The sequence below is a fragment of the Zingiber officinale genome, chromosome 4A (genome assembly GCF_018446385.1).
Source record: "Zingiber officinale cultivar Zhangliang chromosome 4A, Zo_v1.1, whole genome shotgun sequence".
NCBI classification, from domain to species: Eukaryota; Viridiplantae; Streptophyta; class Magnoliopsida; order Zingiberales; family Zingiberaceae; genus Zingiber; species Zingiber officinale.
The window spans coordinates 44296463-44368551 of NC_055992.1; the positions used below are offsets into that span (position 1 = coordinate 44296463).

The following is a 72089-nucleotide window of genomic DNA, read 5'->3' on the forward strand; positions in this document are numbered from 1 at the left end:
ATATCATATCTGATTTGTGTACCTAGACCCTTTTTCTTTGATCTGTGCATATTGTCGGTACATATGTTATGGAGGGGGATATGTTTAGGATCTAGGTTATTATACCATAGAGGACCAGTATACCCTAGATCCGTGAATTTGACTTACTGATATTGTGATACCCATATTATATATATATGGATTTTTCTATGATGATCAGGATATTGTCATGCATCATGATTGCATGCTGTGCGATAGTCGACTCCATTATTGTTGAGCACATCGCCAGTTACAAGGATCTGCACACACCACCACTCATGGGTTAGTGGTCGATTCAGGCAGAGTGTGTTGCAGCAGGGACTTTGTTTGGCTCCGTTGGTCCACTCATGGGTAGTGTGACGCAGCGTGATAGCCGACAGAGATTCCTCCCCGTCATCGTGTACCGGGAGATGAGAGCATTACGCTCCCTCATTTATGATTTGGGTAGGAGGATAGGTGTACTCCGACAGCATCCCGTCCACTCGGTCAGTCATCAGGAGCAGTGACGACAGAGTGCACGGTTGTCACAGCCCTACCCACTCGGTCTCACCATTTATATGTGAGATGACTGACTGGCGTCAGGGGTGACCAGGACGTATCATTGGCATCATACACATTGATGTATTTATTTCTTGTAATTGTGTTTGCTGCATTTTGGTTGGATGCATATGTTTGACATGCATACAGGATTTAGGACACTTTCGGTTTGACGACCCTTTTATTCTGGATAGGAGTTCCTGGTGAGTACAGCTTCCTCAGTTACCTTTCAGTTTTGCATCTTTCCTATATATATGATTAGGAAGCTGTATTCCATGTTTATTGCTATTAGATATATCTTACTAGGCATGTCTATTGGTATTCGCTGAGTTGTTGAACTCACCCCCGTGGACTCTATATTTTTTTCAGGTACCAGATTATTTATGGAGTCGCTTGGAGTTTCTTGCCTGCTGGTCCCCACGTCACATCAGAAGACATGTCTCCGCCTTCTTGTTTATTTTATCTTGGTATATGATATGTGTGTTTTTTTGGCTTGGTGTATTCCGGTTTTGTTTTACGGAGTATTGTGTCGTGTGGTGTAAGCCTAGCCGGCTAGCAGTGTGTTGTTTTGTTTTGTATGAGCTTGTTTCATGTATTTCTGCTGTGTTGGTTTTGGTTTCAGCCGAGTGGGCTGATACAAATTTATATAACTGCGTGGTTGATGTTATGTTTGTCCAGTCGTGTAGGCTGAGATTATTAACTGTGTGATTGTGTATATATTTCAGCCGCATATGGTTGATGTATATTGTGTCTGTAGAAATGCTTTTAATTGTCACCCGTATAGGGGAGGTGCTGTCGAAATTTCTTCGAATAGGGACACCCCCGGGACGTGACATTTAACCTCGTTGGATGTTTAATGGGACACAATTCAAAATACGCAAATCGATGGAGGACTCCGTACCACTTCATGCACAAGAGCAGATGGACTATTTTCACGTTTGACACGGCGAAAGATCGAGATCAGGTACTAGCAGATGGCCTGTACTTTGCATATGGGGCAACCCGCTCTACCTCAAACTCATGTCATGCACGTTGCTTTCTTTTTTTATGCAGATGAAAGATACGTTCCGGCTTTGATCCAAATCCATGGCCCCCCGGCGGACTCCTGGACACCAAGGGTATTAAGCCTTGTGGGTTCTGATTTCTGAAATTGGCGATCACTTTACACAGACAAACTAATACACACTCGGGAATGCCTTGCCTATCCCCGACTACTTGTAGAAGTGGACGCGGGAGGGATGTAACTCAATACAGTGCCTATTATGCTGCCAACAAGGGCTTAAATTAAATTAGAGATTCGGTTTGAAACAATGCCGGAGTATTATGAATTGGAAACGGTAAGGCGGGCAAGGCGGGGTCGAGGCCACCTCAACGACGTGCCCGCTCACAAAAGCGACAAAACCACCTCCAACCGGAAGTAACTAATCAAGAGCCCGACACTGCTAGCGGTCAACAAACAACATTGTTGACCATCCAGCAAGCGGACCTTGACGTTCTGAGGATTGACATTGCTAGAGGATCTCACCGACACCGGCAACCACGATGAGCTGCAATGACCAAACAGAGACTACTGCAAACCGAACTGTAGCAACAAATTCAAACGAACCAAACGTGCAGGAAACGGAAGGCAATGCTAGCCAAGAGGTGTCTACAGCAGGAGACGACAATGCTACCAATGCTGCAGAAGTTGTGCAACAAGGTGCACAGCAGGTGGCTGTGCATCGAACACTTCGACCATATCCACCTTAGGAACTAGATAGCAAGCAACAACGAGCATACCTCACCTGCTGCAGCATCTTCGTCAGCAGCGAGCATGAACTGATCGCATCTTTCATTGTTGTTGGACGGCAAGGACAGGCACACGGTGTAAGATAAAGAATAGGGAGAGAGGAAGGAATAAGATGAGAATAATAAAATTTATTGTTCATTGATATTTGTCCTAAGAACAATACAATATATAAGTATTTGATCAAATAACTAATTAATAAATAACAGAATTATTCTAAGAATAATTCTGAGAATAATTATAACAGAATTATTAGAATAATCCAAATACTAATATAATTTAATTTGGTAATTTGATCCGGTTAATTTGGATAATTCTGTTATATCTCTTTTACCCCCCGACAAACTCAGCGGGAGATCTCTGACGTTGAGTTTGCTTGCTAACTTATTGAAACGTTGTCTGAATAGTGGCTTAGTAAAGATGTCAGCGATTTGATCTTCAGCAGAAATATAAGAGACGGATAACTGCTGAGTTGCCACACGTTCACGAACAAAATAAAAATCAATTTCCATATGTTTTGTACGAGCATGAAAGATTGGATTTGCTGTAAGATATGTTGCTCCAATATTATCGCACCCAATTTTTGGTGCAATATTTGATGCAAGATGAAGTTCAGAGAGAAGTGATTGAAGCCAAATAATTTCTGACGTTGTATTTGCTATAGCTTTATATTCTGCCTCAGTGCTTAAACGAGATACCGTAGGTTGCTTTTTCGAATTCCATGAGATAAGATTTCGTCCAAGAAATATTGCATATCCACTAGTAGAGCGTCTATCTTCAGGAGAACTTGCTCAATCTGCATCACTATATGCATGTAAATCTCGAGATGATTGGCGATATAAAAGAAGACCATGTAGAATAGTGCCTTTGAGATAGCGAAGTATTCTTTTTACATTATCCCAATTTTGTTCGGTTGGAGCATGCATGAATTGGCAAGCACGATTTACCGCAAAAGTAATATCAGGACGTGTGATAGTGACATATTGTAAGGCCCCAACAATACTTCGATAAATTTGTGGATCAGATAGAGCAGGAGAGGATGAAGTTGGAGAGTTGTTTATAGCAATTGGCGTAGAGACCGGACGTGCTCCATCCATTTTGACTTTTTGAAGAAGTCCAGTAATGTATTTGCTCTGAGAGAGAAGATAGTCATCCTCATGTGGAATAAGCTCAATACCAAGAAAAAAACGAGCAATACCCAAATCTCTAGTAGGAAATTCTTGATTAAGAAGACTTAATAAAGTTGTGATACCTTTGTGATCATTGTCGGTTATCAGAATGTCATCCACATAAATAAGAAAAAATATCATATTTTCATCATTATATTTGTGAAATAGAGACGAGTCAGTCTTTGATCCAAAAAATCCTTGAGCTTGTAACCAATTAGATAGTCGATGAAACCATGCACGAGGAGCTTGTCGAAGACCATATAAGGATTTCTTGAGTTGGCAAACATGAGATGGAAATTGTGGATGAATGAAACCAGGTGGTTGCTCCATAAATATAGTTTCCTCAAGATGACCATGGAGAAATGCATTTGAAATATCCAATTGTCGTACAAGCCAATTAGAACTAACAACTATTGATAATAATAGTCTGACAGATGTAATTTTGATGACTGGGCTGAAAGTGTCATTAAAGTCAATACCTGGTTGTTGACTAAATCCTTTAGCTACAAGTCGAGCTTTGTATCTTTCAAGAGAACCATCAGCTCGATGCTTAAGACGGAATACCCATTTAGAGCCCACAACATTCATTAAGGGAGTGCGCGGAACTAGAGTCCATGTTCCATTGCGAAGAAGTGCATCAAATTCTGTAGCCATTGCACTACGCCAGTTTGGATCCTTGTTTGCTGGTGTAAAACAGGTTGGTTCAATAGATTTGGAAGAAACCACTATAATTCTGAGAATAATCCAAATACTAATATGATTTGATTTGGTAATTTGATCCGGTTAATTTGGATAATTCTGTTATATCTCTTTTACACGGTGCCCATGCTAGAAGATGAAGATCGCATCCTGAAACATAAGGGGTTCAGCACCTCCTTAAGCAACAGACATATCAATGTTCTTGGGCTATTGGAGACTAAATTATCAGAAGGGGACCTTAATACCCTTCGAAGAAGGTTTCTAGGTATGGAGATGTTTTATAATTTTGGTTTTTCTAATTAATACTACAAATAATGTGGGTCCTGAAATCATGTCAAAGTCAAGAAAGTTAGGTGGCGTGATAGTCAAAGTTAGAGAGGAATTGACACTCGGTGCTGGCTCGGTCATATATATCCCGACCGAGTGGTCTGGACGATCGAGCATTGAGTCCCTCAAAGTCGACGAAATCCTGAGCTGTATTAGTGCCATTCAGAGCTGAGTTAGGTAACTTTGTCAAGTGCTCTAGCCAATCAGGTCAGAGGTCTGATCGGACATGCTGGACACATGACCTGACCGGATCAAATTCTTTACGGAAGTATAAGGGTTGAACTTAGGCCGAGTCCTTAAGAGTGATATCCATCCTTTATCCGACCCGATCGCAACTGCAAACAAGAGCCGATCGGACTACAAAGAGGGCTCGGTCGGCCGACCAACCTATCCATTAAGCAAATAGGTGGCCCACATATTCAATGGCTTAATATTCCTTTTTATCATTTTGTGTTACAGTTGTTAGGCAATCAAGGGAATATTCCTTGTGTTGTCTATGTGAGGAAGTTTCTACACTTCAAAACACAGAAACGACGGATCCATTTTTGGAAAGTTGTCAGAGTGATAGAAGGGTTGATCCTTTTTTAGAAATACATCAAGATTCGGGCAGAATAAAAGTAAAACTATAAAAGAGGATCTCCATCTATAAGCACAGGTATGTTAAATGACACAAATGCAACCTAAGGCACTCAAATTTCACTGTTCATTTCCACTATTCATTGCATTTCCTCTTGGACACCTGTTTGACTTGAGCATCAGAGTGTCTCCGCTAGGATCCCTCTCTAGCCCGGTTATTGACGTTTTTTCGTCTACTTTTTGTTTTAGACACACAGGATCGCATGAGATTTTCAGTTCCCAATGCAGAGTCTTTTCACAGTCAACATCAGTCACGTACTTAGTGTTTCATCTACTCCTATTTCAAACAGGATCAAATTTGACATCGTCTATGGGAATCTTTGCCTAAATATGAAAGGTTACTTTGTCACAAGAAGATTTGAAGCTGTTAATAACCGCCCAAGCGCAGAGATTAGTACAACAGCAGCAACCCGGTGTCTTTTACCTAACGACCTAGCTATATCTATGATCAGTCGTCAGGCCGAGTGCAGAACCCGAGTAGAAGGGTTGATCATGTTCCAACCGATTCCTCCCCCTTTGGCCGAATTCGTGCAGGCGGCTGCGTAGCAGATTAGCTTACCACTCGTGCCACCCGTACCGCCCCTCCTCGATCACGAATCACAAGCCGCAGTGGGATGGGCTATACGAAGTGGTGCATAGACTCGCCTCAGGGTCCTACTACCTTCAAGACACTAAGGGAAGAAACTAGGAGCATCCATGGAGTGCCAACCACTTACAACCTTATCAGACTTAAGGGTATGCTTGTGGTGTATGTATCTTGTTGAATGTTTATGCTCAATAAAAGTGCAGGCAAATGCCATTCGAAAAGTTCGATTGTCCCAGACTCTCGCATCGTTCGGCCAAATTATAAGCAAGCTTGCTCTCGCGCCTATGTCCCAGACTTTGGAATCGTTCGACCGAGTTATAAGTGAGCATGATGTCACACCCAAGTCCCAAACTCTCGTGTCATTCAGCCGAGTTATAAGTGAGGATGCTCTCATACCTAAGTCTCAAACTTTCTTGTCGTTCGGCTAAGTTATAAGTGAGATTTCTCTCACAACCAAGTCTAAGACTCCCGTGTCGTTCGACTGAGTTATAAATGAGCTTTCTCTCACGACTAAGTCCCAAACTCTCATGTCGTTCGACCGAGTTATAAGTGAGTTTGCTTTCATGACGAAGTCCCATACTCTCGTATCGTTCGATCGAATTATAAGTAAGTATGCTCTCATGCCCAAATCTCAGACTCTCGTGTTGTTCGACTGAGTTATAAATGAATTTGCTTTCACGACTAAATCCTAGACTCTCGTGTCGTTCAACCGAGTTATAAATGAGCTTTCTCTCATGACCAAGTCCCAGACTCCTGTGTCATTTGATCAAGTTATAAGTGAGCACGCTCTCATGCCCAAGTCTCAGACTCTCGTGTCATTATGCCGAGTTATAAGTGAGCATGCTTTATGCCCAAGTACTAGACACTCGTGTCGATCGGCCAAGTTATAAGTGAGCTTGCTCTCATGACCAAGTCCCAGACTCTCGCGCTGATCAGTCAAGTTATAAATGAGCTTGCTCTCACGACCAAGTCCCAGACTCTCGTGCTAATCGGCCGAGTTATAAGTGAGTTTGCTCTCACGACCAAGTCCCAAACTCTTGCGTCAATCGACCGAGTTATAAGTGAATTTGATCTCACGACCAAATCCTAAACTCTTACACTAATCGGATGAGTTATAAGTGACCATGCTCTCACACCCAAGTCCCAAATTCTCATGTCGTTCGGTCGAGTTATAAGCAAGTTTGCTCTCGTGCCTATATCCCAGACTCTCACACCATTCAACCGAGTTATAAGCGAACTTGCTCTCGCACCTAAGTCCCAAACTCTTGTATCGTTCAACCGAGTTATAAGTAAACTTGCTCTCACGACTAAGTCCCAAACTCTCGTGCCAGTCAGCTGAGTTATAAGTGAGATTGCTCTCACAACTAAGTCCAAACTCTTGTACCATTCGACCGAGTTATAAGTAAGCTTGCTCTCATGATTAATTCCTAAACTCTCGGGCCGTTCAGCCGAGTTATAAGTGAGCATGTTCTCATGCCCAAGTCCCAAACTCTCACGTCCATCGGCCAAGTTATAAGCGAGCTTGCTCTCACGCCTAAGTCCCAGACTCTCATGTCGTTCGACTGAGTTATAAATGAATTTGCTCTCATGACTAAGTCCCAGACTCTTGTGTCACTTGGCCGAGTTATAAGTGAACTTGCTCTCACGGCTAAGTCTCGGACTCTCATGTCCTCCGACTGAGTTATAAGTGAGTTTATTCTCACAACTAAGTCTCAGACTCTCATATCGTTCGACCGAGTTATAAGTGAGCATGCTCTCACGCCCAAGTCCTAAACTCTTGTGTCGTTCGACTGAGTTATAAGTGAGTGCTCTCACGCCCAAATCAAAGATTCTCGTGCCGATCGACCGAGTTATAAGTGAACTTGCTCTCACGATCACGTCCTAAACTTTCACGTTGATCGATCGAGTTATAAGTGAGTCTGCTCTCTTGGCTAAGTGTCAGACTCTCATGTCGTTCGGCCGAGTTATAAGTGAGCATGCTCTCACGCCCAAATCCTAAACTCTCGTGTCGTTCGGCTGAGTTATAAGTGAGTATGCTCTCACGCCAAAATCCAAGATTCTCGCACCAATCGACCGAGTTATAACTGAGCTTGCTCTTACGATCACGTCCTAAACTTTCACGTTGATCGGCTGAGTTATAAGTGTGCTTGCTCACATGCCTAAGTCTCGAATGCTACTGCTTTAGCATCAAGTTGCAGACAATTTTTCTCATGTCCTCCAGCCTTTCTAACTGTGTTCAAAACTTTTGAGAGGGGTGGATTGATGTTCACGAGAGTGGACTATTGTTCCATCACCCCTCATGCGAATTCAAACAATAAGCGTGACACTATCCTAAGGAAAAAATGTGTGACATTATGCCAGGGAAAAACTTCAAAGGTAGTGGCAAAATATACGCAATAAAATATCATAAGTTCTGAGATTTTTTACAACGCCAAAATAAAAATTTCTTAAGAAGGTATAAATCAAAGTCGAGGAAATTGTCACCTGGAATGCTCTCCAAGATCTTGTGGCGACGTATGAAGTTCCTTAGGATGTCTGATATTAGATAGTCTCCTTTCCTTAGTTGCTTGATGACTCCTACTCTGTAGCCGGACATTTTGGAAGTCCGATCAGCAAGCATTCCATGGAAATCCTTTGAGCGCAGATATTCTACTTTGAAAGCTTCTAGTTGTTCGGGCTCCCTTGCCTTGTAATTTCTAACTCGGCTTTTAAGGCCTCCAGCTTGGCATCTTAGGAGTTGAGTATTTGTTGTTTCTCTTCGAGTTGAAGATCCTTGAGTGTAATTTCGATCGTCCGACTGGCTTGTTCGGATACAAGGGCAACCCTCTACTTCTTCAAGCTTCTTGGCGAGGGCTCAGGCTTCTTCGTTTTTCAGGTCTAGGTCTTCTATGGCTCTGATTTTCTGAGCATTCACCGATCGAAGGCAAGCATCGAAAGTGTGTAACTGTTTCTGGAGTCTTTCGATCTCGACGACCTAGTTCGTGCCTAGTTTTCAAGGTACCAGTGTGACATCATCTCAATACTGAGTGATGGAACCCAGACCGAACATCCAAGCGGCAAATAAAGATACAAGAAACATAAGTGTCTAGTCAGTCGGGCTTATAGTCTCCTTCGACTAGACTTGAAGGGTAGACTTGTGATATGATGAATAATGTGGGTCCCTGAAGTCGGGTCAAGGTCAAGAAAGTTGAGTGACGTGACAGTCAAAGTCAGAGATGAATTGACACTCGACACTGGCTCAGTCATATATATCCTTACTGAGTGGTCTAGTCAATTGGGCACTGAGTCCCTCGGAGTCGACAAAACCCTGAGTTGTATCAGTGACATTCAAAGTTGAGTCAAGTAACTCCGCCAAGTGCTCTAGCCGATCGGACCAGAGGTCGAATCAGACATGTTGGACACATGACCCGGCCGGATCAAACTCTTTACATAAGTATAAGGGTTGAGCGTAGGTCGAGTCCTTAAGAGTGGCATCCATCCTTTATCCGACCTGATCGTGCCTACAAGCAAAAGGTTGATCGGACTACAAAGAAGACTTGGTCAGCCAATCAGCCTATCCATTAACCAAATAGGTGGCTCACATACTCAACGACTTAATATTCCTTCTTGACATTTGGTACAACGACTGTCGAGGAATCAAGGGAATATTGCCTGTGCTATCCGTGTGAGGAAGCTTCTACACTGCAAAACACAGTAATGGTGGACCCATTTTTGGAAAGTTGTCAGAGTGACAGAAGGGTTGGTCCTTTTTAGGAAATACATCAAGATTTGTACAGAGAGTAAAAGTAACACTATAAAAGGAGGTCTTCATCTACGCATGTACGTTACATGACATGAACGCAACCTAAGGCACTTGAATTCCACTATTCATTACTTTTCCTCTTGGGCACCTGCTTGACTTGAGAGTCGAAGCGTCCGCGACAGGGACCTCTCCCTGACCCTCGGTTGCTGATATTTTTCCGCTACTTTTTGTTTTGGACACACAAGATTGCACGAGATTTCCAATTCCCAATGCGAAGTCTTTTCACAATCAACATCAAAGTCATGTGCCAGTGTTTCATCTCTCCCAATTTCAAACAGGATCACTATGGGCACATCTTCGTTCTCTCGGATTATTAGCTTGTGGAGATGGATGTCATCAAGATAGGAGAGCAGTTTATCTACTATTCAGTCCACTGCAAAGTTTCCAGGCAACACGTCCTTGTCACTTTCGTCTGTGGACTCCACAGCGTGGTATGACCCGACCACTATGGGCTTCTCTACTCGAACTAGGAGAATTGATAATTGGAAACTTCAACAACTTGCTATCAGCTAGCAACAAAGTTGGAGGCATATTGGTCGCCCATTATGAGTTGCAAAACTTAGAAAGAATGGCTCAACTGTCACTTGGTGGATCTACGGTCAGATAGATGTCGCTACACATAGACAAATGGTCAAGTGTCAAGCAAATTTGGATCGAGCCTTGGTTAATCATCAATGGTTGATGGAGATTTTCCATAGCTTTGCAGAGTTTCTCCCACAAAAGATGCCTATCGAATCATTCAAGTTGAATAGTGTCTTTGTTTCAAGGGGTCTATCTGGAGCGACGACCTTTCAAAGTTTTCAACATGTGGACAATTCATGGTAGTTTTCCAGAGTTAGTCAGATCATGGGCTGAGAGGTTTCATGGGACTGCAGAATTCATTCTTCTCGCTCACACATCTAAAGCCTCGATTGCAGGACCTCAACAAAGAGCACTTCCAACACATCTCTCAACAGGCTTCGCGAGCAAATGAGGATCTCAAGAAGGTTCAGCAGGACATATTGCATGGGCAGCCCCAACTGGCCACATCATCACTACAAGTCAAAGTCCCGCAACTAGGCGAGGCGGAATGGTCTTTCTACCAACAGCAAGCCAAATGCACTTACCTCAAGCAAAGTGACAGATGTACAAAGTTTGTCCATGACTTGTCAAGAAAAATAATAAGCGCAACACCATTGTAGCTCTCAAAGCTCATCAGGGGATCAAACGACCAGCACAAAGGAAGTTGCAGATGTCTTTGTGCCCTACTACAAGAACCTCTTTGGCACCCAAGCATACTTACTACCGGACAGCAGCACTGCCCAAACAGGTTTTGCCCTTTCTGAATCTGATCATCTCAAATTAATCTGCCTTGTCACCCTAGAAGACGCCTGAAAGGCGCTTAAAGACATCGGCAATGATAGGGCGCCAAAGCCCATTGTTTACGGTGCTAAATTCATCAAATCAACATGCGAAACAGGTGGATTTGTTTAGGGCTGTCCAGGAATTCTTCACAGCAGGTTGCCGTCTTAAGCAGTGGAACCACACCTTATTGGTGCTTATCCCCAAGTCGAATCAGTTCCCAAATGCCACCGACTACCAGTCAATCTCTTGTTGCACGATCATCTACAAAATCATTTCTAAGATATTGGCCACAAGGATGCAAGATGCCATCGGGACTCTCTTGGACCCAGCACAAGCGGCACATTGCGGATCGGTCCTTGGTGGAGAACATACATCTTGCTCAAGAACTTCTATGGACATATACACGAAAAAGGATCTCACCAAAGTGACAAAAGGCCTTCGATACAATGGATTGGAATTTTCTATTGACCGCTCTACGCGGCCTTAGCTTCCCACAACAGTACATCAACTAGATTTTGGAATGCGTCACCAGCGCATTGGAATAAACAATTTCAAGATCCTTTCCAGAAGATTCATGCGTGCTAAACACGCAGAAAGCGCAACGGAAAAATTAACTAAATCCTTCTAGAAGATCCATGCGAAGGAAAAGATCGTATACTAAGTTTGTTAAAGGGAGATATACCTTTGTTGTGTAAACACAAATTCCCGACAACAATTTTATCCTCAGTGGATCTCAGCACGATCAAGTGATCGCACCTCTACAGTATCCACACAAACACATTCCCTCCGTCTCACGAACTACCGATTTGGAGAAAAACCAACTTTGTGATACTAGCCAATTAGAAGGTTTGGCCAAAGAGGAAGGAGGAAGAAGACAAGATGATCAAGAGTCTCTTATAAAAAATGAGTTCAAAAGACCTTTTATATTCTTTTAATGCATGATTAATCCAAATTAATCATTATTTCTCTTCTTTAATGAGTGGATTCAATTGAATCTAAGTCAATGAGTCTAACTCGGATTAGACTCCATCCAAACCAATGACTCTAACTCGTATTGGACTCATTAACCCAATAAACCTAATCATCTTATAATTGACTCTTAAGGCTAATACTAACAAATGAGGCTATACATGGACACTTCAAAGGGGGAAGGGACCTTCGTCAAGGAGATCCTCTCGCCTTTACACTTTGGTTTGTGCCTAGAAGTATTCTCGAGATCCCTTTGAGCCACGACAACACAGTCCAATTTCCATTATCATCCGATGTGTGTGGGCACTAACATTATTCACTTAGCCTATACGGATGACTTATTTCTTTTTGTACGAGTTCATGAGTCCACCGTTGCATTGCTAGCGAATTGCATCATGAAGTTTGGCACCACCATGGGACTGCACCCTAACCTCAGAAAATCCAACATGTACATTGTTGGTGTCAATGATCGAATCAAAGATAGATTACTATAGCTCATCGGATTCTAATAAGAAACCTTCCCATTCTAGTACTTCAACATCCGCTTGGCTGCAGAGAAGATAAGGACCAACAATTACAACACCTTGACCAATGCTTTAATGCGCAAACTTGTGTCATGACCCAAACACACGTTGTCCTATGCAGGTAAACTCGAGCTGGTCAAAAATATTTTGCAAGGCATCAAATATTTTTGGCTCTTCATCTTGCTGATTCCATGCGCGGTAGTTGACAAGCTATATATCATCTATCACTCCTTTGTTTGAATGTCCAATCACCCGCCTATCTCCTGGACCACGATGTGTTTAGCCAAAAGATGAAGGAGGGTATGAAGTTTGAGATCCGAAAGCTTCGAACTCAGCCTTGCTATGCAAGTCTCTATGGAATCAACAACAGAAAAAGACTCTCTTTGGGTGAAATGGGTCCATCATTAGTACCTCCAACATATTGATTTGTGGGACCAGAATGCCAAGGCAATGGACTAGCCTTTGATCAAGAAACTACTGCAGCTTCGTGACACTATGCAACCGAACAAGATCCAAATTCCAGGCACAGACTCTGCTGGCAAACTGGTTCAACAATGATCAACAGCATACAACTTCCATCCATGAGATGAGCCCAAGCCATGAGCAAAAACTGTGGAAGACTTACCTTATGCCCAAGCATCAGTTCACGCTGTGGCTCCTTGCACAAGGCCATATACGCACAAAAGATTAGCTAGAGTAGGTGTCATGCAAAACCTATCCTTTATGCAAGCATAAGGATGAATCTTTAGATCACACCATCTTTCGGTGGCCCATTGGCAACGCTCTTTGGGACAACGTGAACACTTGGCTTCCCCTATGACATGAGATGAATACCTCCAAGCGAATGCTAGAGGTCTTTCTCCGGAGATATTGTGGCAATGGCCGCTTGACTAAAACTAGATACTTGGACATGTCGTGCAGTCTTTTTTGTTATGGGAAGCATATAATCATTGTTAATTTGAGGGAGATGTTCATGATATTGAGAGGATATTCCGTAAGATTCAAACGCATGTATATCACTTTGCATGTGCATATACTATGTAACTTCTCATTTGATATATAAATTATTTATCTGTCTTCAAAAAAACAAAGTCGTTGTAACTTATGCATACCTGAAGAGAATCTCAATCATAACCTATAGTGCTGCATTTTCACTAGACCGACATGTACAAGGCGGAAGCGAGACATAATGTGTTTTCAGAGTTTTATTAATGTAACAACTATTTTTTCCATGTTTATTTGTATAATTCTACAATAATTGACTACATAGACGATGGATGGAAAATGAAATATTATCCTTCTAAGTATTTGTCTTCTGTATCATAAACTCTGATAGTTTTATATCATGAACTGGATATTATGTCGAATATACTTTGTTCTCAAAAAGCCTACAATACTTGATATACCTCGAAATTAAGATGATTTGAAGTTAACACTCTAGCATCTGGTCACTGCTTAGGTTGAAGACAGGCACGGAGGGTAGGCGGGAAGGCATCATCAAGCTTCTGCTGCCTCCAAAATCACACAGCGAAGGCCTGAGCATCGATAAGTTTAGTTTGGTGATGCAAGGCAACAAGTACAGTTTGTGGTGTTGTGTTGATCACTAAGATAAATGGTGACGAAAAGTAGCATGAGAGAATAATATGATGCTACAGTAGACTGGTAGGCAGAATCATGTAGTATGATAAAAACAGAATAACGCAGTACAATTTTCCAATTTTGTAACAAACTACTATAACACCAATAAAAAAAATCTTAATAAATTATGCTTAAAATTGTTGAATCAACAACTGACAATGTAGCGAATGGAAAATGAGTTCTATATGTTATAAAATTGAAAATACATATATACACACATGTTAGTAAATTAAAATCTATAGCAATCACTATCAGAGAGTTATATTTAGCAAATTAACTCTCAATCTTGTAGGAGAAAAATAGAATGCCATCTCTACCCCACATTCCCTAGATAAGCAAGAGTATCGCATCTAGACCTAGTCAAAACAAAATTAGGTGTAAAGCACAGGTAATAAAGTTGAATGAGTTAAATAGACCTCAAAAATCACCTTATTTTATGTTTATTTTTGTATAGAAGATGACAGGCAGAAGATTTCTTGAGTAAATTGCTATAGATGTACAGGTATGCATTGCAGCAAAGAATATGGTTTAAGTGCCAAAGAGAGGAAAATTAAAACTTACTTTTTCTCATGACAAATTATCAAGAGCACAAATGATGCTGATGACAAGATAGGAAAAAAAAACAAGAACAAATTGCTGCCTTAGATAGAAAAGACACATACAATTACTATCATTGTTTGTGTTCTGATTCACCATCACCATCTTCAGTTTGAGAGGCTAACTTCACAATGTCTTCCACAAGAATCTTCCCATCTGTACCAGAAGAGTACAGGTTAGCAAAAGAGACAAGGTTTGATAAGTTTGAAACAGATAATATGAAGGTATAGGACCTTTGTCTCTAGAAAGATTGCTGATGAGTTCTTGAACACCTTCCTTTCCAATGGTGTCCTTGAGATACATGGCAGCAGCTGCAACCTCTTCTGGAGTGACTTTGCCGTCATGATCCCTATTAACAGACAGGAACAGAGGCAAAAAAAAGGAAATTAGCCTCTTACTGACATAAAGTTCAAGCTTGTATTTGCATATGCTAATAAGCATTTGAGTCAAAGATAGCCTCCGAAACAATATTTAATAAAGACAATTAATAAACAGGTTATTATATTAATTAAAAAATTTTAGTATTGAAACAAATTCATGAAAAGAAACTGATCACTTTTATTCTCATGACTATTAGGAAAATTCCTCCTGTTGCCAATATTCTTCTCATTTCTTTCAACTTCCTCTTCTAGTTCACCTTTTTCTTAGTCTTTCTTCGTAATATTACTTGAACAATTTTAGGCCACAAAAGTGTGATCCTTTAACCTCCTGGTAGGCTGGTTAATTGCTCATTTTGCTTCTGTGTCATTCTATATCCTCTTGGTTAGCCAGTTTCTTACTCTATGTTTCTATATCATTTTTTCAGTATCTTTTCCGCTCAAAAATTCACGAAGTAATTACCTGGTATGAAATTATAGTCTTTAACCTGATTGCATTTGCTTCCTTATAGACTCATATTGGCTAGACACCTATCAAAAAACTTTTGCAACTTGTGAAATAATCCTTCCAACACTGCAAATTAACTTAATGACATACATTTTCCGAAATAAGATTACCAACCACAGCAAATTGCTTTATTCTTGTCAAAGAAAATTATCATAATGAATCCATCTATGTGAAAAGATAACATTTTCTTCCGGCAGAATCTACCAATACATGTGTGAGCACATGCATAGACATGTGCATGACTTTAAAAAGCCCTCGCTTGAGCAAACATGTGCCTAACTAGGTGGATTTGGAAGAGGACCGTCTAGGTCTAGGTCTAGGTGGATTTCACTTGTATCATTTCCAACTCATGGTTATCACTTCAGGTACAAGGTGACAATTCTATTTTACACTAGGATAAGAAAGGTAGAGGAAATGCCTCGGTATTCATTGGGGCCCAGTTGAAGCTATCTCAGCCTCAGTGGAACCTATTTGGCTACATCTAATCAGAAACATTTAGGTTGTTGTCCATCTCTATACTTTTTAAGTATTAGCTTTGCCTAGCCGTGAAGTAAGACAAAGGTGTTTGAACCACGTAAATTGCTAGTATTAGCATTGCTCCCTGTGACATGACCAACTGATCGCAATATTTTCTATCCTTATTATGCTATTTGTTGTATTTAATGTCTTCTTGTGTAGTGGCCCTTTAGAGTCATTATTGGCAATAATACAGTACTATGCTAACCTCCAGAACAGTATTATGCAGGTACATTTAAATGACCTAAGAAAGGTAAATAACTGAATTTCACATCGGAAATAAAAATATGTATACAGACACAATAACCAATAAAAAAGCAATTTGGTTATGCATGCATGTAGGAGAGAATAATGTATGGAAAACTTCCTATGTCAAATTTCAGAAAGATTAATTAAGGAGTAAACATTAAACTGAAACCATAAAATACACTATTTTATAACAGAATTATGAAAATAATAATACCTATCTAGTATTTGCCAACGATCACCAATTCTAGCATCAACATCATCAATCTCCTTTTCAAGTTCTTGTAGCATAGCATCAACCTAACCATTAAAATAAAGGCATAAGGTTCAACGATTAACATGGTAAGAAAAAGATACAACCAAACGAGTGTCTAGGTATCCCCAATTATACTGTCCTAGTATTTCTAACAAGTAACAAAAAGAGCATAACTAGAAGCGCAAAGATATCATTGTTAGGAGCAGTCAAATTATAAAGAAAAACAACTAAATAGGTTATATCATTATATCAGTCCTATATCAAGGTGGACATTTTTCTATCCATTTATCTGGCATAGCTTATCATAGAGGAGTTAGATTCAAAACAACAAGCGCATTCTTGGTAAAGTATACAATCTGATACTCCTGCATGACAGTGGAAGACGTCATGGCAGTAATCTCTATTTGTTCTTTTCCCAAAAACTGTCCACCACCCTTTAAATGGTAGTTACATACATTTCACACTTACAAGCCGAGAAAACTTACTTACATAATTGCAGGCTAAACAATTAAGCTTGTTAAAAACCAAAGTTCAATCCAACCCAAAATGTCTAGGCACTTACTAAGGCAAGGGTCCCTTGATAGTTAGGCATCCCCAATAGGCCATGTGGAACTAAAGGGAAGTGCTTTTATTACTCTTTTATATATGGCTGCCAGGATTTAGGAATCCACTTCCATGTTCAAGTTCAAGGGATCCAAATGAAGTTTCTAGGATAAGAACACCTTAGATCGCTTACTAATGTGCACATCCTTTTTGTAAGTATCACACAAGTATTCAGACTAGCTAGGAAGAGAAAACGAACAAAATAAGTTAACATAAAAGAAACAAGCCAATTCTTAGTTCTTACCTTATCTATGAGTCTCGATGAAACCTTGTCTGCAGCAGCTACTTCAGTTACATGATCAGTCTCCTCCCTAGCAGCTTTATAAGCTTTCTTGGCATCCTCTTCACCCTCTGTACCCTCTTTCTCCAGCATGGTATTATACAGTTCAATCTGCAGTTAACAGTTAATTTCAGGGTTCTACCAAAAGTAAAAATACAGCAGACATTAAAGAATTTCAACTCCAGAAGAATTCTGTATAAATTGAAAATAACAACATAACAATCACTTGTTCTCAATGTAATAGAAATTCTTCAGTAAATTTATGAGATAAAAGTACCTCTTTATTAACAAGGCTCAGAAAATCTTGACGCTCCCTACTAACAGACTGCACAAGTTCATCAAATGATCTTTATGAGCTCAAGAATAAAAAAAACATAGTAGTCTGTTTAACTAGCAAAAAAAGGAAATATATTTTAGATACTTACAGAATCTGAAGCTAGAACAGCTAGTGCACGACTAATTTTACATAGTTGCTCCTGCTTTTCAAGTGTTTTTGCTCTTGCTAACTCATCTGCCTCCCTAGCAGTAGGAATAATCATCTCACTCAATGCAAAATCTTCACTGACCTCAGATTCCTTCACTTTAGCTTTCTCTTCTTTCACTTGTTTTTTCTCTTCCTCCTAAATAATTTTTAGACAAAAAAGGTCAGCTAAAAAATGCTATTAGATTACTATTTGCAAACCAGTTAGCTAACCACTCATAATCCAACAACCAACATAAATAAACATATCAACACAACATATACTCAGAAAGGGAACAGTCATCCAAAATATCTCTTGATTTGAGCCACAAGACATAGATGACTCAGTGGGAGGAAGATAATCAAAAGTAGAACGGGATCAAACATATCAAATCATGCATACAAAAAAGTACAAATTTCACCATTTTAGTTGAAGAACACCTACAGAATCAGTTGCTAATGATAGTCTATTATTATTGGAGCAACTAAAAAGTTTGTAAGAATATACAGAATTATTTTAAGAATTATAGCATTCTCATTAATCATTTAACAATGCAAATAGGAACGAGAATTTGTTTAAAGAAATTACTTGCATTGTATTTTGTATTTGATATGTTTAAAGGAAAATTCTCATTTGACTATCTTAATAATGAACCAGATAACACCGAACCTGGGACCGGCCCAACCTTACAGAAGTTTCCCATCGGCCGTCAAGATAAATCAAGAAGTGCTTGCGACGGATGGCCTAGAAGCCCAACATCCCGTGGATGCGCGTCCCATATAGAGGAAAAATCTTTGCAAATGCGCCGTAGTTGGGGATCGAACCGCGGATGTCTAGGTGACAAATTGATGCCCTTCTACTACACCATAGCCCCGAGGGCCCATTTGAATATCTTGCTTGCCCAAATGGAAGCCTTTTAATTTTGATTTTGTTCTCAATAAAAATAAAACGTAGCCCATACACGAAGCTCCCGTCAATACGAATCATGGGGAAGGGTCTATTGTACGCAGCTTTATCTTGCTTTGCAAGAGTCTGTTTTCGAGACTTGAACTCATAATTTTGTTCCCAATAACAAGCAAAATATATTTGAGTAATTGGCGTGGGTCTTTGTTATACGAGCACACCGCATCAAAATTATGAATCATTCTATTTATAATTTACTCCTTTGTGTTGATCTGCACATGGCTAATAATATTCAAATTAATTAAATTATTTTTATTAAATTGACTAATAAAACTGAAACGTTCTCGATAAAAATAGTTTTACATCAATCATCAGCTCTAAGCTCATATCTTTTTATACTAGTTATGGATGAACTGGATACATCCAAGATATGTTACCACGATGCATATTGTTTGTAGATGACGTTTTAATCAATAAGACACCTGGAAAAATAAATGCTAAACTTGAATTTCGATGGGAGATATTAAAAGTTAAAGGTTGTCTTAGTAGAGTAAACACTGAATATATGAAATTTAAAGTTAGCAATAGTAGGCGTAATAAAATAATTGTTAAGATAAAAAATGACGAATTACCTATCACTAAAGATTTTACGTATCTAGGATCGTTTTTGCATAGAAGAGCTTGATTGAGATGATTTACATAAGATACAAGAAAAATGATTCAAATAGAGAAGAACATTTGGTGTTTTTTATAATCGTAAAATACATCTAAAGTTTAAAGGGAATCTTTATAAAATGGTGATTAGACCTGCTATGTTATATAGAGTTAAATGTTGAGTTATGAAACAAGCACACTAAAAAATGAAAATCACAAAGATGAGGATATAAGATGGATGTACAAATATACAAGGATGAACATGATAAGAAATGAAAACATTAGAGAAAAAGTTCAGGTTGCACCTAGTGAGGAAAAACTCTAAGGAACACATTTAAAATAGTACAGTGCGAACAATAAATATCTCAGTTAAGCAATGTAAGATCATAACAAATACACACCTTAATTGAGAAAAGAGAAGACCAAAAAGATTTGATTAATATGATAAAACAAGATAAAATTTATTTAAATATAGATGAGGATATAATAGGCAATTAAACTCAATGACATAGGACGATCCATATACTTAACTTAGAGGGATAAAAGCTTCATTATTATTGTTGATAAATGATTTCTTTGATCTTGTCTTCCCTTCCCACCAATTGATTATAGCTTGTTCTTCTTTATTCTATCATCTCAAGATTTTTTTTTTCTCATTTTATGAATTACTAAAGCTATACCTTAGCACTATAGGATATCTTAGGATTTTTTTTTTCTCCCTCTACCCTTCACAGTTTCTAATTAATGCATTTGTTAGTTGCCTCTCAACGTACTCATACCATCTCAAGGTATTTTCTTTCATGTTATCTACACCTAAGTGATATTAGTATTTTTTTTATTGTTTTATCATAGTTTGAAATCTTATGACACCAAGTGAAGCGATCAAAACATATCATTACAATAAATTATCGAAACTTAATACCATTCAGCACCGACAATATCTCCTTCCTATGTTTCATCTCATTCTTTCTTTAACCTCCAATCTATCACTAGCACCATGCATTGAAATATTGACACGATACCAAATTAGTATCATTCAAAGAAAGACTAAAATTTCAACACAACTCAAGATTTTGAACCTTGGCTTTATCCTTTCTTTATAGCTCCACACATCTATCTTAGCTTTACCTTTATTGTAGTAATGGAAAATTTGATGTTAGTATTAGGATATGCCACGATAGTGGACATAAGCCATCTATTTGCTTGGAAAATCCTTTAACCCCAAAGAGAATGGATGATTAAATATTAGTGAACCATGACCATATTCTTAGGAGATAGCATAGCGTCAGGACTTTGAACATAAGCAATCTAATTGGCTAGATAAAGTCATTTATCCCTAGGAGAACAATGGACAACAACAATAACAACAATCTACGTCATTGGCTTTATCCCCTACCCCCTACTATATCGTTATTTATATTTAAATAAAATTTATCTTGTTTTATTGTTGCTAACAAAATATTTTTTTGATCTTCCTTTTTCACGTTTGGTGTGTACATTTGTCATAGTTTGAGTTTCACATCGCCTAATTGGAGCATGATCGTCTAAGTATATGTTCATATCATCTTAAATGTGTAGAGTTTTCCGTCAATAGGTGCAATCTCGACTTTATCTTTAATATTTTCATTTCTTACCTTATTCATTCTTATATGTCCGGGCATCCACCTTCACATCCTCATCGTTTGCTCATGTGCTCAAGTTATAACCCAATATTCAGCTTCATATAACATAATAAATCTAACCGCTGTTTGTAATTTTCCTTTTAAGTCTTAGAGGTATTTTATAATCACAAAGAACACTTGGCGTTCTCCATTTCAATCATCCTGCTTATATTATATGTAAGAACTCTCAATCCCTCCATTCTTTTATAAAAATGATCCTAAATATTTATAACTCTTAGTTACATACAACTCGTCATCTCCTGTCTCAACAATTGTCTTATTACGTCTAATATTACTTAAATTTCATATATTTTATTTTTACTCTACTAAGTCTAAAATCTTTCACTTCTAGCATGTCTCGCCAAGATTCGAGTTTAGCATTTAATACTTCACATGTTTCATCTACTAAAACAATATCATCTGCAAACATGCTCCACGGTACCATATATTGGATGTGTCTAGTTTGTTCGTCCATGATTAGTGTAAAAAGATAGAGACTTAGAATTGATCATTGATGTAATTCTATCCTTATGGGAAATGCTTTAATTAATTTGCCTAGAGTCTTCACTTTTGTCATTATATTCTCGTGCATATCCTTAATTTGTTCAATATACGCTATGCTAACACATTTTTTCAAGAATTCTCCAATAATTTGCCTTGAACTCTATTATAAGTTTTTCTAGGTCGACGAATATCATGTGTAAGTCTTGCTTATATTCTCGATGCTTTTCAATTAGTTGTAAAATGTACATCTTTTATTATCGATATTCCATATATAAATCCAAATTGATTTTTTTTTAATCACTGTGGTCTCCTTAATTTTTTTTTCAATTACTTTTTCCCAGAGTTTCATGATATGAATCATTAATTTAATACCACTATAGTTTGTACAATTTTATACGTCTCCTGTGTATAAGACATTTTTTTGCGATTTTAATATCAGATTGAATAACTTTGTAAGTCATTTGACAAGCTTTTTCCTTATATACTTGCATACCTTTATAGAAAGTTCAACTACTTTTCCATTGTGTATTCCATTTAAAGTTTATTACACTTCTCAAGTTTGAATTCTATGATAAAAATTTAAATTTCTATACTCATTTGATCTACTTAAACTACCCAAGTTAATCACCTAAACGTTCATTAAAAAGTTGATAAAAATATTTCTTTCATTGCTCTTTTATTTCCTCATCATTGAATAATGTCGCATTGCATTTAGCTTTATTACATCTTACTTTGGTAAGAGCTCTTGTCTTCCTCTCTCTAGCTTTAACTATTCTCAGTGTTCGAAATCTCGGGTTAGGCGGCCGCCTAGGCGCCGCCTAGGAGCCGCTAGGCGCTGCGCGGCATGCTGCCGCGCCGGAAACCTCCAACGCGGGTGCCCTAGGCGGCTCTCGGCGTCCCTAGGCGGCCCGCGGCGGGCCTCGGCGGAACTCATCGGGCCTCGGCGGGCCTCGACCGAGTTATTTAGGTTTTAAACGTTTAATATTTTGTTCCAAATTTGTTGTTTACATCTTCGCCGTGCGCCGCTTCGTCTTCCAAATTTGCTGTTTCGTCCTCATCGTAGCTGCGTCGTCATCGTCGCTGTTTCGCGGTGCGCCGCTTCCAAGGCTTCGTCGCTCCGGGCTCCGGTAAGTTTTTTCGTTAAGTTGTTAACTGTCGCCGCGCAGTCTCCGGCGACGCCGGACGCGTCCGCAACCGCCGGAAGCGTCGTAGGACGAGTCCGGCAGCATCTCGTGAAGCTTCCAGCAGCACTGGAAGCTTTCCGCGACGCTTCCGGCGCCGCTGGAAGCAATGTCGGACTTCGCCGGACGCGCCGGACACGTCCGGCGGAGCTTCCGGCAGCGTCGGAGGTCTCCCGCGAGGCGCCGGTGGCGTCCGCGCCGTCGTGCGAGTCGCGAGAGGGGGACGGCGTTTTTTGTTTTTGTTTTTTCTTTTTTTTAGATTTATTAAATTAAAACAATTCCTAACGGGGATAATTTCAAATTCAATAATAGGTTGGTTCGTAAAACCTAATAAAAATATCATCCCAATTAAATATATTTTAAATTTATTTTTTTTATAATAAATTGTATTAATTTTTATAAAAGAATTTTGAATATATAAAATTATATATATAATTAAGATTCCATTATTAATTTTATAACTTATATAATCAGATTTAAATATATAAATAATATACTTAATTTTTTTAAATAAATAATATTAAATATTAATTTATATATTAACAGATTTAAAAATTATAATAAATATTATCATTTATCAGATTTAAAAAATAAAAAATATTTTAAATTTAATAAATATAATACATATTATTAATTTATGTTTTATATAAATCATATTTATAAATTTTATATATTATTAATTTATATTAATCGGATTTATAAATATTAAAATTATATTAAAATTTTAAAAATTCTAATAAATATTATTAATTTAATAATTTATATAAATTATAAATCAGTTTTAAAAATATGAAAAATACATTAAAATTTTAAAAATTCTAATAAATATTATTAATTTATATAAATCAGTTTTAAAAATATGAAAATAAATTAAAATTTAAAAGATTCCAATAAATATTATTAATTTATAAAAGTATAAAACAGATTTAAAAATATATTTAAAATTTAATTTATTTAAACAAATATCGAATAAATTTTATTAATTAGATTAAGATATATAAAAAAATATTCTCAGACTTGTTAATGACTTAATGTTATTGAAATATTTTATATTGTATGTCTGTATGGTATAATTAAATTTTATTATCATGTTAATAACTTAATATGTTATGTGATTATGTCTTGTTATATATTATTTTTTCAGATTATCTGTTAGACTGTTATCAATGGCAAGCAATCCATCTTCGACAGCATCTGTCACTCAACCCGAATCCGGGATTCTTAGAAGAAAGTCAAATGACATCGAATGGGAGTTTGGGATATTGATTGATCCTAAGAACCTCGACAAAATTAAATGTAAGTTGTGTGGAAAAGCAATGTCAGGAGGAGTGTATAGGATAAAGGAGCACATTGGAAATATACCTGGAAATGTATCTGGTTGTCGAAAAGCATCTCAAGAAGACAAAAATAAGTGCAAACAGGCTATTTTAGAAGGGAGGAACAGAAAGAAGAACAAAATAATGGAAGAACAAAGTTGTAGAGCAGAGGTGGCTATTTCCGTAGATGAAGAAGAAGGTCTTGAAATTGAAGGGATGGATGGAGTTAAAAAACCTCTTCCACTTGGCCCCATGGATAGATATGCATCAGCAATTGCTCCAGAAAATGCAGGCTCCAGTGGAAGTAAAGTACTTCGGCAAAAAAATATAAATGAGGCTCTTTTCAAAGAGAGAACTCAACAAGTTCAATAATATGTTGGGAGATGGGTTTATGAAAATGGAATCTCATTCAATGCTGTTGATAATGATAGCTTCAAGCAACTAATGGAGGCAGTGGGTCAATTTGGACCAGGATTCAAGCCTCCAACTCAATATCAACTTAGGGAGCCACTATTGAAAGCCGAAGTTGAAAGAACAAAACAATTGCTGAAGAAACATGAAGAAGAATGGGCAAAGAATGGATGTTCGATCATGACAGATGCATGGAGTGATAGAAAAAGAAGAAGCATCTTAAATTTGTGTGTTAATTGCAAGGAGGGTACTACATTTTTAGAGTCTAAGGAGTCTTCAGAGGAGGCACATACAGCTGAACTTATTTTTGAGTATGTTGACAAGTGTGTTGAACAAGTAGGAGCTCAGAATATTGTTCAGATTGTTACAGACAATGCCACCAACAATATGGCTGCAGCTAAATTGATGAGAGAAAAACGACCCGGGATCTTTTGGAGTTCATGTGCAACTCACACTATTAATCTCATGCTTGAAAGTATTGGCAAACTTCCACGAAATAAAAAGGTGATTGAGCAGTCCAAGGCTTTTACCATTTTCATCTATGCTCACCATAAGACTTTATTATTGATGAGAAGTTTCACGAAGAAGAGAGACATAGTTCGACCTGGAGTTACCAGGTTTGCATCAAATTTCCTCACATTGCAAAGTTTGATTGAAAAAAAAGTTAGTTTAAGGGCCATGTTTACAAGTGATATGTGGGAGAAATGTAAATGGTCAAAAACAAACAAAGGAAAAATGGCTTACTCTACAGTGATGAGCATGAGTTTTTAGAATGGTGTAACACTTTGTTTGAAAATATTTGCTCCTTTGGTAAGAGTTCTTCGATTGGTAGATGGAGATAGAAAGCCATCGATGGAGTTTCTATATGGGGAGCTTCTTCAAGCTAAAGAAGATATCAAGGTAGCTCTGAATAACGTGGAATCAAATTATCAGCCTATCATAGTCATTATTGAGTCAAAAATGAAGGATAGACTTGATACATCATTGCATACCACTGCATTTTTGTTGAATCCTTATTTTTACTACAAAGATAGTTCGATTGCTCTTTATGAGGAGGTCGCGATGGGGATTTTTGAATGCATGGAAACTTTGCATGCCAATGAGTTAGATTTACAAGATACAATTATTAACAAGGAATTTCCAAAGTATAGAAATAAGACTGGGTTATTTGGAAAAACATTGGCAGCAAAAGCATGTGAAAAAAATGATGATACATTTGATCCATGTGCATGGTAGAGTACATACGGTGCTCACACACCTAACTTGCTAAGGGTGGCATTGAGGATACTTTCATTAACTACAAGTTCATCGGGGTGTGAAAGAAATTGGAGTACATTTGAAGGAGTAAGTTTTAAACTTTCAGTCTACTCTTTAATTAAATTAGTTATAATTTTTAACGTCTATACTTTATATTCAAGTACTGACTATAGTATTTACTTTCTCTGTTTTTTTTTAGATTCACACAAAGAAAAGAAATAGGTTGGATGCCAACAGGTTGAACAATCTAGTATTTGTCCAATTTAATGCTAGATTGTTGAACAAACAAAAAAGAGAAAAAGAAAGAAATGTTGATGTCCTTCTTGCAAAAGATGCTTCAAATGCACAAGGTTGGATTGTGGATGGTGGGGAAGATGATGAAGTTGAACTAGGTTCCGGGCTCACTTGGCAAATGGTTGATGAAGCAAGTGGATCAGATGAAAATCTACAACCCCGAAGAAGCTCCAGAGTGAGAGAACTCCATGAAGATGATTTTGAATCCGAAGAAGAAGATGAGGATCACAATAATGATATTGAGTTTGTGTCCGATGAAGAACAAGTTATTGAAAATTATGGAGAAGAAGAAGCAGAATAAATATGAGTAGAGATATTATTAGTTTTCCTAATTTTGAACTCATTTTGTTAAGACATGATTTATGTTATTTAACAATTATATTTTGCTTAGTGGTTACTAGTTCACAATGCATTGTAATCTTGAATTGAACTATTGCTACTATTTTCCAATGTTCTACTGTTTAGTATATAATTATGATAACTTACTGCATGTTCATTTTTTTGTATCGGAAAGTATGTATTTATTTCAGCATACATAGTTAGATCTTCATTGCTATGAAATTGTTTAAGACAATATTTAGATTTACATATAACATTGTCCACAGTCCACATGAAACAAGGGATACCGAGGAATCCGCCTAGCGGCGCCTAGTCCCCGCCTAGGCGGCCTAGGCGCTAGGCACTGGTCTGCCGCCCGACTAGCGCCTAGCGAATTTTAGAACCTTGACTATTCTATAAATGTCTCTTTCTCCTTTTGTATTTAATTTTTAATATAAGCGTTTTAAAATTTTCATTTTTGTCTTCATTCATAGCTTTCTTGGTCTCTTTGTCGGCTACTATATACTTTTTTATGTTTTCTTCATTCGTGTAAATATCTTATAAATTGTTCATTTTTCCTTCACTTCTCTTGTACTTTCTCATTCTACCATCATTATTCTTTACTTGGTGGTATCATTTAACTCACCAAGTATACTCTTTGCTACTATTTTCAACTCTAATACCATCTTATTGCATGTCATATTCGAGTCGCCGTGTATTTCTCTTAATACTTGTACTCCTACCCTCTCCTTAAATATATTTTATTTTCTATCCTTTAACTTCCATCACTTAATTCTGTAAGTCGTACATATTCCTCATTTTTCACTCTACAAACCCATTTAGATTTCTTTCTATTAAAATTATTTCGATTGGCGGAATGTTTTGTAATATCTTATTTAAATCATCCCAAAATTTAGATTTAATGTGTTCATCTAATCCTACTTGAGGTGTATATATACTAATTATATTAATAGTTTATTTCGTATTCACTATCTTGAGAGCTATAATCCTATCCCCTTTCTAACTACTACTTCATCCTTTAGCAAACTATCAACTACAATTCCTACTTCATTTCTTGTTATACTCCTTCATGTGTACCATAATTTAAAGAATTCTCTACTATTTTTGGCTTCTCTCCTACCCACAAAATATTAATTCTTCTCTTAATCATCATATCTACTACCTCCATTATTTTACCAGTTATCATTCCTAGATTCCATATTCCAAATTTTAGACAAATATTTTTTATATATATAGTATTTGTCCCAAATTTTTGGCAAATAGTTATTGCTTTGTGACCAAAAGGTCACACGTTCGAATCCTGAAAACAGTCTCGTGCAAAAAGCAAGGTAAGGCTGCGTACAATGGATCTTTTCCTAGGACCCTGCATGGCAGGAGCTTCATGCAACGGGCTGTCCTTTTTTTCTTTTTATATAATATTTGTTCTTACTCAACCAATGATATGAGAACTTTTGCATATTTAATACTACACATAAATTCTCATGGAGATGTACGATTCTTGCCAAGACCTTCCAACACATTCTTTCCAGAGAACATCCTAGCATTAGCAGAATAGTTTAATGGATTCATTCATGGAACATTTGTCTAAAAGTCCACGCTGACCGGTAACTTGACGCGCAACCCTTGTCCTTTTTCATTTGGGCTTGGAACCCACATCAGGGGACTTGGAGAACAATGTACAAAATAATAAATTAACTTAATATGATGAGGAATGTGTGTTATGCTCGAAAAATAGAGCCTATTAAAACCCACATGAAGGTATTTGGAAGTTCATAGTTCATGCAGATATGGTAGGATAAAACCTTGGAACTTAGAATCCAAAACTACACACAACTTGTCTTTAAAATATCACCTTAATTCCAGAGAGACAAGAAACTCAGGATCAAATTGGAAGGAATGATAGGGTAAGAAAAGATGTATGAATTTGACTTGATAATATGTATAAACTATGAAGCCTACAATATTTAACATGAACTCATCTGAAAGGCTCAATAATGTTTCTTATTGACTTCTAGTGGAGTGATAACACTAAATTATACCTGAGGTATTTATGTTAACCTAGCATAGATTTTGTAATATTTACCCTACAAATAAGAAAATGGATAGTACTTAAAATACCAGTGTTTCACCCATAATTACATACACATTATATGACGTGTTAGGTTGTTCTTTAGTTTTGAAATTAGGGAGTATCTAGACTTATTAATAAAGATATCGTATAGATTATACAACCAATCTATAATGCAATTAATATCACACCCTGCATGATAACAGCTTACCATGAAGCGGGTTTTGTTAGCCGTGCATGAACTACAATAATATTAGATCAACATAATACAAATAGTTAGCTAACTAATTAAATGCATGTCACTGAAGAAACTCCACCAGTTTCATACACAAATACCAGTGAAGAAGCTAAGTCAGAACCTTCATAACATAGACATATTATGCAAAATAGATATAAAGGAGAAATGCATAATATAATATATCTTATAAAAGAATTCAATGAGCAGTAAATAATCAAAGCTAGCATTCTGTTTAAGTCAATTTAACTTCATTAATCTCTTATCACAATTTTACTTTTCAATTTTCTGTCAAATGATTATAAATTTTTTTATACTTCCTCTTTTATACTCCTATAAGTTTTCCATCTTAATTTATGAGAAAATCAACATACATATGTAGAGAAAGTGAATGGCCCACAATCCACTAGATAAAAGATGTATTTTATATAGCGATGAATAATCCAAAGTCCACAAGGTATTAGACCCACAATCCACCCGATACAAAATGCATATATATATAGGATCAACAATCCTCAATCCACTCAGTAAAGATGCATTGCATATATATTGAGGATCATTTTTTTAGCATAGAGACATGACTCTCTAGAATAAGGAATTCATTTGTTTTTTAATTCAGTAAGTAGTCACACAACTTCAAAGTGTGGAGCCGAATCTCTATAGTATAAATAATTTATTATTTTCTTAGTTCAACTAAAGTAGTCACGCAACTACCTCAAAGCACAAAGCAAAAGCTTTATGGTATAGGTGAATAGGTGATGCATTCATTATTTTATTAAATTAATATAAATAATCACACAACTCTTTTCGAAGTGTGAAACCAAATCTTCACAGTATAAGTAATTTATTTGTTATTTTATTGGTTTGATAATATAATCATACATTTTTTATTCATCTCAAGGTAGTTCATGTTCTCTTAAGTTACTAACATTGGGCTTTATTGTCTTTATATGTTATCTCTATTAATCATTTCATCGTCAACAGGGTCTAAGAAGCAACAAAGAGAACAAGATCAAATAAGGACAAGAAAGAGAAAGCACATATCAAGCAACAAAAGTAGAAACAATAATAAAAACAATTCTCTTTTCAAAAGATTTCATTATTATATCATCTATTTTTATAAATTAATTATGAACAAGGTAAATGTAATGAAACAAATAGTACATGCCAACCTCGAATGAAGAAATCACCACCACATGCAATTAACTCTAACATCTTGAGACTCCACTATAGCCACTAGATATGCAAGATGTAAATGAGAACAAGTAACAATTAAGACTCTATATTAAGAGTTAATTATTAGACATTACTAACTAGTTGATGTGTTAAGTTTGAACTTGTCCATGCACCCCAATTACTAACAAAAGTTTCTTTGGTCTATCGAAACACCTCCATATCCATATAAGAAAAAAGAATAATAATAACAAAATGTCTTCACTCATGTTACTCATTTGTCATTAATAATTTAAGTATTAACTATGGTCGTCAATCATTATCGCAATTAGCAAGTATCTTTGCTTTTATAATCTATTTATTCAAAATAAGTTATTGGAGAAAAAATAGAGATGATAGAAAAATCAAACATTCTTAAAAAGAGAAAGTAACTAACTTCTAATTTCATCTCTGCTATTTTATCTCTTTTCTTCTTTCAAATAACAATAACAATCAAATTGACTCTACTATTTAAAATTGGCTATATAGATCTCATATAGCAACTAGTATTTAGATCTAATATCCAAGCCACTTTATGTGCGTTAAGTAGTTATTTTCTTTTATCTCACTCTACTCCCATTCACTTTTAACTTTAGTTAATCCAACTAAAACAACCTCTAACCACGGCCGCATTAAGTAGGAAAATAAATTTTATATATATATACATGAAGATTATATTAAATTATTTATGAATGCAACACACATTGAAACACGATCAAAGAACTAAATAAGGAATCAGTGTGAGAAGAAACACAAATGCAAAGAAAACCAAGTGAGACTTGTTATGATCTATTAATCTCCCATGATGGATATAAGAGTAATACAAGCAGCGGCAACACATCCATTGTTGAGACCAAGAGAGAGGAAGGGAGAGGTGCAAATCAAATGGATGGTGGTGGCTGCAATCAACGGCGGTGTGGCTAGCCGCCAAGTGGCGATGATGGTATGTATGTTGGCCGACAAGTGATAATGGTGGCACACGTGTCGGCAAAGTGGCGAGAGAGGGATGGAGGGATGGAGGGGAAAGAGTTCACAAGAGAAGTGGAGGTTTCAAGTGAGGTTTCGCCATAAGGAAAATAAGGGGGAAAATCAACTCCTTAAATATAAACACCTCAAAAATCCTAAATTAGGTGCATGAAGAATACAACTTAACAGACTCATAATATCATAAACTGATTTAAATCTTGTTTGAACTCAAACTTGGCTTGAGTCAGAGTCAAATTGGACAAATTGGTGTTGGTCCAAATTAGATGAGAAAGTGATATGAATATTGTTTGGACTCGACTAGGCTTGAATCAAAATCAAATTAGATAAGCTAGGGTAAACCAAATTAGATGAGAAAGTGATTTAAATTTTGCTTAGACTCCATTAAGCTCGAATTAGAGTCAAATTGGATAACCTAGGGCTAAACCAAATTAGATAACTGGGGTCTGGTTCAATTGCATTCTTGGTCCACCTGGTCTAAGTTTTCTGCGGTGTTTATATATTTGAGTTTAATTACTTATCCCATACATATAGACTTTGACTCCGCACCCAAAAAAAGCTCCATGACTGTGTGAGATAAGAGATTAATGACGTTAAATTGCTAGAAAATAATAACTTTGATTTTTTATTGCTTGTTGGATTCTTTTATGAGATATATCATACACTTCTCTGTACCATTTCACATTTTATGTTCACGTTCTATACTCTTTATCCTCTGTGGGTACTAGTGGAGTTTCTTCAACGATTTGTATGTAGTTAATTTAGTTAGCTATTTTATTATGACATTATTGCAGTTCATGCATGACAAGAGAAGCCAACTTAATGGCAAGCCTACCTCATGCAGATTCACCAAATGGATTGAGAAAGGTTAAAAATACAAATTATCTAACAAGTAAGGCCGCTCTTTAGTTACAGTATGAAACTAGTTGGATAATGAAACCATGGAATATATGGACTATTCAATCAAGATCAATGCAATTGAACTCTAGTCTGCTCATTTTGCTCAAATCTGTAAACAAGAGTTGCTGGATGATCGATTACAATGCCTTTCTTGAAAAACATATTATTAAGTAATTGCAATGACAAAGAAAACCCAAGAAAGAAAAGCATGTACCTTGATAAGTTCTTCCTGCATTTCTAGGAACTCCAACTTTCTCCTCCTCTCAGAAACAGAATCTTCAGAAGGCAACCCAGTGCCCACTGTATCAACAACCTCATCTGGTAGAGATGAAAGGGTGGCCACAACAGCTTCTTCAGGTTTCAACTTTCCAGAAACAGTAAATGCTCTGACAAATTTTACCCAATAAGAAATATATGAAAAGCACAGCAATGAAAACAGATGCCTGAAGCATATTACCTTGATAGTATCAATAGAGAAGATGGAACAGCATAATTCAGTGACAAGTCCAACCAATCACGAAGCTGAAACCAAATGTTACCATAATAAGACAAAGTTTAGTGATTCTTCTGGCTAACAACAATCGAACTAGAAAAAATGCATTGCCATCACAAAATAAATCACAAAAAGACAGCCAAATTATTCTCGCAGAACTAGTTTCAAAAAACCAGAAAAAGAATTCAAATAAGCAAAAAAACAACAATGAAATGATGTTATTTATGTTACATTTAACCATGCTTTTTGGTTAGATTTACCCTATTAAAAGAAAACAAAATTGGTGTATCTGGGCAAAGATTAGCCAAATAATATTCTAATAGAACAATAGCAGAAATTTGTTGATGAAATTGAATATAGACTTTTTATATGAAACAAATTAGTAGGAAGATAAATACTCTAGTTTCGCTGTTTCATCTGTGATGAGTTAAGAAGAGGAGACGTTGTTGAAATATCATATTAAATTATTTATAAAGATAGATAGGGCCTCTCTATAGAAAGCTTTGTAAAGATGCCATGAAGTAAAAGTTAATAAAGATGATCATAAACACACAGTGTATTTTCAATTTCAAGCTATTAGGTAGAACTATTGAGCATGGTACATTATCAACTTTGAGCCCTCAATCCTCAAGCATCTTTTCCCTCTTAGCTCCTTGTTGATTTTGAATATTCTACCTCCATAAACTGCCATATGGTGTCCAAATTCCACAGAAGTAAAGAAAGTTCAAAGGAGAAAAACCTGTTGACGCATTTCAAGTGTTGAAAGCAACCCAAGATGGCCTCGTTCCCTGCAAGCTTGTCTGAGTTCTTCTTCTGAAAGGGATTCCACGCCCTCAGCTTGAATCAGATTATCATCTTCCTTAATCCTTGAGTAAAACAGGGTATATCATCAAGGCCAACAAAAACTACCTAATAAGTTAGATTTTACTCAATTTGTATATCAAAAACAAAAGAGTGAAAAGTTAAGTGATTGTATATTAATCCAATTTTCTTTTCCAAATATTCAAAGAAGACACTTAAATCCAAATACACAGAAAAAAAAAATGAAAAGGTAAACTAGGAAATTAGCTCAAGCACAGTGTAGAAGTTTCATGAAATGAAAAAAAAAAGAATAGAAACTAAGGAACGACCTGCTTAAAAGATAGAACACAATCACTAATCCAAAATGCTTAGCCTCAAGTTAATAGTAATCTACTCATCCAAGTGTATAACCTCTTCTTTAGCTCACAACTACTCGTGGATGTAAACTAAGGTGTCATAATCTTTCTTGAAATCTCTATCAAGACCTAGAGTCCAACTCATAGTTCATACCACCACTAGTCATCTGATAGTGATTTTCCTCCATCACACAGGCAAGTCTTCTAGATACATCCCTATGGTAAGGGTTAGGTCTACAGTCTACTATGATATCAACCATAATGACCTTCCTAATTGACCCATCAACTTATTTAGATGAACCAACAGCCTAGAATGATTAAACCCAACTTAGTAATAGTCTACTTCTATAAATACCCTTCATTTTCTCATAATTCCGCATGCAGGAGTAAACAAAAATGTCAAAAAATTTGTTCAAGAAATGAACTACAACAACTACCAAAAAACTTGGTATAAGTACATGTATTTCAAGTTGCTAGACTTAGCATATATGGGGGCAAAGAATCTTAAAGATCTTTTATTTTAGGATTTTAAGCCAAAGGAACTTTTTCTTGTAAAATACTACAAAAATATATAAAAAATAAATATTACAAGTATACTTAAGAAATTGAAATTATAAAGAAAAAGGTGTACACTATATATGTAAGAAAATGATATGCCTTAATCCTTATATTTTCCAAATAATGTGACACACTACTGGTTTGTTGTATTCTAAAGAGTTACAGTTTTCTAACAACAAACTAGTAGTAAAACAATTGAGAAAATGATTAAATGGAAATTCAAATGCAATATAGAAACAAAAATGTAGCAACTCTATTCTAAAAATGAGCAAGAAAAATATCAACTAACTTAGTATTCATATTTGTGTTTCAAGTGACAATACAACAACAATCAAATCTTCTTCCACTAGGTGGGCTCGGCTATATGGATCCTTCTACAACATTAGACTCTATCCCCTACTATATCATCAACTATATTTAAAAAAAAATTATTTTATTTTATTATTATTAATCAAGTCTTTTTTTATCTTCATCTTCCACATTTTGATTTGCATATTTATTCTCCTCTTATATCATCTAACTTGAACATTTATTAATTATTTAAGTACATGTCTATATCATCTTAAATGTGTTCTCATTTCTTATTTTGTCTATCCTCGTATGTTCGCACATCCACTTTAACATCTTCATCTCTACAACTCTCATCTTCTGCTTATATGCTCAAGTCTTCAAGTGACAAATATTAAAGAAAAATTTATGGAAACAAAAGATGTTATGGCACATAACTTAATTATGAATTGATCATAGTTTAGAACTAAAATTTTATTTATACTTTGGTTGAACTCGTTTAGTCTAAGACTGTAGTATTGGGCATTTTGATGATCTTTTGTTGTAAATAAGTGTTGAATTTGTTAATTGTTGACTTCAGTTTGTGAGATACTTGTGATTTTGTTATTTGTTGTAGCTTATAAATCCTTAAAACAATAAAATATACTAGAAATTTTCAGATTTGTAGTATTCTTAATGGCAATTAATACATCATCATAATCAAACCATGTTTATCTCACCTGCTTTGGGTCAGCTAGGTAAATCTTAACCCTTCATCACATTGAGTTTTATGCAAGAAATAAGATAGATATAACATAAATAAGCATATGAAGATATCTTTCTAAAAAGGGTAGTCCGGTGCACGAAGCTCCCGCCATGCGGGGTCCAGGGAAGGATCCATTGTATGCAGCCTTACCCTGTTTTTTGCAAGAGGCTGTTTCTAGGATTCGAACCCGTAACCTTTTGGTCACATGGCAACAACTTTACCGTTGCGCCAAGGTTCCCCTATTCTTTCTAATAGATGGAAATATTAATAGATAGAAATAGTAAATCGAAGCATCTATTCTATAACAGATTTCAGCTTACCCTCCTTTTTTGTACATTTATTAGGCCTAGTATTTCCAACAATGATTTCTTTATTTCTTCATGTCCAAACGAATAAGATTGTCTACCAACAATGGGAACGAATCTTATCAATTGATTTCTACATTGTTTCATAATATGGATCTTTATTTCATGTAATATGGTTATAATATGCGGCTTTTGCCAAGTACAAGTGAAAGAACTTCTATGTAGAATGCATGTATATGTGGATATAGCCTTCCTTTGTCTTGTTTGCAAAGTTTTTCTTATTTTATGATAATTATCATAATTTCTTAAATCTTGATATAATACGACTCTTATATTAATATCACCAAAGGAATATTAAATGAATGAAATTGGGATGTAGATGGAATATAATGAAATAGTGTTGCCTTGAGGTTCCCTATAAAATAAGGAATAGAATGGAGCTACTATGAAGAAGTTTCGGTAGTTATGAAGGCTCAAACTTGTATTGTTCATGGGCTGAGAACAAGAGTTGCACTCTATAAGGTTGAATCTTCTATTGTTCCTCAATAGCTCAGTGGTAGAACGATCAGCTATTAACTAACCCATTGTAGGTTTGGATTCTACTTAGGAGACTTGACTCATCTTTAATCAAAAAAATTTGACTAGCATTTTCTCCTTTCCCTCTATCCTTTACACCATTCACTTTAATAACTTCAAGTCTTCTAACTATAAAATCTATTAATCATCATTGAACATATCCATACCATTTCTCACTCTATTTCCTAATCTTATCATTTATGTAAGCTATACTTATTTTTTTTAATATTACTATTTTATTTTATTTATCCAAGTATCTCTTTATGTTAACTTTTCCTACATGTTTCCTAACACTTCATCACTCTAATCCATAAGGTATAACAAATCATACCACATTCTTATATAATGTTCTTTTAGTGCCCGGGCAGTGGCACACCGATCACAAGATTTCCAAAACTCCTCTCCATTTCCACTATCAATTCTTTATACTATTTTGAGTGGGCATTGGTAGAGAAGATTGATAAGTTGCTTGAGATTTGTATGAGTTGCTTAGGAGGGTCTTATATCATAAATAACTGATGGTTATGATTTTAACATGAAAAGTAACTTGATCAACATAATAAGCATACCAAAGAAACATATGAGAAACTGAACATCATCAATAACAAAGCTAGGAATTACTAAGACAAATTAACACTGTTTAATTCAAGAAAGCCATTTTACTCGATAACAAAAAAAAAATATCATCAGATCATCAATTAACCATAGATACAGGGTTGGCTCTTTGAAAGGGTAATGTGCAGGAAAGCATTTTCTGAAACTATACAACTTAAAATAATCAAAAACTACATGATTACACAAAATACTTGTAATGGAAAGACTGTCTACCAGGTATTACTAACACTAATATTAGAATTATGCATGGCATTATGTGTGGCAATGCTGAAGGTCAAACACTAATTAGCTATTAGCATGAAACACAAGTAGTTTTTTCCTCATCGTTAGATTATAATCAACTTATTGAAATACATAGGAATCAGTAATAAGGCTATGAAAAACTATAAATGAAATAACTAGTAGATATTTTCTTCATTCCAAATGTAGCATAAACTTACTCCTGCAATTTCCTCCTAAGCATAAATCGCAAGTAATTGTCAGTTCCAAATGGCGGGATCCCCATATACTTGCACATATTTATTAATCTTGGTCTGCAAGCAGTAGATGTATAAGATTTTATCTAACATCAATAGACAATTTTAAATCAGAATTTCATTAGAGTAAGACAACCTGCTGATATTGTCCAACGTCAGCTCATCATTAAACAATTTTGCAAAGCTCAAGATTTCATCGTTAGAAACAGGAGCACCAGTCCTGACCTTATTGTCAATAACCATCATTTTAGTTACAACTATTGACAGTTTGTAGGAAGTGAAGATAAAATCATATGGTTTCAAATTTCAGTGAAAACCTAACATACCTTGTTCAAAAACTCATCCAAGTCCTCTGCAGTCTGCTTAATTTCTCCACTGTGAGATACTTGGACTTCCTTTGCCATCTCCCTAACCGTGTCCTGCAAAAACTTTGCGTACTCTATTCTTGCTTTAAGTTTCCTCTTCAATGCTTCCTATATAATACAGGAGAAAAAAATCCCAAATGAGACATTGTGAAACAATTGTAGAAAAAAGTGATTACGCTCACCCCAGGCGCCCTCACAGCCTGTCCCCAGGTTATGTGAAGGGAGATAAATCTCGGGATCCGCTTATAGTCAACCACCAAGTTAGCTAGGAGGTGGGAGGGGTTTTTTTCCCGAGGGCATGCGTGAGATGTTGTAAAACGATCTTATAAAAGTGGTGAAAATTATCATTTCCAAAGTTTCCATTTTTGAATAGTTCTTGAATAACTGTTTTTTTAAAACAAAAATCAAGCATTTTCTATGTAGTACATAAATTTTATATACGAAAAGAGCATAAGGTTGGTGATTTTTTCTATTTTCTTTTTAATTTTTAAATTATCCTTTTAAAAAAACTGAAAATAGATTACAGAATAAAGTTCTAAGAATCCAAGACACTAAGATACAAATATTTGACCAAAATATCACAAGGAAAAGGAGTCAAAAAATCTAAAAGCATGAAGCTATAGGATTTGGGTTCTAGATACTCCAACTACATATGCTGCACAGATCATTGAACCTGACCTGCAGCAAGAAAAAAAAATGATTTTTAAATAGCCCGTTGAACTAGGACAGGCCTATATTGCTTTCATACAAAAGAGAAATTGTGTTGGTTTGGACTTTGGATATGTTAAGCAAGATGTCTCATTTCTGGAAAAAGGCAGGTTTCTTCCTGTCACCATCAGTCACCGATGGGCCACTGCTAGTGAATTTGGCCTCCAAACCACCACTTATTACCAGTTGTTTGATGACAAAGGCTTTTCCGTCACCTCTATATCAGAAGATGTGGAAAATATTTTCCTATAGGCAATTTTAAACAAACATGGCTCAAAGCAAAATGACCAAGTTATGATCAGACACATATTTGCTAACTGGGTATATCTTGAAGATGAGAAGTTTTAGTTTCAAGTCAAATCATGCTCACATGAAGAAACAAATAACTGATATTCGTCATGCCAAGCAACAGTACCTGCTCCTTCATCTTGTCCTGGAATGTAGATGGCAGCATGTTTGGAAATAGTTTGAGGAACACTGGCAATAAAAACTCCATGAATGGAACAATGATGAAAACTGCAAATGGAACCAGTCTAAATATATCAGCTGTGGTCCGTGTCAACTGTTTTCTTTCTCTTCTTGTCAGACTCTTTCCAGCAGCCAATTTTAACAACATTCTCGAAGAGATCCTCACATCGGCCCATAACAATTTCAGACCTAGCCAATAATGCTGCATGGTTGATACAAATTCATCTTTCCAGTGGTGCAATTTAACAGTCCAGTCCGTCCTTACAAATAGAGGGGGCAAGAAGGTTATGTCAGCAAAATTTGCTCAATATAGGTAAAATGAAGCACAAAAAATCAAACCAGAATTAGCTAAGCTAATACCTGCTCATGGAAGCTACTGCTCTCAAAGCAGGACCAATTCCCAAAACCTTTGCCCAAAACTGTTGTATGAGTGTTTGAGATGCTTTTTGAGAATCTTGAACATGTTTGGCTTTTGCTTTAGCTTTTGCCGAGCTTAAACCTTCAACAGCCTGATCGCATTCCTCAGGTGATGCATCCTTTAATCGTTTTTGGCCCTGGTCTTCGTAAGGTTCCTCCTCATCATTCTTTTCAGGTAGACGGACTTTAGCTGTAGATGCTGTGTGGATGGATTGTACCAAACCTCTGGCTGCGAAGGGTAGTACAAACTCTCGCCTTCCATTTCCAAATTTAGGAATACAAAATCTATCGTATGGAAGCTGAAAAAGCCTTTGATCATGAATGCACATAAACTCCTCTTTAGAGTTTAGAATCTCAGGCCACTTCGTCCATGTGATCTCATCTTCATTTGGGCTCCGTTCAGCAACATTGGTTGCAACTTTTGTGTCAGTGTCATAAACATGGTCACCCTGCCCGAAGCTAGACAAACTGTAGCATGAACGTCCAGGCACGCTCAAGTAATTGGAGAAATATTTCTTTCTCCTGGTGAGTGCAAGAGACACGATTCTCGACATCCTTTTTCTTCCCCGAGCCAAAAGGTATGGTCATATATCCCAGGGAACCCCTGAATCGATTATTGAATCATAAACGAACACAACAAGGAAATTCCAATATAATAAACATAAACCAAATATAATATCGATCCAACAAATTCATACTTTCACTTGTTTTCCCGAAATAAAAAAAAAAACCTCGTTTAAACAAAAGGGAAAATTATGAAAGGCAGCATCTGTAAATGTATGGAATTTCAAAACTACATAGCGGCTGGAAGCCAAAATCCTCTACAGCCTAATCGACGATCAGATCGATATGTTCTCTCCGAGTCGAAAAAAAAACTATAGCTGATAGCCATGAGCGCAAATCCAAAACACAGAGAAAAGAAGAGAATAACTCACCAGAGAAGCTAGAGAACCAGCTCACAGTGCTGCTTGAGCCGTACGATCCAAGATCGAACACCGTGATAACAAAAATGCGAAGAAGGTGTTTAGGGTTTTGACGGTCGTAAGGGAGGATAGAGGCGACGAAAAGTGCAAGACGATTGGATGGGGGCGGCGTGAACGGTTTGAATATTTATAGAAACTAGAAAGACGAGTGATTACTGCGTTTGCGCTCGATCGCTGCGCGGCGAGCGGAGCCCTTTTGTCATTTTATTGAACATGAATCATTTTCCAGTGAGCCTTTTTACAATTAAAAGGTTTATTCTGCCAGGTGTAGCGGAATTAGTTCTCATTTTATTTTGCCTTATGGGTGCATTTGGTACTAAAAGATAATACGTTTACTCAATGTCTTCGTTACCTCATCCTATAGTCTAGAGTCAACATGGAGAAAGTGCCCTATGGGTGCACTTTTTTCGAGCATAGGGTGATCGTTTCGGTCCATGAAAATTTTTTATTTATCATCAAAGTAAATCGGGAAGCGCTCGTTATAGACAATCCAAGAGTCTAATATCTTTTAATTACGTACCCTATTTAGAAAAAAAAATTTATAAATTTACTATAATTGAGACTCAGAACTATAAACACCTAAGTGATAATCTAGATATTTCATTGCTACACCAAAATTGGGGAAAAAAATGGGTGCACTTAATACTAGAGCAGGTTGTTATCAGAGAAGAGAATGAAGGTTCAATTTTTGATAAATATGAATATTATTTTGTTATTTCGTATCTCCAGTTTAGGAACATGCTAAGATTAAATAAGTCATAAGTCATGGATTTATCCTTTTTACAGTATATGGGATTGTCTGAGAAACGGATAAGACTTCATTTTTTTTACCACTATAATTAAAACTATCAATTTGGATTGATCTATTCAATTAACTTGTCTTATTAAATAATTTAAACAAATTAATTATAATTTTATCAATCCTAACCTGTCATGAGATCTGTCTAAGCCCGTGATCCACATGGATCGGCTTGCGACCGGTTTGGATTATTTATAGGTTGAGAAATATATATATAAACTAAGTTTTATGTCAATTTATTATTTTATTTGTTATAATTTTAAAATAAAAATAATATTTTTTTAACCAAATATATGTAATTATTTATGTCTATTTATATTTAAAATATATATTTCTAGATATATTTGATCAATGGAATCTTTTCGAAATAAAATATTGAAGATATTAAACTTTTTTTATTTGTTTAAAAAAATTTGATCGACCCGTGAGTTGACCGGCCTAACCCACAATCCGTCTTAGATTGGGTTGGGTTGAGAATTTTTCAATCCATCAAGATGACGGATCATCTCGTCCCACCCCTGTCAAATGGCTAACCCACCATAGATTGACCTATCTCACCACAAATTGATTCGTTTAACAGCTCAACCAGTATTGTCAAAATCGAGAGTTTAGATAAAATTATTAGAGCAGTCATAAAATCGAATTGTAAGATTTTACATCATACTTTAAATCAATTTTAAAAGAAACATGATATATTCTTTTTAATTGATCATTAAATATTTTAATCCAAATGATAACATAAATCTACATATAAAACATTTTAATTCATATAATCATAAATTACTCATAATTTTAAACTTTTAAACAACTAAATACTTACCATTAAAACACAACATAAACATAAATTCAAGTTTAAATCTTAAGTCCGAAGGTAAATAAAACACAAGATAATAAATTAATATAAATTATTCATAGACAATTGTAAATTTAAAATCATCCCAAAATGATATCGTTTTGTCCAAAATGATTTTTTTTATTAACGACATAAAATCGATAAAATTATTTAAAAATTATATTTTTATAAGTTTAAATATGAATTTACGATTTTGATCCGATTTTAATTTAATACATGATTTTTTTCACAATTTCACTTGATTTTAATAAGTAAACTTATTGATTTTATACGAATTTAAGAGTCAACTCATGATTTTAATAACATCGACTCCAACGAATGAATGAAGTAGTTTGAAATGCTTGATCGCATCATAGATTGGAAATGGACAGCTGGATGTATGCCAAACTGGCGAGGTACATGGATATATTCAAAGTTATTTATTTACTTATAATGTAGTTAGTTCAAACTTATTTATTAAAATTTTTATTAAATTTAAGTGGAGCTCATGAATATTATTATGGATAATTTCATTAGCAATATTCAAACTTTTAATCTATTTATGTTAAATTTTTTATCTATTTATAAAATTTATATTATTTTTTTATTTTAAATATATAGTAGTACTAGATTTAAAAGAATAAACAAATATAAAATTATTCATGAAATTTTTTCATTTGTACTACTTTTGGTAATTAAATTTTAAATAAATTAATAAATAAATTTATTCATAATTTTTTTCACATATCAGATTAACGAAGAAGTTCATTAGCATTAAAGTTGTTTATTTTACATATTCTCTTACAATTAAATGAATACAAACATCAAAACATATTTACGAACATGTCATTTATAACTCACCCTCAAACTTCACATCTTTTCTAAAATACCCTTCACAATTTTGGAATTATCATTTTACACCTTGAGTTTGATTTCTTTATACAATACCCCTCGTAATAGTTGGCATGTCCTACCCTCGTAATGAATAATGATCTACCTATTCGCCAAGAAGATTAGGCGATAGAACAAAGTAGCCATGATAATCGCTAATTTGAAGTGCACACGATCATTAAATCAATTATAATTTTTATGTTGGTTTATTTATTTAATATCTTTTCTCCAATCAATTGGATTATCGTCAAGATATGAATCCTAAAAGTAAAATTTTTGGGGCCATTTTAAAATTAACAAATTTTTTAATTTTAAGTTTTTATTTTTTTAAAAAAATAAAGATTATTGTAGATAATGTATTTGAAATAACTATAATGGTCAAAATAATTTTAACATTTTTAAAAATTAAAATTTTATTAAAATTATTATTTTTTATTATAAAACAAGTAGTAAAAAAAATTAAGATAGAAAAATATAAGCAATGAAAAGATATGTTTAATTTATATATATATATTTTATCAATATACATTTATATATACAAAGGCTTGATAAAATACTTGAAAAATAAAAAATCATGAAGAGTTAAAAGTTTCCACATAATAATATAATAAAAGATAAAAAAGTGTCCAATTGAAATTAAAAACCCAACACTAATGGACAATCACGATAAATATTTACTTAATATTTTATAACATTTTCCTTTGAATGTCCATTGAAATATATCTGATTAAAATCTACTAGGAAAAAAATAAGTGAAAAAAAATCTAGACAACCCTCGCGTACACGACACTTTTCCCACGTAGAGTTAGAATTTTTTTTTGGTCTCTTTTAGGGATTTTTTTAAGAGATTATTTGCTTCCAGAGGTTATATAGAAGTTTTTCATTGTATTATCTTATAATCATTGGCTAGAAGTAACGATTAAATCCATTTCTCCCTAATATACACTTGATTAACAAACGATTAATTGTCATTATAAAAATTAAACCCTAAGGCTACGTTTGGTAGGATATAATTTACATTGTAATTAATTAGGGATTACATTACAAGGTTAATTATTTTGTTTGGTTTAATTTTAAACTTGTAATGTAATATAATCTGGATTACAAAAGGTAGTGAAATTTTGTAATCTAGATTACGAAGCAAATACTATGTAATCCGATTACATTACGAGGTCACCGTTTAACCAAAATTTAAATGTCGAATATACCCCTAGTCCACCGTTGCCGCCGCCCACTGTCGCCGCTACCCACCACCGCCTCTGTCGTCGCTGTCGCCGATTGTCGGTGGCGGCCGTCGGCGGAGGAGGCCAACGACGATGGTCATTGGTTGCCGTAAGCTCCGGCGGCCGTCGGTAGAGGTCGTAGGATATTTTTATCATTTTATAATAATAAAAATTACATTCCTTATAAAAAATAATGGACACCAAACAAAAGAATGTAATCATCCTTGTAATCAAAGCTTACATACATTACATTACCAAACTTAGTAATGTAATCAAGATTACATTGTATTACATTACAAATTTGATTACATTACAAACAAGATTACATTACACTCAACTAAACGTAGCCTAAGTGATCTAATATTCTATGAATGAAGAAAATTAAAATATTGGATATAGATTAAATATATAAATCTGTTAATCCATTTCATTAACAGGTTGTTAATGAGTTATGAATTATTATGTGGATGGTTCACATACGATGGGTCAAGGTATAAGTTTATTGATTTGGGCATCTTGAATCTTAGATTCAATAGCGATGCGGTGATGAAGGGGGTCCACCCGAGGGAAGTGAGAGTCAAGAAAGGTAGGCATGACATGGCAGTCACAGTCAAAGGATAAGCTTCTGGTGGCCGAGCGGCCGGCTTGTCCTTTTGGTCGGACGACTTCTCCGACCGAGTGGAAGATAGTTTTCTACGCTTTCGTCAATATAGGAAGGGCACTAGGTTCTCATGTTCGCAGCGACTGCAGAAGAGATCGTCTGCCCGGATTGACTGTCTGACCGGACTGGAAAGAGCTACTCAGCCACGTGACTGTAATAATGGATTGCCCAAGTGGTCGGGCGGTGGACCCAAGCCGAGCGGCTTCCCCACTCGGCCAAGCAGTGTGACCCCTTGCCCCACTGAGCATATCTTCTTGGGAGTCCGTGCCATTGACATGGGGGTATGGTTAGGCGATAAATCGTACGACATAAGGTTCTACCATCACGTTAGGGATATGTACGTCTCGTTAAGGTAAGGTGTCAGAGACGCTTTACTGACACGTCCTTTTATAGGACGAGTATGGAACGTGCAAGCGCCCTGGGACATGTGCCCATACATTTCTACGGTTCTATACACCTTGGGACATGTGCTCGTACATCATCACAGCTCTATATAAAGGGGGTCCAACCATTGGGAGAGGTACGCGTGCGCATTCTCATTGTTGAGAGCTTTTGTCTAGTGTTTTACTATTCCTCTTTGCTGTTAGTGACTGACTTAAGCATCGGAGGATCAACGTTGGGACCCCTTCCCTGGTCCAGTACTAACATTTCTATTCTTGCAGATTAGTCATAGTCTTCACACAGTTAATCGAGGAACCACATCCCTAGCTAGCCGTCTTTATCGAGTTTAGACAGGATCATATTTGGCGTCGTCTGTGGGAACTTAGCTTGCACCCAAACTGTGAAGATAGAGAACGCTGGATGACTCACCACCATCACTTTGACGTAGGAAGATTTGGATTTGTTGGTCAGCGCTCGAGCAACGAAGTTGTTGCAGCAGTAGCAAGAAGCAGCAGCTGATGGCCGAGCAACGAACGAGCCGGCTGCATCGCTAAGAGGGTCAGCATAGTCGAGCTGAAGAGCACACTGGTCGGCAACCACATTACCAACCACCCCGAGTTTCCAGTAAAGCTTCGAATGCACCAATTCCCTTTCATTGAGAGTGGTTCCTCACACCCTCAGAAGAGCAAGGACTAGCGGAGAGGGCGGAGGGATCCTCCTCAGAGAATGTGCCCTCTCGGGATGGACGAAAGGGAAAGACACCCTGACTGGACGATTCCACCGAGCGGATCAATCAGCAGTTCTCCCAAGAGATTCTGGAGAACCAACTGTTGGCTAACTACCGACCATTGACGATCAAGGAGTACAATGATACGACCGACCCTGAAGATCACTTAGTCAAATTCGACAACAAAACTACTCTTCATTAGTACATGGATGGAGTGAAGTGTCGAGTCTTCTTCACTACTCTGGCTAGATCGGTGCAATGATGGTTTTGACGTTTGCCTATAGGCTTTATAGGCAACTTCAAAGATTTTTCGAGTGGCATTCTTGCAATACTTCACTAGCAACCATCACTATTAGAAGACGAACATTAATCTATTCGCCATCAAGCAAGGGCCTAAAGAAGTATTGTGGGTCTATATCAAGAGGTTCAATCAGGTGACTATGGACATTCCTTCGGCCACCCAGGAGATACTAGTCAGTGCTTTCTCACAGGGGCTAGTAGTGGGTGAGTTTTTCTGCTCACTCATTCGAAAGCCCCCTAGAGACTTCGATCACCTGCTCGGATGGGCCACTGAGTACATCAACGTCGAGGAGGCCCAAGCGACGGGAAGGAAGGAGCCGGTCGCTGAGCCGACCACCACTTCCGAGCAACTCCCCTCAAGCCATAACCACTCGCCAAAGGGACCTCGAGCGGGAATGTCTCAACAACACCAAGAGAATCTGTTAGATCGAATGGGTGCGATAGAGGGGGGGGTGAATATCGCGTTTTTTTAAAACTTCTCTTTTTCTTTGAAAGCAGAGTCGTGCACAGCGGAAAGTAAAAGAAAGACAAGCTTGTTTACTTCGTTCGGAGTCTAAGTTGACTCCTACTCGAAGGCTCGCGATCCTTGATCATATCGATGGGTAATCCACTATAACCTTTCTTTCCGAAATCCTCGGAAAGAAGCAGAACGTACAAAATGAGCAAGATAGTAACAACCTACTATCTTGCTTAAGTTAACTACAATGCAAGCTAATAAAATATACCGACAAGTAATGAAGTTACAGCTTTGGTCGGCACTATCCGACGGAGTGACTTGCAGAGCTGATGAAGACTTGTAGCACAAACAACTTGTAGAAGAGAACTTTAGTCGATCAGAAAGTGTTATTCCAGCCTCAAACGTCGAGCCTCTTTTTATAGGTGTAATGGACGTTCGGTCGACCGATCCCTCTGTTTGGTCGACCGAACCAGCTCCCTTCCTTCCTGGCTGGAGTCTGACGTTGGCTCGATCTCTAGCATTAATTGCTCATTAAGGGTTCGGTCGACCGATCCATCTTTTCGATCGATTGAACAAGCTCCTTCCCTGTTCATCGAGATTTGCCAAGATTTACATTTACTGTGCATTAATGTTGATTGGTTCGGTGGACCGATCCAAGGGTTCGATCAACCGATCAGCTTTATTTTCTTTTGCTTCTAATCGGTGCTGAATAACTGGCCTGTTTTGAGTCATCATGGTTCGGTCGACCGATCCTCCGGTTCAGTCGACTGATCAAACTTTGATCGGGCTCTGGTCTGTTCTGGCCTGATCTGAACATTGCCTTGATTTCTTCTTGTTCGGTCGACTAATCCTCCGGTTCGATCGACCGATCCAGCCGGACCTACAACACAGTGTTAGACAGAAAAGAATCCTACAAAATATATGTTAGCACAGTAATAATATTATAATGCATGAGTAATATAAAGGACAGTAGAACTGTCTTGATCTCAACTTGGAAACCTCCTCAATTTCTTCAGTTGGATCAGTGACCTAAGGTTGTTCCCTACGGGAACCCGACCTCACTGTCGCTCCTCCAATTGTTTACCTCAACCTACCTGTCAAACTTAGATCCTCCAGATCTAGTTTGGACTTTTCACTTAGCTTTGATCGGCTCACTAGGACTTTTTCCTTGATCTTCGGTCCTCCAGACCTCTCGATCACACCGCCAAGCATCGAGTCCCCTCGACCCACTTGGACTTGCACCTGGGTTCCACGATTTGCTAAGATTTCTTCTACCTAACCTCTAACTAGGTCTTTCTGATTGAATAAATAGCCTGCACACTTAGTCAACTTGTTAGATCACAACAAGAATTAACTTGAACCTTTGACAATATCAAAACTTAGGTTTGATTCTAGTGCAACTTGCACCAACAATCTCCCCCTTTTTAATGTTTGGCAACTAAGGTTCAAAGTTAAGTTAAAATTGTAATGCCCAGCAATTTCATATGAATTTCTTTTAAGAATAAGAGAAAATAGAACCAAAAAGAAAAGAAAAAGAAGAGTGGTCAAGGCTTGAACTTTGTACCTCTTAACAAGTGGCAAGTCTTAAGTAGTATGGGGTAACCAATAGTCCAGGAGGAAGTATTGTTAGGAAGGAAAGGAAAATTGTAGTTAAGGGTAGGGAGGGTGAAGGGACACCTTTCTCCCTTCACTTAGAAGAAAAGTTTATCTTTCATTTCTCCCCTCCACTTAGAATGAAGAGTTTATTTTCCCTTCTCCCTTCATTTAGAATAAATGAAGGGAAGAATGAAAAGGTGTTTTCCCTTCTCCCTTTCATTTGGAATAAATAGGAGTAAGGGAAAGAAAAGTTAGATTTTTCCTCCTTCCTCCTTCTTCTCCCTCCACCGAAATTTGCCTCCTCCTCCTCCTCCTCCATTTTCGGAATTCAAGCTAAAGGTTCCTTCCTAGGAAAACTTCACAAAGAGAAGCCCTTAGAATACACTTCTTCTTACAAGCAAAATAAGAAAAAGGGAGATTCTAGAAGCGAAAAGTCTTCTTCTTCTTCTCCGCCAAGGGTATTTTCTTAGTAAATCAAGCAAGAGGATGCAAGTATTCCCCTCACCTGCAGTACAAGTAGTTTTTCCTTGTTGTTTTCTTCTTTTTATGTTACTCAAAACCTAGAATCATGTCCTTGTAATGTTTCGGCCAAGAAGAAACAAAAAGGCTTAGGAAAGTTTAAACTCCAAATAGACTTGTTTATGCTTTCTCCCATGATACCTAATATATTATGTGATGTTATTAAGATGTTATTCATGGTTGGTGTTGCTCAAAACTTAGAATCATGTCCTTGTAAGTTTCGGCCAAGAAGAAACAAAAAGGCTTAGGAAAGTTTAAACTCCAAATAGACTTGCTTATGCTTTCTCCCATGATACCTAAAATATTATGTGATGTTATTAAGATGTTATTCATGGTTGGTGTTGCTCAAAACCTAGAATCATGTCCTTGAAGTTTCGGCCAAGAATAAATAAAAGGCTTAGAGAAGTTTAAACTCTAATTAGACTTGCTTATGCTTTTCCCATGATACCTAATATGTTATGTGATGTTATTAAGATGCTATTCATGATTTATATAGCTTAAAAACCTAGAATCATGTCCTTGAAGTTTTGGCCAAGAAGAAATAAAAGGCTTAGGGAAGTTTAACTCCAATTAGACTTGCTTATGCTTTTTCCCATGATACCTGATATGTTATGTGATATTATTAAGATGCTATTCATGATTTATGTAGCTTAAAAACCTAGAATCATGTCCTTGAAGTTTCGGTCAAGAAGAAATAAAAGGTTTAGGGAAGTTTAAATTCCAATTAGACTTGCTTATGTTTTTTTCCCATGATACCTAATGTGTTATGTGATGTTATTAAGAAGCTATTCATGGTTGATGTAGCTTAAAACCTAGGAACATGCCCTTGTAAGTTTCGGCCAAATATGAATTAGGGTTTGAAGAGAGTTCAAAACTTTAACCATGCTTGATTATGACTCCTCATGATGTGTAATCTATTAGGTGATGTTAGTTTGATGTCTCCATGTTTTTATGTTGCTTAAAAACCTAGGGACATGCCTTGTAAGTTTCGGTCAAGAAGGAAATGAAAAGGCTTAAGGAAGTTTAATTCCAACTAGACTTACCTATGTTTTCTTCTATGTTATGTTATGTATTATGTGATATTAGTTTAAAGTTTCATGCTTAAAGTTGCTTAAAAGAAACCTAGATTCATGCTCTATAGGTTTCGACCAAGACTTGAAATTAGGGTTAGAAACTCATTTATACTTGCTAAAAGTCTCACTTGCTATGTCATGTATCATGTGATATTAGTTTAAAGTTTCATGCTTAAAGTTGCTTAAAAGAAACGTAGAATCATGCTTTATAGGTTTCGGCCAAGACATGGAATTAGGGTTTGTAGAAAGCTCAAAACCCCAACTATGCATGATAATGACTCTCTATGATATGCTATATGATATGTGAACCTTATGTCACCATGTTATGCTTATGCAAGGCTTATGTATGATGAAATGCCTAAGAGTTGCTTCCCTATAAGTTGGGATTAAGAACACTCTTCATGATATGACAAGAAATATGATATGCTATTTTACTTTTGTATGGCTTGTACTAGACCCCAAGAATGGTCCATGGGATGGGCTCCTAAGTTGCCCCTAGGTCGAAGCACGAGCCTAGTTTCCTAGTAGGTTCGGGATTAGCTACCTCGGATTTATTTATGATGCGCGCAATTCATGTATGTGGTACAATGCCGGACCTGTTGGAGCAATCTGTGTACCCTAGGTTTTGATGTTTGAGCAAAGGTTTAAGTTAGATTTATTGTTGTATTTGATATGCATTGTGAGTGTGCAGGATACAAGTACAACAAGGAAAGTCCAAGGGTGAGTCTTGGCAATGTAAGTCCAAGCATGTAGTCTTGGCAACGTAAGTCCAAGTGTGATCTTGGCAAAGGAGGAAAGTCCAAGGATGAGTCTTGGCGGTGTAAGTCCAAGCATGTAGTCTTGGCAACGTAAGTCCAAGTGTGACTTGGCAATGGATGAAGTCCCGGAGGTGCGACCTCTTGACAAAGGAAGACCCGACAATAATGACAAGGCCGATGGAAGCTCCAGAAGGCAAAACGTGAAGGATGGGGAGGCATCCAAAGGGACGCAAGACTGATGGAGGAGGCTAGAAGGCTAGGTCTAGGTTGGTCAGGCGAGAACGAGTGCTGAGTGAATGTACTCGGGGTAAAATCACAAAATTAGGGTTTACTGTAGCAGTACTACAGCGCACTGTAGCAGTACTGTAGCGGTACTGTAGCAGTACTGTAGCGGTTGACTGGTGGTTTCATCAGTCGACTGGTGCAGTCGACTGGTAGTGAACAGAGGGTTGGTATCGAGCCGTTGGGCTGCAACGGTCGAATTTCCACGAAGGGCAGTCGACTGCATGTTTTGGCAGTCGACTGGTAGGCGGAGTTTTCTAACCCGTGACCTATATAACCAAGCATTGGAAGCTTGGTTGAAGTTGATGAAATTAGTGGTGGTTAACCCTAATTAGAGTCTCCTAGTGCCCAAGTGATCTAGCGTGCTTGTACAAGGTTGTGGCGAGGTTTTTCCACCCACAAGGAGCTACACGAGCTAGCCGGAGGTTTTCCGGGGAGTCATCCACCGACGGATCGGGATCGTCCACCTTACGGACAGCCGTGGAGTAGGAGCTTCATCTCCGAAGCACGTTAAACAACGTGTCATTGGGTTTGCTTCTTGTTTATTGTTTTCTAGGGTTAGCTTTGCTTTTGTTTGTTAGTATTTTTGTTTCCGCTGTGCACTAACAAGCGTAGGAAGCGACGATTTGGGTGAGACGCTATTCACCCCCCCTCTACCCTCTAGCGAACGTCAAGGTCCCAACAAGTGGTATCAGAGCTAGGTGAGCTCTTGTTGGACTAATCGCCAAGAGAGCGGCTAGAGGAAGAAGATGGAGTCGGAGGGACCTCTCGGATGGGACATCCGAATCCCACCTCCATACGAGTGCGAGGACTTCGACTATTGGAGGAAGCGCATGGAGATGTGGTTCCAAATGAATTGGAACCAATGGATTGCGTTGGAGGAACCGTTTAAAGTTCCAATGGACAAGAAGGGAAAGCGTCTCCGACGTCGATATTGGACCGATGAGCAAAGGGAGCAATCGGAGACGGACAAGGAGGTAACTAAAATTTTAATTAATTTATTACCTCTTAATGCGATATTGAATGTAGGTGAATACGAGAACGCAAGTGACCTTTGGAAAAAGGTAATTGCGCTTCATGAGAGTCCTACACCAATCCAAGAAGAGGAGGAGCCCAAGGAGAAGGGCTCATTGGTCCAAGAGGAGAAGGACCAATCGAATGTTGACACGAGCTCAACATCCGAGGAGGAGAAGGAAGATGAGGAGGTATCATCCACATCTTCAAGTGAAGATGAAGAAGAGCAATCCAAGGATGAGGAGATCTTGGAAGCTCAAACCTCCACCTCAACTACCAAGAAGAACACAAAGGACCATATCAAATGCTTTGAGTGTGGTAAGATGGGGCACTACAAGAGTAGGTGTCCTTCGCTCAAGAAGGTAAAGGAGGTAAACCCTAAACTCACTAAAGTTAATTTAGAAACTAATGTGAGTTGTAGGAAGAAGAAGGAGAAGAAGCACATTAGGTGCTTTACATGTGGTGAGTGGGGTCACTACCACACAAAGTGCCCAAGGAGAGGAGAGCTCAAGAAATTGGCGCACTTGAGAAAGTGGGAGAAGAAGAGAGCTTCAAGGGTAAGGGAGGTAAACCCTAACTTGAATTCAAGTTCAAATTCAAATTCCTCCATGCATGTTAGAAATAATATGAATTATTTGCCCATGCATATTTATAGTTTTAGATATAATGATAGGAATAGGGTTAATGTAAGTGATAACCCTAGGAAATCATTTTCAAATGATAGACCTAAAAAGAAACAACCTATCTTTCCTAAGGAGAAGAAGGTGGTTGAAAACCTAAGCATTAATCCCAAGAAAGGGAGACATATGCCTAGGAAAGTGGGTAGGCCTAAGGATGTCCAAAGTGGATATGTTGACTCTAGGGTTAGAACCCTAGAATTAGAAAATCAAGCCTTGAAGGTAAGGCTTGAAGAAATGGAGAAAGTCCTAGAGAGGTTCATTATTGGACCTAAAGGACTTGACATATATTTGAGTTGTCAAAGATCCAAAAATACCAAATTAGGTCCCTCCAAGACCAAAAGGAGGTCAAGTGCTAAGGTAGCACATAACATTAGTAAGGGTGGTGTGACCAAGGACAAGGGAGAGTCATCCAAGGCCAATAAGAAGGAATATGCTAGGGTGACATATAATTATGTCAAGGATGATGTGTCTAAGGTGAAGGGAAAGAAGAAACTAACCAAAGACAAGATGTCTAAGGTTAAGAAGGTGAGTTTTGTAGGCCAAGTGTCACCCGAGGTGCACCGAAGTGGCCTAGCCATAGTAGATGAGTCACCAAGGGAGGTGACTAAGGTTAAGAATCCTAAGGTTAGGAAAAGCCTTTGGGACCCATGGTAGATGAGTTATCAAATGTGCCAAGTGGTTTGGAGACGGACTTGAGTCTCAAACCTAGGGAATTGACACACATGGGTTGTGTTTCATGCTTGAAAATATGGCATTGGGGTCATATAGCATGATAATTGGTTTTGGATGTATAGATGTCATATAAACCAATGCTAGGGATGCATTGTGGGTTAGTATGGGCAAATACATCAAGAGGAAGCCAAAACTAGGACTTTAGGTCAAGGTTCAATTGAACTTTTTAGCTAGTTTTGTGTTTTGTGTCAATCTTGAGATTGGTGATAGATATATTTTTATATATATTTTTCCCAAGTAGATATTGATATAATATACCTCTCCACAAAATTTGGGAAATTTTGGAGGTCTGTGGAATTTCTAGCGCATTTCTGAAGTTGGCCAGAAAAGACTGATTTTTTTCATGAATAGTGTACCAGTCGACTGGTACAGTTACCAGTCGACTGGTAACACTGTTCACGAGCACAGAATGTCTCTATAAGCTCATTTTCATGGGGGCAGTCGACTGGTACTTTTTGCAGTCGACTGATACGGTCTAAAAATATTTTTCAAGCATTAGAAAATAACCAAAAGAGTGGTGAACATGTATGTAATCTTATGGGGGATTAATACATGATGTTTATGGTTATGAGAGGTCAAAGAGTCCAATAATTGGGATATTGTTGGAGCTCTTTTTGATGTATGACAAAGGGGGAGAAGTTTAGGTTTAAGTGGGAAACTTACATACCTTTGCAAGAAATCCTAGCTCCAGGGGGAGCTTAGGTGAAGGGGGAGCGATTGCTCATTTATTAGTAAAAGGGGAGAAGTTTACCTTTGCAAGAAATCCTAGCTCAAGGGGGAGCTTAGGTGAAGGGGGAGCCTAGGATTAGGTTCCATGATTTATGCATGTGTAGATTACATATATTTATTTGCATATGTATTGCTATATTGTTTCCCTAACTTAAACGGGTTGCCAAACATCAAAAAGGGGGAGATTGTTGGAGCAATCTGTGTACCCTAGGTTTTGATGTTTGAGCAAAGGTTTAAGTTAGATTTATTGTTGTATTTGATATGCATTGTGAGTGTGCAGGATACAAGTACAACAAGGAAAGTCCAAGGGTGAGTCTTGGCAATGTAAGTCCAAGCATGTAGTCTTGGCAACGTAAGTCCAAGTGTGATCTTGGCAAAGGAGGAAAGTCCAAGGATGAGTCTTGGCGGTGTAAGTCCAAGCATGTAGTCTTGGCAACGTAAGTCCAAGTGTGACTTGGCAATGGATGAAGTCCCGGAGGTGCGACCTCTTGACAAAGGAAGACCCGACAATAATGACAAGGCCGATGGAAGCTCCAGAAGGCAAAACGTGAAGGATGGGGAGGCATCCAAGGGACGCAAGACTGATGGAGGAGGCTAGAAGGCTAGGTCTAGGTTGGTCAGGCGAGAACGAGTGCTGAGTGAATGTACTCGGGGTAAAATCACAAAATTAGGGTTTACTGTAGCAGTACTACAGCGCACTGTAGCAGTACTGTAGCAGTCGACTGGTGGTTTCATCAGTCGACTAGTGGTTTCATCAGTCGACTGGTGCAGTCGACTGGTAGCGAACAGAGGGTTGGTATCGAGCCGTTGGGCTGCAAAAGTCGAATTTCCACGAAGGGCAGTCGACTGCATGTTTTGGCAGTCGACTGGTAGGCGGGGTTTTCTAACCCGTGACCTATATAACCAAGCATTGGAAGCTTGGTTGAAGTTGATGAAATTAGTGGTGGTTAACCCTAATTAGAGTCTCCTAGTGCCCAAGTGATCTAGCGTGCTTGTACAAGGTTGTGGCGAGGTTTTTCCACCCACAAGGAGCTACACGAGCTAGCCGGAGGTTTTCCGAGGAGTCATCCACCGACGGATCGGGATCGTCTACCTTACGGACAGCCGTGGAGTAGGAGCTTCATCTCCGAACCACGTTAAACAACGTGTCATTGGGTTTGCTTCTTGTTTATTGTTTTCTAGGGTTAGCTTTGCTTTTGTTTGTTAGTATTTTTGTTTTCGCTGTGCACTAACAAGCGTAGGAAGCGACGATTTGGGTGAGACGCTATTTACCCCCCCCTCTAGCGAACGTCAAGGTCCCAACAGGACCCTCATGTTGAGATTTATGTTTAAGTACCTATATGATATACGTTTTCAAAAGAACATCTTGCATACACTTATTTCATGCTATATGATTTTGATACATGTTTTCAAAAGAACATCTTGCATATACTTATTTCATGCTATATGATCATTATACTTTAGGAGGATGCTCTCTTGAGATATGTCTATGATACCTAGATGAATATGCTACTACTTTATGTTTATGCTCTCATATGCTATGTTTATGATTTGCCCAAATGAGTATGACACTACTTTATGTTAGCTTGAAATGTTAAATCTAGATGTTGGTTAAATGAATATATCACTACTCCATGTCTAATTCATGATTTATGGTTTTTGTGAGTAGGAAAGGATCTTACTAAGCCTATGTACTTAGAGTTTTAAATTTCCTTGTACTGCAGAAAAGGGTAAAGAATGGTTAAACTAAAGGGAGCATCAGGGAGGGCAAAGATGTGTGTGGCAGTGACATGGTGGAAGAGATCTATTTTGTGTTTTAAGACTTGTGCATATTCTAAGTTCTGCATGTTAACTTGTTTTTCTATTTGATGCTTTTAATGTTTGCTACTTGATTATCTCTTTTTATTATTTCCATGGATCTTGAACTAATAGGAGCTTGGTTTAGTTAAAGAATTTCTAAGAACCATTTTATCATGCTTGAATGTTAAGGTAACTAAACTATGCTTGAATTCTATGTTAGGTTCAGTGATTAAATATTAAATTAAGTTACGCACATGAATGTTAAGCATGCTCACATGTGTATGTTTACATGATTATATAGTTCTTTATGTATGTTTTAAATTTTATTTTCTTCCGCTACAATGATTGCATATGCATGTATGTATGTTCGCGTAGCGCCGCCCTTGCCATTCAGTAGGGGAAGGGCGGGCATTATAGGTTGGTATCAGAGCAAGTCTGCCTTTCCACTAAACACACACATCAAACCTCCATCCTGCCGCTCCAAGTAAGAAGTTCTATGCCTACTCTATTTCTTTTATGTATGATACGGAATGCTTTAGTTTAAGTATGCATGAATGTAGGTTAAAATGCTAATAACCTTATGCTAGTTTTGTTGTCATTGATGAAGATAAGCATGGCTAGAAGACGCAATAACATAGTCGATGAGACAATACCCCCACCTGATCTGATGCATGTAGTTACTAAACTTCAACGTCAGGTTACGAAACAACAGCAAGTGATTAATGCTCTGATGAATCAGCAAGGGAATCCTACTACCCCACCAGTGAACCAGAATCAGATGCCAGTCATACCTATAGCTGCACCCGTACCACCGATAGGCCCAGCCCCAGTAGTTCGACAAGAGGCTGAAGTCAGAAAATGTCTCTGGCACTTGTGAACCATGGGACGCTCAAGCCTGGTTCAAGACTGTAGAAAGTATAGTAGAGCTACTGGACTGGCCTGAACATGAAAAGGTCAAGTGCGCATCATTTTGTCTTTCGGGAGATGCCAAAATGTGGTGGGACAGGGTTAAAGCAAAGAGGCAAGTGAACCAAATGAGATGGACAGACTTTGAAGCTGAATTTTTCGAAGAATTCTTCCATATGCGTGTGACTAACAAGCACTACGACGAGTTCGCCGAGTTCCGGCAAGGTGACCTATCAGTTAATGAAACTGTGAAAAGATTCAACCGACTCGCGCGCCTATGCCCAGAGTTGGTCAGTACCGAAAGAGAAAGGGTCTGACTCATGCTGAAGATGCTCCGACCCGAAATAGCTCTGAATGTGGCCAGCGGGGTTAATAGACCACAGACCGCAGAAGAGCTATTCAGTAGTGCCCTAATCACCGAACACTACCTGAAGGTGCTGAACGAGGGCAAGAGTCAAGCCCAGTCAGGAGAACAAAAACCTCAAAGTACCAAAGCTAGCTGGAAAGGAAATCACAGTGGTAAGAGAAAGCAATGGAACAACCCTAAGGGTGGTCCAACAAACAAACAACCCACGTACCCTCAGTGTACTACATGTGGAAAGAAGCATCCCGGGGTGTGCCACAAGGGCACAAATAGGTGCTTCAATGTTTAAGTTTAAGTTTAAAGTAATTTTTTGAGTTAAAAAAAAAGTTTATAATAATTTATAATAATTTTTTAAGTTTAAGTTTAAAATAATTTTTAAGTTATGTTTAGAATAATAAGTTTTAAAAATAATTTTAATTAATAATTTAATTAAGTTTTAAAATAATTTTGATTAAGTTTTTTTATAAATAATTTAATTAAGTTTTTTAAATAATTTAATTAAGTTTTAAAATAATTTTAATTAAGTTTTAAAATAATTTAATTAAGTTTTAAAATATTTTTAATTAAATTTTTTTAAAAAATAATTTAATTAAGTTTTAAAATAATTTTAATTAAGTTTTAAAATAATTTTAATTAAGTTTTAAAATAATTTTAATTTAATTAAGTTTTAAAATAATTTTATTTAAGATTTTTTAAAATAATTTTATTTAAGTTTTTTTAAAATAATTTTAATTAAGTTTTTAAAATAATTTTAATTGGATTTTTAAAATAATTTTAATTAATAATTTTAATTAAGTTTTTAAAATAATTTTACTAATAAAATAATTTAAAATAATTCTAATTAATTTTTTAAAATAATTTTAATAATAAAATAATTTAAAATAATTTTAATTTAGTTTTAAAAATAATTTTAATATAATTTTTAGAATAATTTAAAATAATTTTAAAAAATTTTAAAATAATTTTAATTAAGTTTTTAAAATAATTTTATTAAAGTTTTTAAAATAATTTTTTAATTAAGTTTAAAATATTTGTGATTTTAATTAAGTTTTAAGTTTAAAATAATTTTTAATTAAGTTTAAAATAATTTTGATTTTAATTAAGTTTTAAGTTTAAAATAATTTTTTAATTAAGTTTACAATAATTTTAATTTTAAGTTTAAATAATTTTAATTAAGTTTTAATTTAAAATAATTTTTTAATTAAGTTTAAAATAATTTTGATTTTAATTAAGTTTTAAAATAATTTTGATATTAATTAAGTTTTAATTTTTAAATTAATTTTGTTAATTAAGTTTAAAATAATTTTGATTTTATGTCACGCCCTAATAGAGTCTCTGTCCGAAGAAATTTCGACAGCATTTCCCCTGTACAGGTGAAAATCTGAAGTATTTCTACATACAAAATATACATCAGCCACATTCGGCTGGAATATATACACAACTACGCAGTTTATATCATTAGCCCACTCGGCTGGAACAAAATAAACACAACCACGCAGTTTAATAAGCCTACACGGCTGAAAGTAAACACACAACAACGTAAACGCAGCGGAAAATACAAAACAATATGAACATAAGACCAACAACGACACTAACAAAAATACCTGCAACCACCAAACTAAACTCCAAAAATCTATAGTAACTCGTTCAAAAGCAAAATACGCAAAATTAACATGTCACCCAAATAGAAACAAAATCCAAAAAGAAAACTATCCTCGTGTGTGACGTGGGACTGGCAGCCAGGACTCTCCAAGCATCCATGACTCATCTACCTGTTACCTGGCGAAAGAAAACCAAATTGTGAGGTGGTGAGTATTGGAACTCAGCGGGTAAAGATAAGATAGTACATGAACACAATATACAAATAGAAAGTGGGCCAAGAGTATACAGTCTCATAAGAGGAAATAGCAGATACTATAATAGAATCAAAATAAATGCACATACATGAAACCATATCCTAGGCTAGGTATAGTAGGTCAGATCTGGTACTAATCTGCTACAGTATTGCTCATAACTACAAAGGTAATAAGCAAGGTATATACAAATTTCCAATGACTAAACATCTACAATGAGAGTATATCTCAACACAAATAAGCATATCAGCATATGTGAACAACAGCAGTAAGTAAGCAATAACAGCATATATAGACAGCAGCAGCCAAACCAAATATAATAACAACAACGTATGTACGGATGGTCACTCTCGCCCACCTCTCTGCACCATGACCCCTATATGGTCGGGAGACCGGGTCAGTGATAGACTGTACACCACTCCAGCTATCACTCACACGAGTGGCCGAGGGGACAGTTGCATAGTAGCTAACTAGCTACATCTGCGACTGGTCCCTGCTGCTCGTACTCCAGCTACCACTACCTATGAGTGGCCGAGTGCGCCACGACAGGACAAGCGATATCAACTCCAGCTACCACCCTCTCGAGTGGCCGAGGATGCGACCTTGGTCAACGACTCTCTCGACCGCAAGGGAGAATTGGTCGTTGACATGCATGACATGACATGATGCGCCAAATACGACAATCATCATACAAATATAAGTAAAAATTAGGTATGCTACATGAAGCCAGCATGCTCAATATAGTACATAAAGAAACAACAGTCAAAGCATACAAACATGGTATCTAGTATCTGCTACTGATCATGGACAACCACAAGAGACTGTATAGATATGAGAATGAATTTCTCAAAGATCGTGTGGAAGTATCAAGTGCAGGAAAATAAGAGTGAAGTCAAGGTAAAAATAACTTCTTATCTAAAATAGCTCATGCACCATGGTCAAAGTACTAAAAGAAACAAAGCAAAAAGTACCCGCCTCAGAAAATGGAGATCATATCCGAAAGACCCCACGTCGAGACACATGTCTCGAACCTAAGTCCTGCAAATCATATATTATACAATTTAGCTAATAAATAAGCAACAAGTGGATAGACCTAAAGATCCAAACCCTAAGGAAAAGCCCTATTCAAACCGATCATTATTTATCCTCAAACAATGATTAGCTTCCACAACTCTTCCATGAATCCTTAATTCCAATATACTCGATTCTGTCAACAAGGAACCGTACGAATCTAACCCATCACCACTAATCACAATATTAATCTAATGTTTCCGATACAATCATGTATTCCTCTAAATCAACCAATCACTAATAAACCAAACCTCATTAAATACAATCAATTGGTTAACTAGAGTTAGTTTCCTTAACCCTAGACAACCCACTATACAATTGATTTACATCTAAACCTAAATTAACCAAAATTAAGCATCTTACCTCAAGCTCACCACCACTGCACAGTTTTGCCAGAAAGGGTTAGCTGCTCTGCCAACAGCTGCTAAGGACTCCTCTGCTGCGGTGATGAACCCGAGCAGAGGGCAGCGACAATGGAAGACTTGGCTGGTGACCAGTGTTGGCTATGGCCACCGGGGCGACGTGAGCAGGAAGAAGAAGAAGAACTCGGCGCCAAGGACAACTAGGGCACAGGTGCGTCAGGAATAAGGCAACAGAAGCGGGTGCTAGGGAACGATGAAAATCAAAGGAGAAAGATGATTGAAGCTTGCTTACCTCGGATCCCCAGCTCGATTCCAGTGGCACCGAACAAGCTAGGGCATAGGTGTAGTGGAGACTTGGATGCTCAATTCCTGGCGAGCTCCAATGTCCGCGACCAGGAGAGGAGAGAAGAGGCTCGGGTGGCTAATCAGGGAAGGAGGGCAACCCCCGGGAAGATGACAGGCTGCTCCGTGGGGCGGCGACGAACACGCGAGGAAGCTTGAGAGGAGTCGAATGTGAAGGGAAGAAAACAGTCGACAATGAGAAGAGGGGAAGCTCAGCGGTGTGGCTCGGAAAGGAAAAGGAGAGGAGCTAGGGCTTCGGGAGAGTAGAGAAGGGCGGCGTCGCGAGGAAGGGGTCGGCGGCGTCGGGGAAGAAATAAGGAGAGGTCGGCGTGGGAAGGAGATTAAGGCACGGTGATGTTTTTATTACTTAGGGAAATTTTGATTAAACCATAGATCTGTTTCTCAATCAACTCCCACTTTCGGGTATTCCAAACAGGTTTTTTTTTCCTCGGGCCCAATAATTGGTCCCTTCAAAATACGTTAAACGGGCTCTGAAAAATTCCCAAAAAAATCCTAAAAATTCCAATAAGATTATTTGTCAAATAACTCTATTTTAAATTATTATTTTGTTGTCGTATTTTACATTTTAAGTTTAAATAATTTTAATTGAAAAGGTTATTGAACCCATGTTAAATTCAAACTTAGCTTTGGGTTAATCAAGCAGGCTTGCTAAGGATAAATTTTTAGTTCAGTGGCGAGACATATGACCTTCTTGTGTATCAATGGTGGACCACTTGCTGAAGACTTTCCAAACTGTTCCCGCTTAAAAAACTTAATACTAAATTTTGGTCTAACTAGCCCATGTTTGACTGGGGTAGCTTCAGTCAGATCTACTAAGTTTAGTGCACCAGGTAAAATACACAAGATTCAGCCTAGACATACCTTTGACAAAGTTTCCTTGACGTACTATCATTCCAATCCATTCCGATGCTATGTTGTAGGGTTTGGTAAAGCCTTTTTTTATCTAACCGTTCTAACCAGAAAGTAAACCTAATCCTAAGTGTATGAGTTTGATTAATCATGTTGGTTGAATTATCTTTCTAGTTGCTCCTCCTAAGTCATAGCTTGGATTAAGTATAGGTTTGGTTTAATTGGTTCGATTAAATGTTTTGTTTGGACCTATGATTGGACTTGGCTTCTAACATTTTGACTAATTAATGACAAGTATGATTTGTTTGTTTGTTTAGGATTGTAACCGAGTCCAGATTTGTTGTACATATCTCCTTGTGATCCAAGTACCATATTCAGACACTTGGATCCTAGTTCAAACCTTTCCAACATTTTCTTGAGTCACTCGACTTGACCCTTCAAGTTGGAATTCTCTTCCTCAAGTTTTTCAGCTTAAGTTGAGGTTCCGACTTGAACTTGGTTGATCGAGTTACTCAAGTTAACTTGTTGCTTAAGGTGGTATATTTCCTTAAGTAACAAGTTATTTTGTTTTTTAGATTTTGACAATTTTTTATACAAACATTTAACTACTTTAAGCAAGTTAGACTTAGAATATATCGTTACCAAATTTGGATCTTCCGAACCATGGCTTCTCTCGAAATTAATGTCGATCTTGGACTCGTACTCTTCATCGGACTCGAAGTCGGAATCTTCGTTTCTTGCCATAAATGCAAGATGGCTCGAATGCTTTGTTTGCTCTGTGTCAGATTCGTCGGAAGAACTCTTGTCCCATGTCGCTTGAAGAACCTTCTTTCGTCTTGTCGATTTTGGCCTTTCTTCCTTCCAATTTCGGCATTTGTTTTTTTAAATGCCCCTTTTTGTTGCATTCATAACAAATCATTTCTGATTTGTTTTGGGTCTGGTTGAGTAGTGTCTTCTTAGCACTTTTTCTAAATTTCTTCTTCGTCAGAAGTCTCCGGACCATGTTGACGAGTTCTTCTTCATTTGTCGAGTCAGAGTCTGACTCACTTTCTGACTCGATCTTTGTTTTTGATTTTATTTCCGTTCCTAGACCTGTATACAAAGCAACTCCTTTCTCGACATGGATCATGTTAGATTGCTCATGTAATTCCAATTCACAGAATAACTCATCTAACTTGAGAATTGAAAGATCCTTAGAAACTTTGTACGCATCCACAATTGATGCCCACAAAGCATTCCTCGGAAAAGCATTTAGCGCGTACCTTATTGTGTCACGATTTTCTAAGTTGTGTCCGATTAGATGGAGGCCACTGAGGATGTCCTTCAGTCGAGCGTGTAGTTGCGAGGCCGTCTCTCTGGGAAACATTTTAATATTAAACAAGTTATTTAAAAGTAAATCCCTTTTATTTAACTTAGATTCATTGGTCCCTTCATGTTTAACTAAAGAGTCTCACAGTTCTTTAGCATTGTCGTAGGGGCCGACTCGGTTCAACTTGGGGGACTCCATTCTTCTAGTTCTAATAGAGTTCCATCCTTCGTCGGAGGAGTGTAGCCTTTCAAGATCGTGAACCAAAGCTCAATATCGGACTTTAAGTAACACTCCATCTTATTCTTCCAATAACTAAAATTTTCTCCTTTGAATAGTGGAGGTCGGACAGTACTATAACCTTCTTGATACGAGTTCGACATTCTTGCAAGAAAGAAATTTAAAAAAATATTTCCAAGACTTTCGTCTTGAGATTAGTAGTGCTTGAAAAATAGAGATAAAAAAATATTCTAAAAGAAAAGAAAAAGTTTTAAAAAGAATGCTTTGAAAAACGGTTAATTTATTTCAGAGCTTATGATGCTCTGATACTAATCGTTAGATCGAATGGGTGCGATAGAGGGGGGGGGGGTGAATATTGCGCCTTTTTAAAACTTCTCTTTTTCTTTGAAAGCAGAGTCATGCACAGCTGAAAGTAAAAGAAAGACAAGCTTGTTTACTTCGTTCGAAGTCTAGGTCGACTCCTATTCAAAGGCCCGCGATCCTTGATCGCACCGATGGACAATCCACTATAACCCTTCTTTCCGAAATCCTCGGAAAGAAGCAAAACATATAAAATGAGCAAGATAGTAACAACCTACTATCTTGCTTAAGTTAATTACAATGTAAGCAAATAAAATATACCGACAAGTAATGGAGTTGAAGCTTTGGTCGGCACTATCGGACGGAGTGACTTGGAGAGCTGATGAAGACTTGTAGCACAAGCAGTTTACAGAAGAGAACTTCAGTCGATCAGAAAGTGTTATTCCAGCCTCAAACCTCGAGCCTTTTTTTATAGGTGTAATGGACGTTCGGTCGACCGATCCCTCTGTTCGGTTGACCAAACCAGCTCTCTTTCTTCCTGGCTAGAGTCTGACGTTGACTCGATCTCTAGCATTAATTGCTCATTAAGGGTTCGGTCGACCGATCCATCTTTTCGGTCGATCGAACAGGCTCCTTCCTTGTCCGTCGAGATTTGCTAAGATTCACATTTACTATGCATTAATATTGATTGGTTCGGTTGACCGATCCAAGGGTTTGGTTGACTGATCAGCTCTATTTCCTTTTGCTTCTAATCAGTGCTGATTAACTGGCCTGTGCTGAGTCATCAAGGCTCGATCGATCGATCCTCTGGTTCGGTCGACCAATCAAACTTTGATCGGGCTCTGGTCTTTTCTGGTCTGATCTGAACACTGCCTTGATTTCTTCTTGTTCGGTCGACCGATCCTCTGGTTCGGTCGATCGATCCAGCCGGACCTACAACACAGTGTTAGACAGAAAAGAATCCTACAAAATAGATGTTAGCACAGTAATAATATTATAATGCATGAGTAATATAAAGGACAGTAAAACTGTCTTAATCTCAACATAGAAACCTCCCCGATTTGTTCAGTTGGATCAGCGACCTAAGGTTGTTCCATTCGGGAACCCGACCTCACTATCGCTCCTCTAGTTGTTTACCTTAACCTACCTGCCAAACTTAGATCCTCCGTATCTAGTTTGGATTTTTCACTTAGCTTTGATCGGCTCGGCAAGACTTTTTCCTTGATCTTCGGTCCTCCAGACCTCTTGATCGCACCGCCAAGCATCAAGTCCCCTCGACCCACTTAGACTTGCACCTGGGTTCCACGATCTGCTAAGATTTCTCCTGCCTAGCCTCTAACTAGGTCTTTCCGATTGAGTAAACAGCCTGCACACTCAGTCAACTTATTAGATCACAACAAGACTTAACTTGAACCTTTGACAACATCAAAACTTAGGTTTGATTTTGATGCAACTTGCACCAACAGAATCAAGCACACGCTGTGCAACACGTTGAAGTAGAACAACCCAGAAGCTCAAAATGATGAAAATGGACGCCCTTGTTCTGCTCCTACCACTGATCGACAACACATAACACACAAGACTATTACGATCTAAAAGCAGGAGTAGGTCGATCGGTCCTGCAAAAGTTTCGTCACAGAACTCCCTCACCCGAGCGCTAACAACATCGCTCGTCGAGCGAAAAAAGGGAGGAGGCGAGTCCTAGGGCTGAACATCATCGAGATCGGGCCCATCAAAGAAGAGAGATTAGTGTTGGGGATCTTGTGGCCGGCTAGAAGAGGGGTTGAATAGACGTTGCCCCCAATTCGATTGCTCCCTACATATTTGTTAGCACAACGGAATACAAAAAATATAAATACGAATACGAAAGCTAAAGACAATAAGAGAAAGAATAAGCAATCGCTAACACATTTCCTTTAACGTGGTTCGGAGATTAGGGCTCCGACTCTATAGCTGTTCATAAGGTGGGAATCCCTCAATCCTTCGGTGGATTAGTCCCTAATAGACTCCAACTACCTTAAGTCTCCTTGTGGGTGGAGAAACCTCACCATAACAGTCACCAAGATCTCTTGGATTACACAAGCACTTGAGAACAAGTTGACTACTAATTAGGCTTTAACCAAATCTAATTTCGTCACCTTGGCCAATCATCCCAAGCTCCATCTTATAGAGCTTGGGAAGAAATAGCAAGGCTATTTACCATTACCAGTCGATTGGTCCCTACCATTCGGGCACAAAAATTCTCTGTACTCACCCCAGTCGACTAGTCCCAGTACCAGTCGACTGGTACAACCCTAAACCTAGGGTTTTCCTTTCCAAGTACATTTCTCTCACACTCGGACTCTCACAACTCACTTGACTCTTCTTTGCAGCTTTGATCTATTGTCTTCAAGCCTACTTTCTTTGGCTCTCGTCCCTCTGATGCATTCAAATCCGCAGCTCGCCCCCAATGACATCCTTCATATATGCCTCGAAGTTGCTTCCCTTGGCCCTTATCCTTGCTGCCTTGTCCACGATCCCTCAAATGCTCAAGATGACTGGCTTGATAGAGCTGCCAAAGTATAAAGGAGGAGGCTTATGGGACATCACCTATTAGATGATGAAGATGAAGGCATTCTTCGAGATAGATTGGGGTACAATGATGGTGGTGGAAGATTCGTTCAAAGTTCCGAGAGACAAGAATGGGAAGAAACTTCGATCGCGATATTGGACGGAAGAGTAAACTTCACAGTTAAAGGCAAATGATAAGGTAATATCAATCTTGATAGACATTTTGCCTTCTAACGTGATAAGTGATGTAGACGAGTACAAGAACACTCATGAATTGTGGAGCAAAGTGAAGAAGGTTCTAGGCAAAGAACTTATATGCCTACACAAGAAGAAGAAGAGCCCAAGGAGATGAGTTTAATTGCTCAAGTGGAGGAGGAGCATCTAGAAGATGAAGTCTGTTCAACTTCCAAGGAGAAGGATGAAGAAATGTCATCCACAAGTGTGGATGAGGAGACATCCTCAAAAGTTGAAGAAGAATCCAAAACAATTGAAGAAGAAGAAGAAGTTTTAGAAGTCAACTTAGTGAGCATCTCCATCGAAGTGAAGTCAAAGGATCACATCACTGGCTTCGGGTGCAATGAGAAGGGATACTACAAGAGTAGATGTCCATTGAGTAAGAAGAAGGTAACTCCTAAACTCATTTAAGTTAATTTAAATACTAACAAGGGTTGTAGGAATGAAGAAGTCCAAAGGAGGAGGATGCATATAGTATGCTTCACGTGTGGGGGGAAGGGACACTACCACACCAAATGCTCTAAGAAGAGGGAGATCAAGGAGCTTGCACATCTAAAGAAATGGGAGAAGAAGAAAAGCTCAAGTCGAGGGAGAGCTTTAAGGGTAAGGGAGGTATACCCTAATTTGAATAGTAATTTAAATGTTTATTCTCTCATCCATGCTAGAGATAATTTTTATTATTTGCCCATATAAAATTTTGGTTTTAGATATCATGATAGAAGTAGGATAAATGTAAATCACAACCCTAAGGTACCTATGCATGGTAGACCTAATGAGAACCAAGACATTAATCACAAGAAGGAGAGCCACTGCCTAGGAATGGTAGGTCTAGGAATGTCCATAGTGGACATGTTGACTCTAGGTTTAGAAACCTAGAAAAGAAAAATCAAATCTTGAAGACAAAGCTTGATAAGTTAGAAAAATTCCTTAAGAGATTTAATATTGGATCTAAGGGATTAGGTATGGTGTTGGGTAGTCAAAGACCCAACAATGATAGATCGAGTTTGGGATACCGATCTAGTTCCTCCAAGGCCAAGGAGAAATCTTATGTTAGGGTGACAAATGATAATGGAAAAAGAGAGTCATCCAAGGCCAAGGAAAAGAAATATGCTAGGATTGCATATAACTATGGCAAGGATATTATGTCCAAGGTCAAGAAGATAGGGAAATCTTCTAAGGAACATCATTGTGGTTTAACCACAATAGAGAAGCCACCTAGGGTGGTGGCTAAGGTTAAGAGCTCTAGGGGAGCTTAAAGAGTCAATTTGGGACTCATGGCTAATGGATTTCAGGTGAGTATTACTTGGGAGTCTAGAAGAGCCATGGAATGTGCCAAAGTGGTTTTAGAGATAGACTTGAGTCTCAAACCTAAGGAATTAGTACACATGGGATGTGTTTCATGCAAGAAATATGACATTGAGGTCATATTGCATGATAATTAGTTTTGGATGTATAGATGTCATATAAACCAATGCTAGAGATACATTATGATTTAGATGTTAGGATGTATACTAAAAGCCTAGCTTTTTGTATGAACATTTATTTTGAAATGAGAATCACATTGGTTAAATGTCTATTTAATTTATATTGTAGATAACATGGTGTGTAGTGTCACACAGAAGATCATGTTATCAGTTTCTTATAAATTATAAATAGTACCTCATAACCAAGATGGATTGGGACAAACCATTGGAATGATTGTAGTGTAATTTGGTATTAGTTTGTCTTGACTATAAAATTACACTAGTACACTATGTGTATATTGAGCAGGATCATTTGAGGTTGTTTCTGTTTATACTGACTACATAAAAGAACAGAACCTCTGTTATTATGGATGCGCGTATTCTTAATCCCGATATAATAACAAGCACATATAATTAGTATTTATTTCTTTAATTTATCAATGGGTGAGATTTATTCGTTAAATCAATAGGCCCGATAAGTTGGGAAATAATATTATTTATATTGTGTGTTGTTGATTATAGAAGGAAACTGTGTCCTAGTTATCTAGGTTGATGATGTCCCCTTGAGGAGCTCATAAGGATTATCATGTAAACCTTGCAGGTGGACTGATGTGGATAAATAGTATGATCGTTTATGCATGTTTTGACACACATTCACTTGCTTTATACGTATATATTCCTTGCATGATCACCTCTTTTAGCATGTATTCACCATATATACTTTTTTTTTCAGATATCTGCTCTTTGTTTGGTTTTGTGTTGACAGGGATAACTTTTGGAGTGAAAACGGTGATTGTCGACGCACCAGGACAAAGCAAAGAGTACGACCGTGCAGCCTTGCATGGCCGTGTGGCCAATCCAAAGAGGGATCAGAGCACGACCGTGCAACCCTGCACGGTCGTGCCTCACCACCAGCAGCCAAGCAAGGTATGACCGTGCAACCATGCATGACCGTGCCCCCATGACAGTGGCCAAGTAGCACACGGCCGTGTCAACATTCCAGTGGAGAGAAAGGTCACGACTATGTGCATCTACACGACCGTGTGACCTCGGTAGAGACGAAGAAAGCCACGGTCGTACAACCTCGCATGGCCGTGTGACTCAACTTAGGAAGGAGCCGTGTGAGGCCGTGTGGATTCCACACGGCCGTACGACGAAGAACATGGGCCGTGCCATGCCAAAACAAGGTTGTGCTGAATTCTGGGCAGATTGCAGACCATTCGTAATTTGGCCATAACTTTGTATTCCATTGGAGTTTGGGGACTTTATTTATACCAAAACGTAGCTGACTTCAAGATCTACAACTTTGCTTCAGATCCAACAGAGAGAAAGAATTGTTTACCTGTGCTAAATGGCACGGCCGTGCCTCCCAACCGCGGGTTCAACTGGACCTCCACCCAGACTACAGATCAAACTTCGAACTGCCATAACTTTCGGCTCAGTTTGAGTCAGGGCTCGATCCAAGTATCAGATTGAAGATAATTTCAAGGGCTACAACTTTGGTTCAGGATGAATCACGATAAAACCTGGTATAATGGGTGAAAAACCTAGTTTACCAGATGGTTGTAAATCCTGATTTTCCTGGGCAGCGTGGAGGAGGGATAAAAGGCTCAAGAACCCTATTCTTTGATTATCTTTGGTTAGGGACTTCGTCCCTCCCCTCGGGGAAAGCCGTCGAGCTTCATCCACCACCATCTCTTCATGATCCATCCATCTCCGGTGCAAGGAAGCACCCCCAAGACATCAGAATCATCAAGTATCTCTTCTTCCTTTCCTTCTAGGGTTGTAAGTAAGCTTTTCTTTATGTTATGGGGTTGTTCTTCCCCCACAATGGAGTAGACACCCTCTTATAAGATTAGGAAGTATTTGTAATGCGATAGAGATGTAGAACTATGTAGATTCACCTTATTTCTATTCGATGACTTGTCAATATCTTGTTCATGCTTGTGTGACATGTTTATATTTCTATGCTTTGATTTATTGATGTGGAGGATTGTTGATCCCGCAAAGGGGATACCTTAGAGCGTATTGACCAAGGTACCCTAGTGATAGGGGTAACCCTTTTTGAGGGGCCCTAGTGACAAGGATAACTTGTTCAGGGACGTCTAGGACATTCTCTTGAAAGGAGAGACTATTCCTTCATAAGGAAGTAGGTAACCGTACCGAACCTCTACCCTTATCCTTATTGTTCCTTACTAGATATGTATCCCAGTGATCTACCGAGGCACCCTCGTGACAGGGGGGTTAACCGTTACAGGATTTCACAGGGAACGTCTCTACGTGATACTCAGGGATACTGACCAATCTAACTTTTTGACATAGAGGATGGAAACTAAGCAATCTATGTAGTATCTCCTAGTATTATAATGAAATTGAAATCCTAGAATCCATCTCCCGAAGCTCATTCCATCCAAGATCAGTTCATTCTCTTTCTCTCATCCTTCTCTTTCCCTTTTCAATCACCCTCGTTAGTTTGCAAATGCCAAAGCCAGCTTTCGACCGTCTAGATAATTTACCTTACGACATCTCTAGTGCTTAATCAACAGTCCCTGTGGATTCAATATTTTTATTACTGACGACGAAACCGTACACTTACGGTTGCATAACAAGTTTTTGGCACCGTTGCCGGGGACTGTTCGCATTAACATTAGTAGATTAGTAATTTAGTTAATCTAGACTTGTGAATAGCTTTGGTTTTTCAACTTTCATAATTAAAAAAAAAAATCTGCATCTTCTTTCTTATTTTTAAATTTTCCATTTATTTTTTTTTTATTTTTTGTTTATTTTTCATATAACATTTTATTTCTTGTCTTTCATTCTTCTCATATTTTTTTTAGATATCTTGAGCACTAACATGTCAAGTAGGTCTTCAAGAGAATTTTTCACACCTATGAGCGCAAGATCTTCCATTGATGAATATTCTGATTCAGAAGATGATCAATTTGAGTTCATTTGTGGAGTGTGTGGTAGCACATCTCATCCAGCTGCTATTTGCTATTTTTTTTTCCAAAAGACTGCTATAACTCTGGAACTTCAGTGTTTGGATCAACCTCACCATCAAGATACCTATGAGCAAGTTCCTGATACTTATGGCTATGACTGGGAAGATCATCAAATTCAGAACCTTCAACCCCAGTTCATTTCGGAGCAGAGTGAGCAGTCATCTTCCCAACAACAGAACTTTGACCCACCTCAGCACTACAATCAAGATTGGATGGATTATCAAAATTTTGATTATAGAAGTGTGCAAGGTGTTGATCATTCTTTTCAAGCATCTCAGAGTTTCTCAGAGTTTCAGGATGATTTTTCACTGGATAGACCACATCATTCACAACCAGAAGAGCCGATTGACTTAGAGGACTCCCAACACACAAATATCCTTGTCCCAAGTCAGATGGAGACCACAACACAAGTCTCTAAAGAGCTAATGGTATAACGGGGGATCCTAGCTTTACGACTAGTACTACAAATTTCTAATAAAGCTGTTAATCCTTCTACTGATGATATTAGTGTTAGTAGACTCTTCCCCACTTATGATGATGATGTGGTAGATAAAAGTGTAGGGGCATGTACTATGGAAGAAATGTCCCAAGGATCATCTCTCTTGGTCGCACAACCAATTGACACTATGTAAGTTGAAAGAATGGAATTGGTTGATGATAAATGTGTAGGGACTTGTGCAATGGAAGCAAAGCCCCAAGAATCATCATTTTCAGGAGCACCACCACTTGAGTCAGAGCTAGAACCAATGCTTAATTCTGAAGAAGTCACATCCACATGTTTAGAACTTTCAGGTATATCTCAACATTGCAAGGTTAGTATTTTTAGCGATCCTTTGGAAAACTTTATAGAGGTACCTATAATTGATTTTATTGGAAGTGATTCAATTTTTGATACATACTCAGTTCATTGTAATAAGGTTATAGTTCTATCTAATATAGCATGCTTGGGAGAGGCATGTTTTTCTTTTGGGTGTGCAGATTTTCATGGGGCCTATAATTGGAAGCTCGATCTGAACCGTCTTCGACCTCCTGAAAGAATTTCCAAGAAGACGAAGATGGAGAGAGTTATTCTTTACTTTTTAATGAAAGCTCCCTCCATAATAAGAGCCCTTGGTAAGAGGATTCTAAAATATCTTACCCCTCCAAGAGCGAGATTTCGATGAATCTAATGAGGTGGTTGAGCTAATGACTTTAAACAAGCGCTTCTTGGGAGGCAACCCAAGTTCATTTTCCTTGTTTTCTTTTATATCTTTAGTTCTTTCTTTATAATAAACATGTATCCTCTACTTAATTTTTGTTGTCTATATTCTTTTATATGACTCAAAGATTAGGAGGAGTGCAACTACATGATGGAGAAGTTAATGACATGGATACTTGGCACGCATCATTTGGTAACTTCTCTTGCTTTTAATTTCCTCCACTTTATTTTTAGTTTTCATTAGGACAATGAAAAGTTTAAGTTTGGGGGGATGCATTAGATGCATTTTGTTTTTATTTTTGTTTTCTTCTTTTTGCATAATAAAATTTTTGTTAGTTGCATCTTACATCACATCATGATTGTTTGTTCCTTATTGCAAAATACTAGCACATTTATTCTAGATTTTATGTGTTACTTATGGTGCTAGTATGTTTAGTGATATATCTTTTTCTATCTTTGATAGCATGAAGTGAGCAATACTTTTACTATAAGAGTTTTAAGTATTGACCTTATTTTAGGATCTCTATACACTATGCCTATTTTTGATGGTTGATAACTCTAAAATAGTCAGGATTCATAGAATTGGACTAGTACTTGTGCTTCTATGGTGACCTCTCAACTA

General features: G+C 37.4%; 1 protein-coding gene across 2 annotated transcripts; it reads right to left on the reverse strand.

The window, feature by feature from the left end:
- Positions 1-13578: 13578 nt before the first annotated feature.
- On the reverse strand, positions 13579-40163 carry LOC121969879 (mitochondrial proton/calcium exchanger protein-like). Of its 2 annotated transcripts, none has more exons than XM_042520173.1 (16): positions 39905-40163; positions 38913-39573; positions 38500-38812; positions 37338-37484; positions 37148-37236; positions 36976-37068; positions 33031-33157; positions 32256-32320; positions 32013-32184; positions 17844-18038; positions 17696-17743; positions 17383-17529; positions 16497-16579; positions 14866-14981; positions 14698-14788; positions 13579-13932 (listed from the first exon to the last, which is right to left on the reverse strand). In XM_042520173.1, the coding sequence occupies exons 2-15, from the start codon at positions 39521-39523 to the stop codon at positions 14706-14708; spliced, it is 2289 nt and encodes a 762-aa protein (XP_042376107.1). In that variant the 5' UTR covers positions 39524-39573; positions 39905-40163; the 3' UTR covers positions 13579-13932; positions 14698-14705. The 2 variants fall into 2 exon arrangements, with proteins under 2 accessions (XP_042376107.1, XP_042376108.1); XM_042520174.1 differs by lacking the exon at positions 13579-13932 and adding an exon at positions 14249-14391.
- Positions 40164-72089: the final 31926 nt, after the last annotated feature.

Coding starts and splice junctions, on each gene's coding strand:
- LOC121969879 (XM_042520173.1), bottom strand. CDS start 39,523: ATGTCGAGAATCGTGTCTCTTGCACTCACCAGGAGAAAGAAATATTTC. Junction 37,069..37,147: donor ACGTTGGACAATATCAGCAG/GTTGTCTTACTC, acceptor TACTGCTTGCAG/ACCAAGATTAATAAATATGT. Junction 17,530..17,695: donor TGAGCCTTGTTAATAAAGAG/GTACTTTTATCT, acceptor TGTTAACTGCAG/ATTGAACTGTATAATACCAT.